This window comes from Alligator mississippiensis, chromosome 4, assembly GCF_030867095.1.
Source record: "Alligator mississippiensis isolate rAllMis1 chromosome 4, rAllMis1, whole genome shotgun sequence".
NCBI lineage: Eukaryota > Metazoa > Chordata > Crocodylia > Alligatoridae > Alligator > Alligator mississippiensis.
The window spans coordinates 4,313,769-4,382,828 of NC_081827.1; the positions used below are offsets into that span (position 1 = coordinate 4,313,769).

At 56.8% G+C, this 69,060-nt stretch overlaps 3 protein-coding genes and 1 long non-coding RNA gene across 4 annotated transcripts in view; 1 reads left to right on the forward strand and 3 right to left on the reverse strand.

Moving 5' to 3' along the window:
• Nucleotides 1-599: 599 nt before the first annotated feature.
• On the reverse strand, nucleotides 600-22,533 carry LOC132249886 (class I histocompatibility antigen, Gogo-A*0401 alpha chain-like). Its single transcript, XM_059725546.1, has 9 exons — nucleotides 22,470-22,533; nucleotides 20,947-21,219; nucleotides 6,155-6,487; nucleotides 4,546-4,818; nucleotides 3,784-4,077; nucleotides 3,520-3,606; nucleotides 2,737-2,793; nucleotides 2,356-2,388; nucleotides 600-697 (listed from the first exon to the last, which is right to left on the reverse strand). Exons 1-9 carry the CDS (start codon nucleotides 22,531-22,533, stop codon nucleotides 600-602), a joined length of 1,512 nt encoding a protein of 503 aa, XP_059581529.1.
• A 1,222-nt stretch (nucleotides 22,534-23,755) lies between these two features.
• On the forward strand, nucleotides 23,756-29,479 carry LOC132249933 (uncharacterized). The gene is made up of 2 exons (XR_009461464.1): nucleotides 23,756-26,994; nucleotides 28,971-29,479. It is a non-coding gene; the product is annotated as an uncharacterized LOC132249933 (long non-coding RNA).
• A 10,814-nt stretch (nucleotides 29,480-40,293) lies between these two features.
• Nucleotides 40,294-46,684, reverse strand: LOC132249888 (protein TsetseEP-like). Its single transcript, XM_059725547.1, has 5 exons — nucleotides 46,669-46,684; nucleotides 45,415-45,935; nucleotides 43,586-43,657; nucleotides 41,938-42,052; nucleotides 40,294-40,545 (listed from the first exon to the last, which is right to left on the reverse strand). The coding sequence occupies exons 1-5, from the start codon at nucleotides 46,682-46,684 to the stop codon at nucleotides 40,361-40,363; spliced, it is 909 nt and encodes a 302-aa protein (XP_059581530.1). The 3' UTR covers nucleotides 40,294-40,360.
• Nucleotides 46,685-63,674: 16,990 nt separating this feature from the next.
• LOC132249889 (major histocompatibility complex class I-related gene protein-like) overlaps nucleotides 63,675-69,060 on the reverse strand; it is a 22,080-nt gene continuing 16,694 nt past the window's right edge. Inside the window, exons 4-6 of the mRNA XM_059725548.1 lie at nucleotides 65,790-65,978; nucleotides 64,438-64,710; nucleotides 63,675-63,862 (exon numbers count right to left, since the gene is read on the reverse strand). Of these exons, the coding sequence (XP_059581531.1) occupies nucleotides 63,675-63,862; nucleotides 64,438-64,710; nucleotides 65,790-65,978 (650 nt within the window). The remainder of the gene's footprint in view (nucleotides 63,863-64,437; nucleotides 64,711-65,789; nucleotides 65,979-69,060) is intronic.

Sequence of the window (69,060 nt, forward strand, 5' to 3'; positions counted from 1 at the left end):
TTTCTTACAGTAAACACTAGGTTTGCTAAAAATTCAAAACCTGGTGACAATAAATACAACTTCCTATCCTGCCTTTGTTGTTGTGTATTTATTGTAAGTATGTGATGAGAGAGGGAAAAAAGAGAAGAGAGAAAAAGAGAGAAAAAGAAAAAAGGGGAAAGAGAAAGGAACAAAAGAGAAAAAAGGAGAGAGAGCGACAGAGAGCCAGACACACTTGCACACACACAGCCCCATTTGTGCACATGGAGAACCAGACGCACACACACAAACACACAGAAGAGATGCACACACGTGTGCACACACACCGCACCCCCAGACAAAGACGGCCCTGCACTGCAGGGGAGAGGCCTGAGGCAGCGCAACCCTGGCTCTCCACCACCGTCCTCTGACTGGGGGGACTATAGGGTCACAGGTGGAGCGGGGTCCACCCCTGCCCTTGGGTGCCCATGGAAGGCCCCCCCAGCTCTTGCAGTCCATTCCAGCTCCCACCCCTCCTCCCCATGCTTGTTCGCAATGCCAAGTCCCTTCCCTGGGTCATGGCAAAGCACAGCCTGCCGGGGCCATGGCGCAAGCAGCGCGGAGGGACCGGGGCTGGTGCTTCATGGAGCAAAGGCCTGCACTCGCGCCCCACTGGAGCGAAGCTCCGAGCGCTGGAACCGGCTGCCTTCATCGCCCGCTCCCCTCAGGTCCCGGGACTCTGGTGGAAATGGAGGGGAGCCTTGGCCCCTGCTCCCCCGCAGAGCCCCGGGACAGCGCGGCAGGGAGCGGCAAGGGCAGCCAGCTCCAGCGCACGGAGCTTCTCCTGGCGCTGTGCGAGTGTGGGAGCTGCACGGGCGCCACGCGGAGCCCCTGCCTGCAGCACGGGCCAGGGCTGCGCACAGCAAAGTGGCAGTGCCTGCGCCAGGCACAAGCACCCGGCCCCTGCTGGTGCTGCCACACCCCAGCACGATCCCTCACACCCCACAATGCAGCCCCCAAACCCCCACGTATACACCCCCCAACATACCATATTACCCCCCACACACACCCCACCCCCAAACACCTCCCCATACATAATATACACAAGTAAAAGTTTATTTTTAACGTACTACTTTAGTGTTTGTATTGTATATAATAATAAAATTAAAGATTAATCAAATTAAAAATTTCAAGTATAACATTTCTCCAATAGAAATAATTGCTTGTCCCTGAGCTGAGAAGTGGGGCTGGAAGGACCCAAGGCACAGCTCCCGAACCTGCCTGGGTCTAAAGCTCTCCTCAGGAAAGAAAAGATAAAAGAGGGAGAAAAAGACTCCGCTCATCAGAATCACGCCCAGTCCCAGGACCTGCGGCGAGGGGATGGTGAAGGCAGCCAGTTTCCCTGAGGTTTTGTTTTCTGAGCCATGCCCCAGATTGTGGCGCGTAGGCGTGCTGCGCACTGGCAAACCAGGGCATCAAGAGTCCGCGCAGACGGGGCTGGGAGCTGTACTGCACAATCAGCCCCGGGACGGAGCGAGCAAGGGGGCTGGAGGGCACGACCCACACGCTGCCCGCGTCAGTGCAGCCCGCTCACCGCAGCGTTCACAAGCAGCTCCGAGGGCATCGCAGCTCTGCCTCCCGTTGGCAACACACGATACCAAACTGTGGCCCAGGATCGGCAAGCAGCCGCTCAGCTACAAGTCAGCCCCAAATCCCACCCGTCACAACCACTGCCCAGCCACTTCCCGCAATACAGCACTGACGCACTGCTCTGCGCTGAGTGCTTCTAGCTCACAGACACAAGTGGTTTAAATAACACCCGTGGGCTACTTGCTGTCCCGGAGCAAGGCGCTTTGTCTGGCAAATTCAAGGCAAAAACAAAGGTGCTTCTGACTTGGAAAGGGGCTGCAGCACGATGCTGTGCTGCTCCCTCTCCTCCTCCGCAGGGTCCCGAGGACGAGGTGCACGCTCCACCGGGCTCTGCTCAGCTGTGGCAACAAGACACAGGAGATGGAGCAGCCGCAGGGACTGCAGCACGGGGCAGCCACAGGCCTGGCCGCGGCTCCACCCGGGTCACTCCCTGCACGGAGGGGACGAGATGCCCCTTCCCAACGCACCTCCCACGGCCGGGTCCCCTGCGCTGCACTAGCTCTGCTCCCGGCCGTGCCCGGCCTGCAGCCTCTTCCCCAGACATGCAGGCCCAGAGCCCAGGCTGCTTGGGGGGCCACGGACACCCCCGCTCTGCCCCTCTCCGTGGCACAGACCCAGACACTCGGCTCTCCTGGCACTCGGCCCTTGCAGCTGCCTGGACTGGGGGGACTAGGGACACCGGGGCTGGCTCAGAGAGGGAAGGTGTCTCCTTTGGGGATCCCTCAGGCCAGAGCCCCTCACACTTACCTTGGATGCAGGAGTCGGAGTAGCTGTTGCTCCCTGTGCAGGGAGGAAGGACCAGTGTTAGCCAGGTGTGTCCAGCCCCAGGACATCCTCCAGCCCCATCCTGCACCTCCACCCACCCCCAGGAGCCACTGAGCTCCCGGGTGGGCCAGCGCTGGCACCTGGGCACAGAGGGGACAGACAGTCCCAGCATGGCCCCAGTCCGTCCCTAGCTTGTTCTTCAACCGTCAAACCCCAGGGACTGAGAGACCCACAGCAGGACTGCCCTGCCCTGCTCTGCCCTAAGGGAGCTTCCTGGGGCCAACCCACAGCCCCCCCATTTACCCACCGCCCCAGGCCCCAGCCTCCCCTCCCCCAGGTCAGGTCCATCACACTGACACGCACCGGAGCTCTCCACGGCTTCTTTCTCTGAGGCTTTGTTCTCCAAGTCTTGGAGAGAGACTGAGAGAGAAGGACGAGGGGGTTAGAGCTCCCTGAGCGCAGGGACCGGTTCCCCCGGCCCAATGCCCCCCATGCCCCACACCAGCCCCTGCCAGCAGGAATGTGCATGTGCCAGGGTGACGGCCCACCTTGTGACTCCCCGGACAGGAGTGAGGCCCAGGGCTCTGCCCAGCCTCCCTGGCACCACCGGACATCTGTGCGGGCTGGATGAGGCCGTCTGCCCACTGGGCTGCTTTGCACAGAGCTGCACAGCACCGGTGAGCAGGAGAGAGGAGGGGGCTTCGCACTCACCGGGCACTGCTCCGTATCCCACTGCCCGTCTTCCTGCGGAGAGAAGGCAGAGGTCAGCGACTGCAGCTTTTCCCACAGCTGGGGACAGCTCCCACCTGGGGCCACAGCCCAGAAAGGAGCTGCCTGCACTGCATGGAGCAGGGGGTCAGACCAGGACGTGGGGTCAGGACCCCCGCAGCGGAGGGGGATAGGGTCATGGGGCAGGGCCCATGTGGAGCCCAAGAGCAGGGCTCAGGGCCCTCAGCAAGGCAGCCTCGCAGCGCTGGTGCTGGGGTCTGGTGGCTGCCGCCCTGGGGCTCAGGGACTGGGGAGCCCAGAGCAGCCGGAGGATCCTTCGTGTCCCCGGTTCCCGCCACGGTGATGATGAGTCGTCCCTGCTCCCCCACCCCAAGGCCTGGCCATGGCCTGGCCCCAAGCGCTTTGCCCAGCACTTACTGAGGAAGGAAATCGCTGCGCCCGCCACCATAGCAGTGACCAGCACAGCACCGATAACGATGCCCACAATCATCGCTGGGTCGGACTCTGGAAGAGGGAAGGGGCTGTGAGAGAGGGGAACCCCCAGACCTGCCCCCAACACTGCATTGGCCAAATGCCCCCTCCCTGTCGGTGCCCCCTGCATCCTCCGACCCCTCTGTTACTTCCCTGCTTCGAGCCCCGAGCACCAGGTTTCTTCTCCCTCCCGGCGCGGGGGTCACTCGCCCGTCCTGCCCTTGTCCCAGGCCACTCTCAGGGCTGCACCCAGGCTCACGTGCTCCACGCTGCAGGTGTAGCTGTGGTTGCTGCTCGAGTCGATCTCGATGGTGGCCCAGGTCTGGTAGGTCCCGTCTCCACTGGGAAGGACCCCCGAGCGGCTCGTCTCCTGGGGCTGTGCCTCCCCGTTCTGCAGCCAGATGACAGCCACGTCCTTGGGGTAGAAGCTGTGGACCCGGCAGGACAGGGTGGTGCGTCCATCCCGTGATGACGGACGGTCGCTCATCTGTGCCACGGGGCGCTCTGGGAGGGAGGAGACACCCGTTACAGCGACAGCCCCTCCTCAACCCTTGGGCCAGAGACCCCTGCCAGGAGGCCACGCGCGCCCTGCACTGGGCTGTACAAAGCCGGCTCCAGCTGCCACTTCAGGCAGGAGCAGACAGTGCCAGGGCGAGAGCACAGGGATGGGAGACACGGCTGTGCTGGGCTCGGGGCTGCAGGAACAGGGTCCCATACAGCTGATCTCTGGTTCTCAGACACGTGGCCGGGGCACGGACACGCCGTGGGCTCTGTCCAGCTGGGAGGCCTGAGCAGGGCAGGGACAGGGCCACCGTGTCTCACAGCAGCGCTGGGGTCTCACCCAGCAGCAGGACCGAGATGCAGCACTTGCCATCCTGGGCACATGGGGATGGGGATGGGGATGGTGTTCCCAGGGGTGGGGACGGGGGTGCCCTGGTCAGTGCTGCCCTGGGCGGTGACACCGGGACTCACTGCTCTGCAGCGCTGCCTCCCCGTGCTGCAGGTACTGCCGCAGCCACACGATACAGGTCTCCTCCAGGTAGGCTCTTGCACTCTGCAGCATGGCCTTAGCCTCATTCCACTTGTATTGGGTGCACTGGGCCTGCGTTGTCCCTGCTACCCAGGTGTGCGTGCATGGGTCATAGCTGATGAAGTCTCCCCCGTCGTAGCCAAACTGCATGTGGCCTCCAGTGCTGTGGCCTTCGTGGAGCTCACAGCCGTACGTGAGCTGGAGAGGGCGAGACCCTGAAACACAGATCCAGCCCTGGTCAGGGTCACAGCCCCAGGGAGCAGGGGCTGCCGAGGGCTGCCAGGCTGGGCAGGGGCAGAGCCCACCCCATGGCGGGCAGCATGGAGACAGCTCGGGGGCTCCGGTCACGGAGAACAGGGCTGAGGGGACACAACTGTGGCCCCCGCGCACCCTGGGAATGCAGGAGGGTGGGAATGGCCCCTGGAAGGGAAAGGGCAAGGTCAGGGGAGGACGGGGCAGGTGAAACAAGCCACACGGACCCCTGCAGTCAGCTATCTTGGGCACCGCAGTCCTGAACGGCCCCTGCCCTCTCACCCGTCTGTCCTCCCTCCACAGCCCTGGCCCCCCGTCCTTCCCAGCACCATCATTCCCACATGGGGGACTGGGAGGCACACTGCCGGGGTCAGAGGGGCCATCTGGGCTGGGGTCATTGAAGAGCCCACAGCCCCTCCCATAGCACGGAGCTCGCATAGCTCTTCTCACCCTGGTGCCCATTTATGCTGCAAGGGGGTCAGGCTGGCGTGTGCAGAGGCCTGGGGGACCGGTTGGCATAGGGCGTGGGGTGGGCTCACCCACAGCGGGTGCACACACGCCATCCCCCTCTCTGCTGTGTGTCAGAGCTGGCAGCACGGGCCGTAGCAGCACTTGCAGGGTCAGCCAGGGGCTGTTGCTGCCCTTCTCAGGAAGGCAGAGCGGGTTTGGAGGCCATGAGGGCTGACCTCAAACATACCTCACCTGTCCGTGACATCCAGATGCTGGTGCAGGGCTCAGGGAGCTCCGTGCAATGCAGGAGGGCATGAGCTGGGGAGCTTTGTCATGGCAGGACAGACAACAGCTGTTCCCACTGCTATCAGGCACATGGGGTTTCCCTCTACCCATCAGCCTGGGGGATGCAGCCTGGAGACAAGAGCTGGGCTCCCACTGCCAGGGGCGAGACAGCCCGGGGAGGTCTGTGCAACTGGCACTGAAGCACCAATCTGCCGGGCTAGGGAAGCACCAGAGCCTTGGTCTCCTGGGCACAGGCCAGGGGATACCACTGACACCAGGTGCACTGGATGGGGAGAGGGCTCCCTCCACAGCCACCTGACCCCTGGCTGAAGACTGAGCAGGTGCCCGTGCCCCAGCCCCAGCCCCTACCCCAGGCGACTGCAGCGGTGAGCTGGCTGGCAGGGACACGCAGACTAGACAGGAGACAATGCAATGTCCTCCTGGCTTCCTATCCCGTGCTGCTGATGGCCAGGTGCCCCCTTGATGCCTTCATCAGTGCTCCAGTGCTCCTCAGTCCCAGGGTCCCCCACAGCCTCCTGTTCACACCTGCCTGCTCACACTCACCCCTGCTCTGGTTGTAGTGGTGCTGCAGGGTGACCAAGTTCGCGGCAAATCCCCTCTGCCAGCCCCGCAAGGTCACAGTTTCCCCGTCCCAGAAGTCTGGATCGACGGCCCCCTGCACCCAGTCCCTGCACGGCTCCTGTCTCCGCGTCTCGCTGTCGTAGTGGAGAATTTGCTGGTCGTCCACGTAGCCCACGGCAGTGAAACGGGACACGTCCGTGCTGGGATTCGACACCCCCGTGTAGAAATGATGGTAGAAGTGGGAGCCTGTGGGAGAGCGACTGGGGTCAGCACTAGTGGGGGCAGACGCCAGTGTCCTCGGGTGCTTGCTGTGCCCTCCCAGAGGGGCCACAGAGGAGGGACACAGGGCAGCGCCAGGCTGGAGTGGAGGCGCAGAGCAGACCGAGCGGTGGGGCCAAGAGGAGAGGGCAGAGCCGTCTGGGTGTGGGGCAGGGGCCGGGGAGGAAGGACAGGACCGACCCAGCAGGGCACAGGCCTGGCCTGAAGGGGCCACACACCGTGTCCCACAGCCCAGTCGTGCTATCCCGCACCCTCCAGCCCAGGTACAAGCCCTGCACAGTCCGGGCACTCGGCCCACCCTGCTCCTGGGGAGCCCTTGTGCACCTGAATCAGGGCCTGGGCCTGGGCTCAGCCCCACTCAAGCCTCGATCCTGCTGCGCGGTCGGGGCTGGGGCCGGAGGGACCCTGCAGAGCAGACGAGGGTCCGGCTGGACAAGCAGCTTCTCCTCGGCTTGCGCCCATCCGCCCTCCCCGTCAGAGGCAGCGGGTCCTCTCTTCCCGCTCACCAGCAGCTCGCCAGGCAGGAATGGCCGTGCTGGGAGAGGGGAGGGTGCTGGGGGCCCGTCCATGGGGTGCTGCGCCCAGGGGTGGCTCCAGGGCTTGGGCAGTGCTGTCCTACCCCCGGCCTGGCTGCGCCCACACTGCCTGCATCCGGACCCCGGCTCTGTCCTCCCCCCGGCCCAGGACAGGCACTGCCACTCGCCGGTGCTGGTTCCTGGCACGGCCGCAGCGCCCACGAGCAGCAGCGAGACCAGCAGCTGGGAGCCTGGCGCCACCTTCGCAGCAGCTTCGTGCGGCGCTTCTGCCCGTTGTGCACAGACACTGCGGGTGCTCCCGCGCAGCCACAGGTGCAGTGGGCCGTGGCGCAGCCCGCAGGGCACTGCAGGGTCACTGCGCGGTGCGGGGGGCGACGGGGCCACGTGAGCCAGGATCAGGCCCCCAGGATTCCCGATGCTGTGCGGCCCTGGCCATCAGCTGTGGGGACGAGGCCGAATTTGGTTCCTTCTCCTTAATCTATATCCAAGGAAAGCTTGTTATTCACAAATTACACACTGTAGAGAGAGAATTTCATTAGCTATGCATATGTACTAATTCATATGGAAAATAGCATCTGGCATCAAGTACAGAGCCCCAAATGAAGAGCAGATTAGGATGGGATTATGGGACAAAATACCCCTTGGGCCCCTGCAAACTTCATGTCAGTGCTAGGGGGGGACTGTCCCCAAGGCCCCTGAGTGCAGTCCTGCCTGGCCAAAGTTCAGCGTCACCTTGCCAGGCTGCCTATTGACAGCCCCCAGCCACTGTGCTAAATGGGTGTGGGGCTATTAAGGAACTGGCTTTGGGCTGGGAATATGGCTGGAAATCCTTCATGGACCACCCCACACCAGACTGTGCCATCGGAGGACTCTCCTGGACATCCCCGAGCAGGGCATGGCCTGGCCCAAAGGATGGTTTGGCCGTGGCAGGCTGCCACCTGACAGCCCCCCATGCCCGCTGTCATAAGGAAACAGTCTCCAGCTGGAATCCCAGCCCAAAAGCCAGGTCCTTGCTCCAGCCCTTGCACGCCCCGAGTCCACTTTTACCCCCCATTTCCAGTCTCGGCAGCAGCAGGACGCCGACAGCGCCCGGGTCGCCCTGCTTCCCCTCTGCCCGGCTCCAGCCTTCCTGCTGCTCGGGGCAATGGGCCCGGCAGACACGCAACGCCTTCTGGGGCCGCTCGACGGCACGGCCAGACGGGGACGTGGACGGGGCTCGCGCGGGGACCAGCCGCCTGGAGCAGGGCGTGGACCAGGCGCCACCTGCCACGGTCCCTTCTCCACGCGCACGTCCACGCTTGTACCAGTTGTCCCAGACACTTGGGGGTGGGCGGGGTGAGGTGCCCCAGACTGGTGCAGGTGGGGAGCAGGTGGGGTGTGTACACACATCCCAGACACTTCGGGGAGAGCAAAGGAGTCCGTCTTTCTGGGACACCTGGGCTGTTTGCACAGGACGGGGAGGATCTGTGCCGGGTCTGCCTGTGCCGTCCCGTGCTCTGCGCAGTGCCCGCGTGTCTGTGCCCCCGCGTGAAGCGGGCCCTTGTGGGGACGAGGAGGACAAGTCCGCGCTGGCGTGGGAGTGGTGACAGGCGGCGAGCAGGACACGGGGCTGGCGCTGGGCAGGTCTGTTCTTTGCGACTCAGGATGGAGACAGCGCAGCAGTGTGCACCTGTTGTAGCGATTTTAAGTTAGCAATTTTAAGTTTGCTATTATAAATTAAGCTTCTTGTTGTACTTTAATATCTTGCTATTGTGTTTTTATGCAGCAAACAAGTGTTCTTTCTTTTTGTAGTCTTTTTTATGCTACTTGGATGTAGGGATGAATGAGGGTAAAGTGATTGGTAAGAGCGGAAATAAGCTGCGTGTTACCAAAGGAGTTACCAAGTAGTGAGCCCGCGGGATCTCCGCGCCGCCGCTCCATCCAGCCGCTTCAATGCGAGTACCTGCGAGGCACCGGCCGCTTCCAGCAAGGTTCTCCGCCCCGCCGACACATTGGCCTCAAGGTCTTGGCTCCCTGCTAACAGTCAAGTGGATTCCAAAAAAAAAGTTTTAATCAAAGTTCTGGTAATTAGGGAAGAAACACTTGTTTGTAGCTGCATTGCCTGACACAATCTTTTAAACTACATGAGAAGGAGACCAATGCAAGAATGTAACCAAAAGCATAGGCAGAAGAGTGGCCTAAGGGAAAAGGGATTAGTTTAAAGAGGAACCACATGGAAACGATGCAGATCGCCAGAACTAGCCAGGGTGGAACAAACTCTGCTCCAGGAAAACCGCTTTTACTTGCGAGCAGGTGAAGCGTAGAGACGCTAAACTCACTCGCCAGAGGAAGCCACAGAGGACCGAGAGCCAGGATCCCATCTCTGACTGACCAGCTCAAAGCCCTGGGCTAGGTACTTTACTCCCTGCATCTGCTTCCCAGTCTTGTCGAATGGGAAGTTAAGTTATCCCAGCCGTCAGGATGCCGGCGAGCACGCGGAAGATACCCATCACATGGTAAGTTCAAAGTCTTCACTTACGTTCAAAGTCTGCAATACGGAGCATGGTACTAGGACAGCTAAGACTGCTCCCTAGAAGATGTAGAGGACCTTGCTCTGCTCTGCATTCACACCAAGTCAGGACCTTGCTCTGGATTCACACCTCTGCTGACCCAGCTCTTAACAGCGTGGTGAGCTGGGGAGTCAAAGCAGCTGAATCTGATGCTGGCTACATCATACCTTTCCACGGCACTGACTCTCTCACTTGGCCTGCTTGACCCACGCTAGCCTACGGGCTCACCACGTGCACTTCCGCAGCCCTTTCACCTTGCTGCCCTGCAATGCAAGACTTCAATGCAAAGTCATTCAAAACGCAGCATCTATGTCACTGCCATGCTTTTAGTTCCTTCGCGCACACCCCCCGGCACTGCTGTTTGCAGAATACATTCTCCTTGCGTATCGACAACACCACCGATACAAGTGGAGGGTGTTCCCCCTTCGCGGTGCAGGGTCGGCAGCACTGTTTCCTAACTGAACCTTACTGCTTTCAGCAAGGTGACACTTCCCTACAGCTCATAATGAATTAAAAATCTGGTTGCCTTGAAAAAGAGAGACAGACGGGTGGCTGGGGGTGCCTGGCTTCCATTTCCCCAACACACCTAACCGCGTGGCTGTGAAATGAGGCATTTCAGGACTGGCACTGTGGCAAACATACAAGCCTGACTTGCACAATCTGCAGTGTGGTTGGTATTTCCAGCCAGGCCGGGGTTGCATGAGCAAACCGCTCCAAGCGCCTGTGCAGGTCTAGGGCAGCCAGCATGGGGATGAACCAAAGGGAATGCCCCTTCCCACCAGTGCAGCTCTCAGTGGCCCTCAGTCCACCCAGAGAGGAGACGGCTCATATGAAAACGGTCTGTGTAGAGACTGCACCCCATTTCATCACCCAACTTCAAATAAATAGATAAGTAAGTAAATAAGTGGAGCATCTCTCCCCTGCCAGGCCTTTGAAGCCCCCTTCTCCAAACTACACCCACAGGGAGGGGTTGTGCTCGTACTGGGAGAGGACTGACAGTAAGTGGACTGGAGGGTTGCTCTCAGAGATGGCCGGGGAAGAAAGGCACAACACGAGCCCTACGTGTGGGAGACAGGGCGACCTTTACTGGGGCAAAGGGGCTCGATTTTGACAGGCCTGCAAACTCAGAACAGGGGCAAAGGATTTGGAAAGGCCCTCCCAGCACTGCAAAGGGTGCCACGGGGTCATTCACACCGAGCCCTCACCCCTGAGCCACACAACACTCGTAGAAATAAAGAACTGCTGGAGGGGAGAAGAGAGTGCCCCCCACCCCCAGGACTGCAGCCTTTTGCACGCGTCCGGCCAGGCTACAAGGCAGGGAAGAGGAGGGCGGGTTTTGTCAGCGCTCTTGCAGGAGCGGTGCTGAACCCGGTTTGCTCTTGGCTGCCGTTGCCAAGTTCAGCACCAGATAATTTCCCTAGCATGGGTTCCTGCAGGCCAACTTCACACGTGGCTTCCCCATTTCGGGGGCACCCTAGCTCCTTGGCACCACGGCTGGGTTTAACTCTCTCGCAAGGCTGGATTCAAGTCTCTTGCAAGGGTGCAATACTCAGACCACAGCTCCCCCGAGCTGCACCCGCCTCTTCTACGCATCCCCTAGGGCTTGTAAACTGACAGCTTGCCCTGCTCCCCACCCCGGCTGGCATCTCTTTTCATAGATTCATAGATTCATAGATGTTAGGGTCGGAAGGGACCTCAATAGATCATCAAGTCTGACCCCCTGCATAAGCAGGAAAGAGTGCTGGGTCTAAATGACCCCAGCTAGATGCATATCCAACCTCCTCTTGAAGACCCCCAGGGTAGGGGAGAGCACCACCTCCCTTGGGAGCCCGTTCCAGACCTTGGCCACTCGAACTGGGAAGAAGTTCTTCCTAATGTCCAGTCTAAATCTGCTCTCTGCTAGCTTGTGGCCATTGTTTCTTGTAACCCCCAGGGGCGCCTTGGTGAATAAATCCTCACCAATTCCCTTCTGTGCCCCCGTGATGAACTTATAGGCGGCCACAAAGTCGCCTCTCAACCTTCTCTTGCGGAGGCTGAAAAGGTCCAGGTTCTCTAGTCTCTCCTCGTAGGACTTGGTCTGCAGGCCCTTGACCATACGAGTTGCCCTTCGCTGTACCCTCTCCAGGTTATCCGCATCCCTCTTGAAGTGCGGCGCCCAGAATTGCACGCAGTACTCCAACTGCGGTCTGACCAACGCCCGATAGAGGGGAAGTATCACCTCCCTGGACCTATTTGTCATGCAAATTTGTTCTGCAGGAACATCATGCCACGCACGTCTGCTTGCTCCCCGTCATCCCTCTGACCCGGAGTGCGCTTGGCACACGGTGCCTAGGATCGCAGGGTCCACTTGGTGGGAACAGACCGGGGCAGGGCCGAGCGTCACCACTGGATGACACGGCACAAGATGCCAGCGGCTCCGAGCAGGCCACGTGCTGCAAGCTGCCTTCAAAGAGGGAAGCTGCTTGAAAACAGGGAAAGTGCTTTAAAATAGAGGAGCTGCTTTTTGAATAGGGATGTCACCTTAAAACAGAGGAGCTGCTTGAATACAGGGAAGTCGCCTTAAAACAGAGGAGCAGCTAGACAATGGAGAAGTCACTTTAAAACAGGGGCGCTGTTTGGATATAGGGATGTCACCTTAAACGAAGGGAACTGCTTTTAAACAGGGAAGTTGCCTTAAAACAGGGGAGCTGTTGGAAAACAGGAAAGTTGCCTTAAAATAGAGGCGCTGCTTTTGAATAGGGATGTCACACAGGGAAGTCGCCTTCAACTAGGGGAGCTGCTTGCCTGCAGGGCAGTGGGCAGGGCGGCGCGGCGCGGCGCGGCGCGGGGACTCACGGACACAGAGGCAGGCCACCGGCTTGGCGGTCCCGTCGGGCACGGGGCAGGGGGGGAAGAGAGGCTTGAGCAGGTCGGTGGCGAAGACCAGGGCCACGATGTACCGCTAGGAGGGCCGGATGATAAGCAGCTCAATCCAGAGCGTGAGGAAGGCGGGCAGCGAGCCGCACACCTCCAGCATGCAGGCGTAGCCGCCGCCGGCTTTGGTGACGGTCTGTGCTCTGCCGGCACCGCCTGTGCCTGGGCCGTGGGGGCCTGCGCTGCTGCGTGCATCACCTGTGCCCTGATGGGCAGCGTGGTCCTGCCTGGCACCCCAGGGCCCCAGTGCTGCGTGCATGACCTGTGTGATGGGCAGTGAGGTCCTTAGTGTCCTGCCCGGCACCCCAGGGCAAGCAGCAAGAGGGAGAAGCTGGGGGACAAAGAGACAGCCCCAGCCCTGGCTGTGTGCATGACCTGTGTGATGGGCGGTGTGGTCCTGGGTGCCCCAGCTGGCACCCCCAGCTTTCCAGGGTTGCATGCGTGACCTATGTGTAGGGCGGTGCGTGTAACGCAGGGCACACAGCAAGAGGGAGAAAGTGGGGGGCAAAGAGATACGCCCAGCCCTGGCTGCGTACATCACCCGTGTGATGGGGCAGTGTGGTTCTGGGTGCCTCAACTGGTAGCCCCAGGTCCCCGGGGCAAGCAGCAGGAGGCAGAGTAGGGGGGCAAAGTGCCACCCCCAGCCCCGGCTGCGTGCATGGCTCGTGTGATGGGGCTACGCAGGCCTGGGTGCCTCGGCTGCTTCCCCTCAGGTTCCTGGCACTGAGGAAACCCAGGGCAAGAGGAAGAGAGTGGAGGGCAAAGAGCTGCCCCCAGCCTTGGTTCCCAGATGTGGCCTATGCCCTGCTGGGGCTACGTGGCACTAGGTGTCTTGGCTGGCATCCCCCTGGGTCTCAGCAGGGAGGAAACCCAGGGCATGTAGTAAGAAGGAAAGAGTGGGGGGCAAAGAGCCACCCTTCAGCCCCGGCTGTGTGCATGACTTGTGCCCTCCTGGGGCTATGCAGCCCTTGGTGCCTTGGCTGGCACCCCAGGTCCCCAGTGCTGAGGAAATGCAGGGCAAGCTGCAAGAGGGGGGGCAAAAGAGACAACCCCAGCCCTGGCTCCATGCATGACCTGTGCAATGGGGCGGTGTGACCCTGGGTGTCTCAGCTGGCACCTCAGGTCCCCAGTGCTCAGGAAATGCAGGGCACACAGCAAGAGGGAGAGAGTGGGTGGTAAAGGGCCACCCTTCAGCCCCAGCTCCCATGTGTGACCTGTCCCCTGGCGAGGCTACAAGGCCCCCAGGCCTGGTTGGTTCCCACATACGGAGACCAGGGAGTGAAAGCAGCACCCACCTAGAGCTGGCAGGAAGAACCAGGGGGCAAAGGAAACTGTGACCGCGGCAGCCCACAAAGGTGCATTTTTCTGGCCTTGGTGCCACTCGGGATAACAGCACGGGAGGCCAGGCCTTCCCATGGTAGTCAGGGCTTAGCACTGTATAGTAGCTGCCTGAGGAAGATGAAGGATGCTCAAATGCTGGCACCAGGAGTCTTGCTTGCAAGATACCGCGTGCGGACATTCAAAAAGTCGGCGTCTTTCAGGAGAGATTTACCCTGCTTTTTTAAGTCTTTCCAACCTTAGAGTTGCCTGGGCAAGCTTTACATTACCAGTATGAGCCACACGCCCAAAATTCACCCACGCAAGCAAGTGCACACAAATCACCCTCAAATTATATTCTGGCTGTCTGCAGACATCTTGGAGCACAGGACTGCACTGACACAGCCCCAAGTGCTATCAGAATATGCCACCTAGCAGCATAACCGGTTTAAAAAGGTTTAAGTTACTCAAAGCAAGCGCTGGTCGCTGTCATATTGAATGTAATAGTTTGAATGTTTGTGATGGTTGCCCATTAGCCAGTTTCAGGAAGAAGATAAGATTTATCTCCTTATCTAGGTCATTGTTTTGGACTGTGTGTGGAAGATCCAGACTTTTCTCAAAGTTTTAACTCTTGAATTTTATCTTTAAGAGGCTTTTAACAAAGAGAACCTGAAAATGATCTTTAAAGCAAATATCCTGAGTTCCGAGAGCTCAAACCCTAGGGCTTTTTGACCAGATTGGTAAGAAAAGGTCACTTGCAGTGGTATGGAAGTTCCCCAAAGTAATTAAAATGATCAACAAAAGAAACTAATTACTAAGCAAAAGAATATGTTGAGTAAGATCCGAGCCCAAATTTGGGGGTAATGACAGGTTTGAGTAGGAGGGGCCCAAGACGGCAACTCACTCAATAAAAACTGTAACCTACTGTCCTAATTTGGAAGTAATCTCACTTGCAGAACAACGAAGGAAGAATCCCAAGTGTAGGCCGGATCAGACTGATCACCTGAACCACCCTCTCCGTGAACACGAATCTCTTAGTTCACGCTGAAGCTGCAGAGCACCCAAAAGGGACTGAAGGAAGGGGACTTAGTCCTATCACTGGTGAGGCCAGCCCATTGAATTGTATTGCTGAGGCGAGCCCATTGAACCGTACTACTGAGGCCAGCCCATTCAATTGTACTACTGAGGAATGAAACCACATCTAGGTGTTTGGCTTCTTGGAATTCTAGGATTGTAAGTATATCATGACAATAACAGTATTGATTCAAATTTAACTTTTAGTTGTCATTGTAGTTGTTTTTGTAATACTAATTCTTATCGCATTGTTTGGAAAGGAAGTGCATTTGGAGCATTGTTTCTGATATATGTAATTATTGTGTTCTTAATGATTGTGGTATTTCTTAAAGCTAAGCAGTGTTATATGTGTAGCAAAGAATTTTAAAATAAAATTGTGTTGTATGAATTAAGTGTGTAATCATTGTGAAATCGTGCAATCAGCTAAATACTCCCCCAGCCAGTGCATCAAACGAATCAGTAAGTTGTGTGGGATCTTCTCTATTCCATAACCCACCAGAGACAGTCGCCTCTCCGTTTATGGAGTGGGCACACATTTCAAAAATGCTATTAGAAAGATTCCCACTGCGTAAAGCCAGACATCAAGAATCTCTTAATTTAGATGCACGCCACAGCCTGGTGTATAATGACAGCCATCGTGCATGCAATGTCCTGGTCAGACTGAACTTGCATACAAAACTGTGTTGTATACATTTGTCTTATAAAAACAGAGCAGTGAAGCGTTTTAAAGGGCATTATCAGCTCGCCTAGTTTGCATCTGCAGCCAGAAATGCCATTCATGGGCCCAAGTTCCAGGAAAACAGTGCTCAGCACTTCCTGACTATCACGTCCCTTTTAGGCTAGGTCCCCAAGAGCTGAGGCACTCCGTAGCAATTCCTGCAAAGCTTTATGAAAGGTAAAAAAACCCTGCACCAATATTTCCTCCAATGATTTTTAAATGTCTTTAGTCAAGTATTATACTCCCCCCACCTGCCCAATATTGCACTTTTATCCTCCTTGCACAATTGAATTTGATTATTTCAATTTCTGTAACTAAAGTTTTGCACACCCCCCTAGAAACAAAGATGCTGCTCACATATTTCACTTTCTAGTTCTTTCACCAAAAACTGAATTGTTGGAGCAGACGTTACAAAACCTTTTCTTTTAGCCTGGGACCTAACCAACTTACAGTTTTGTTTATACATTCATAATTATGTAAAAATTCTAAAATAGCTTCTTCTTTTTTTTAAACAATCCCCACCCCCTCCAAAGCGGCCTGTAAACCTGTAAACATAGTTCTCTCTCTCATGTTTAAAATCAGCCACATCAACTGTGGATGCAGTCACATCATCAGAGAAATTAAAGAAATGTCCCTTGCTAAGGTTACATTTTGAGAAGAGACCATTTCCCATGCGAGTTCTGAGCAGCAGCAAACAACTACTGACAACTCCAGTTTTGGGGGTGTTGGTTACAGCTGAAGAAGGGTACTTGTGCCTGAAAGCTTGTAGAGAACAATTTTTTCCAACTATTTAGTTGATCTAATAAAAGATATCACATCTACCCAAATAACCCTGTCGGTCGACAACTGAATTTGGCAGTTTTAATTTTTTGGTTTTAACCCTGCCAGTTTTGCTCTCCCCTGGGTAAATGATGTTTCAGCAAATCCAGACTGAGATTTACTTCAAGAAATGTGAAATCAAGATCCCGTGCGCCAGCCTCCAACTTTCTGTTCCAAGCACGGTATTAGTCAAATTACAACACGGGTAAAGCAGGAGCTTCAGCTATCAAACAGAAGCAAACGGGACTGCCACAACAGATGCCACGATACACAGCATACACCACCCCGGCACACCACAGGCAGAGTCCAGACGCCTTGCAGTGCAGTGGGGCTCAATCAGATACTGGGTGTGCACGTTTAAATTCAATCGCACGGCTTCAACTGAACCACTTCTCAGTGGATGCTGTTCAACATCAATCGAGACTTTACATTCTTACCAGGAGGAATCAATTTGCTTGCATGAAGGACCAGAGCTCTTCTTCAGCTTGCACTGTCCATATCGCCAGCATCAATGACAAACGCTGCCCCTTACCCTGTCAGTCGAAGCTTTCACGAGCCTTCAGAGTGGTTCTTTGTAGCTTTTTCTTCGACCAAAACTTGTCCTGTCTGTCCCATTCCCCGGGAATCTGTGCCTTCTTTTGCACATGCGGGACCTTGCTAAGAAGGAGTGAGGTACCGTGGCCCTCCCATGGCCCGTCAGATTTGAACGAGCCCTTATTTCTTCAACAAACTCTGATGGAATGGATGCCAGACAGATCCGTTCAAAGAGCAGACTGTAATCAAATCACAAAACTGCACTTCACTATTCTTAGGAGGGACTCCTTTCAATTAATTTAAAGGTGAGCTGGTCAGGCAGTCCAGCCCCGAGAGCCATGAACCCAGCAGCTCCTGAATAGACTCTGCAAGCCTGGGACAAGGGACAGTACCTGGGGCAGAGGGACGTGCTTATACTGGCAGGTGGCCTTGGTTTTATGTTGAGCCCAAAAGGTTTAGGTGCTTGCCAGAGGGCATAGGTGCTTTTTATTAAGTCACAGTGGTGTTTGAGGGCAAGTTCAAGGCTTACTTGAAGAACCAATAACCTAGGAGGGACTGAGAGTGGGGCCCAGCAGCAAGAGCAGGGAGTGGGGATCGGATGATCCACAAACCAAGACTCAGAAAGGGGTTGGGAGTGGGACCAGAAGAGGCAGGAGGCCAGGACGGAGCTGAGAGAGAGTGGGACCAAAATAAGACCAGAAGCCAAGAGAGCATCGAGGGCTGGACCAGAAAGTCCCTAGAGGGGCTGAGAGTTGGACTAGAGGGTCTACAAGCCTGAGAGGGGCTGAGAGCCAGGTTAGAGGGTCCATGGGCCCAGACAAAGGCTGTGCGTGAAGTCCAACAACCTAGAGAGGAGCTGTGTATGGGACCAGGAGGTCCAAAGGCCCAGAGAAGGGACTGAGCATGAGACCAGAGGGTCCGAGAGCCCAGGGAGCGGCTGCGTGTGGGACCAGGGTCTGAGAGCCCAGACAGAGGGGCTGAGAGAAATGAGAAGGTAAGAAACGAGAAGGTAAGAAATAAGGGGCCCCTTGGGACTCGGAGCGGGGGGACAGCAAAGGCACCAGTCGCAGGGCTCAAGTGCCTATACACTAATGCTAGGAGCATGGGGAACAAGCAGGATGAACTAGCGCTCCTGCTTGCACTAAACACCTATGACTTAGTGGGGCTAACGGAAACCTGGTGGGATTCGTCCCACGACTGGGCGGTACATATTGAGGGGTATAGGCTGTACAGAAAGGACAGGGTGGGGAAAAAATGGGGAGGGGTTGCGCTCTATGTCAGTGAGCAATATACATCAACCCTCATCAAGACAGAATCTGAGGATGAGGAAGTAGAAGGATTGTGGGTTAGGCTACATGGGGGGCAAGGAGAAAGGGATTTGGTGGTAGGGGTCTGTTACAGACCCCCACACCAAGGGGAAGAAATAGATGCGGGGCTCCTGAGGCAACTCTCGGAGACCATAAAAGCTAAAGTGGCGGTAGTCATGGGGGACCTAAACTACCCGGACATCTGCTGGGAGACGCAGACAGCAAGGTCCCATCGCTCACGCAGGTTTCTAACCTGTGTCCAGGACCTCCACCTGACACGGGAGGGACACGGTCCCACTTGGGGGAATGCCATACTGGATCTGGTATTGGCAACGGGAGATGACATGGTAGGGGACCTCCAGATCGGTAGCCATCTCGGGGACAGTGATCACCTAATAATAGAATTCACCATAAGACATCGAGTGGGTAAGGTAACTAGTAGGGTGCAAGTGCTAGACTTTAGGAAAGCTGACCTCAATGCACTCAGGCGTTTAGTCAAGGACGCACTGCAGAGTAGGCGTTTTGAAGGGATGGGAGCCCAAGAAGGGTGGCTGTGCCTAAAGGAAACGATCCTTCGGGCACAAAGCAAGACGATCCCCGAGCGAGGCAAAAAAGGGAAAGGGGCCAGGAGGCTTCCCTGGCTGACCAGAGAAATCCAGGGCAGCCTAAGGGCCAAAAGGGGAGCACATAAAAAGTGGAAGCAGGGTGAGATCACTAAAGATGAATATACCTCCTCTGCTCGTGCTTGTAGGGAGGCAGTTAGATGGGCCAAAGCTACCATGGAGCTGAGGATGGCATCCCAAGTAAAAGACAACAAGAAATTGTTTTTTAGATATATTGGGAGTAAAAGGAAGGCCCAGGGAGGAATAGGACCACTGCTAAATGGGCAGAAGCAATTGGTGACGGACGGGGGGACAAGGCTGAACTCCTCAACGAGTTCTTTGCCTCAGTGTTCCTAAGCGAGGGACACGACAAGTCTCTCACTGGGGTTGTAGAGAGGCAGCAGCAAGGCGCCAGACTGCCATGCGTAGACCCTGAGGTGGTGCAGAGTCACTTGGAAGAACTGGATGCCTTTAAGTCGGCAGGCCCGGATGGGCTCCATCCAAGGGTGCTGAAGGCACTGGCCGACGTCATTGCAGAGCCACTGGCGGGAAGATTTGAACGCTCGTGGCGCACGGGCCAAGTCCCGGAGGACTGGAAAAGGGCCAATGTGGTCCCCATTTTCAAGAAGGGGAGTAAAGGAGGACCCGGGCAACTATAGGCCAGTCAGTCTCACCTCCATCCTAGGCAAAATCTTTGAAAAAACTATCAAGGCTCACATTTGCAAGAGCCCGGCAGGGCAAATTATGCTGAGTAGAAACCAGCACGGGTTCGTGGCAGGCAGATCATACCTGACTAATCTAGTCTCTTTTTATGACCAGGTTACGAAACGCCGGGACGCAGGAGAAGGGGTGGATGTCGTATACTTAGACTTCAGGAAGGCCTTCGATATGGTATCCCACCCCATATTGGTGAACAAGTTAAGAGGCTGTGTCGTGGATGACTGCACAGTCCGGTGGGTGGCGAATTGGCTAGAGGGTCGCACCCAAAGAGTCGTGGTGGATGGGTTGGTATCGACCTGGAAGGGTGTGGGCAGTGGGGTCCCGCAGGGCTCGGTCCTTGGACCGATACTCTTTAATGTCTTCATCAGCGACTTGGACGAGGGAGTGAAGTGTACTCTGTCCGAGTTTGCAGATGACACAAAGCTATGGGGAGAAGTGGACACGCCAGAGGGCAGGGAACAGCTGCAGGCAGACCTGGGCAGGTTGGACAAGTGGGCAGAAAACAACAGGATGCAGTTCAACAAGGAGAAATGCAAAGTGCTGCACCTAGGGAGGAAAAATGTCCAGCACACCTACAGCCTAGGGAATGACCTGCTGGGTGGCACAGAGGTGGAAAGGGATCTGGGAGTCCTAGTGGACTCCAAGATGAACATGAGCCGGCAGTGTGACGAAGCCATCAGAAAAGCCAATGGCACTTTATCGTGCATCAGCAGATGCATGACGAACAGATCCAAGGAGGCGATACTTCCCCTCTATCGGGCGCTGGTCAGACTGCAGTTGGAGTACTGCGTGCAATTCTGGGCGCCACACTTCAAGAGGGATGCGGATAACCTGGAGAGGGTCCAGAGAAGGGCCACTCGTATGGTTAAGGGCCTGCAGACCGAGCCCTACGAGGAGAGACTAGAGAAACTGGACCTTTTCAGCCTCCGCAAGAGAAGGTTGAGAGGCGACCTTGTGGCTGCCTATAAGTTCATCACGGGGGCACAGAAGGGAATTGGTGAGGATTTATTCACCAAGGCGCCCCCGGGGGTTACAAGAAATAATGGCCACAAGCTAGCAGAGAGCAGATTTAGACTGGACATTAGGAAGAACTTCTTCACAGTTCGAGTGGCCAAGGTGTGGAACGGGCTCCCAAGGGAGGTGGTGCTCTCCCCTACCCTGGGGGTCTTCAAGAGGAGGTTAGATGGGCATCTAGCTGGGGTCATCTAGACCCAGCACTCTTTCCTGCTTGTGCAGGGGGTCGGACTCGATGATCTATTGAGGTCCCTTCCGACGCTAACATCTATGAATCTATGAATCTATGACCGAGATGCAGCACTTGCCACCCTGGGCATATGGGGATGGGGCGGGTGTTCCGGGGTGGTGCCCTGGTCAGCGCTGCCCTGGGCGGTGACACCGGGACTCACTGCTCTGCAGCGCTGCCTCCCCGTGCTGCAGGTACTGCCACAGCCACGTGATGCAGGTCTCCTCCAGGTAGGCTCTTGCACTCTGCAGCATGGCCGTATCCTCATTCCAGCTGTGCTGGGTGCGCTGGGCCTGCGTTGTCCCTGCTATCCAGGTGCGTGCTGCCAGGTCATAGCTGATGAAGTCTCCCCCATCGTAACCAAACTGCATGTGGCCTCCAGTGCTGTTGTCTTCGTGGAGCTCACAGCCGTACGTGAGCTGGAGAGTGTGAGACCCTGAAACACAGATCCAGCCCTGGTCAGGGTCACAGCCCCAGGGAGCAGGGGCCGCCGAGGGCAGGGGCCGCCGCTGGGCAGGGGCAGAGCCCACCCCATGGGGGGCAACACCGGGACAGCTCAGGGGCTCCGGTCACGGAGAACAAGGTTGAGGGGACACAACTGCGGCCTCCGTGCACCCTGGGAACGCAGGGGCAGGACGGGGCAGGTGAAACCTGCTACACCGACCTCTGCAGTCAGCTGTCTTGGGCACCGCAGGCCTGCACGGCCCCTGCCCTCTCACATGTCTGCCCTCCCTCCACGGCCCTGGCCCCCATCCCTCCCAGCTCCATCAGCCCCGCATGCAGGACTTGAGCCCCTTGCCCTGGGTCAGAGGGACCGTCTGGGCTGGGGTCACTGAGGGGCCCGGAGCCCCTCCTGCAGCCGCTCCTGCAGGGCTTGCAGCGCTCTTCTCACCCCAGAGCCCACTTATGCTGCAAGGGGGTCAGGCTGGCATGTGCAGAGGCCTGGGGGACTGGCTGGCATGAGGGTCCCCTCCCTGCTGTGTGTCAGAGCTGGGAGCACGGGCCGTGGCAGCACTTGCAGGGCAACAACCGCCCCTGGCTGACCCTGCTCAGGAAGACAGAGCGGGTTTGGAGGCCACGCGGGCTGACCTCAAACACACCTCATCTGTCCGTGACACCCAGATGCTGGGGCAGGGCTCAGGGAGTGCCGTGCAACAGGGGAGGCCGAGAGCTGGGGAGCTTTGCCATGGCAGGACAGACAATGGCTGTTCCCACCATTCTTGGGCACATGGGGTTTCCCTCCATGCATCAGCCTGGGGGATCCAGCCTGGGGACAAGGGCTCGGCTCCTGCTACCAGGGGCAAGACAGCCCGGGGGGCTCTGTGTAACAGGCATCGAGGCACTGATATGCCAGGCTAGGGAAGCACCAGAGCCTTGGTCTCCTGGGCACAGGCCAGGGGATACCACTGACACCAGGTGCGCGGGAGGGGGAGAGGGCTCCCTGCACAGCCACCTGACCCCTGGCTGGAGACTGAGCAGGTGCCCGCATCCTGCCCTTGCCCAAGGCAACTGCAGGGAGGAGCTGGCTGGCAGGGACACACAGACCAGACACGAGACAATGCGATGCCCTCCTCGCTCCCCACCCCGTGCTGCTGATGGTCAGGTGCCCCCTGATGCCCTCATCAGTCACCCTCAGTGCCAGGGGCCCCCACGGCCTCCTGCTCACACCTGCCTGTTCACACTCACCCCTGCTCTGGTTGTAGCAGTGCTGCAGGGTGACCAGGTTGGTGTGGAAAATAGCATCCGGCATCCAGTACAGAGCCCTAAACGAAGAGGAGATTAGGATGGGACTATGGTGTAAAATTCTCCTTGGGCCCGTGCAAACTTCACGTCAATGCTAGTGGGGGACTGTCCCCAAGACTCCCGAGCGCAGTCCTGCCTGGCCAAAGTGCGGCTGCCACTGTGGGCTCTAATAAGGAACTGGCTTTGGGCTGGGAATATGGCTGGAAATCTCTTGTGGACCACCCCACAGCAGACTGTGCCATCAGAGGACTCTCCTGGACATCCCCGAGCAGAGTACGGCCTGGCCCGAAGCACGGTTTGGCCGTGGCAGTCTGCCACCTGACAGCCCCCATGCCCGCTGCTGTAAGGAAACGGGCTCCAGCCGGAAACCCAGCCCAAAAGCCAGGTCCTTGCTCAAGCCCTTGCACGCCCCGAGTCCACTTTTACCCCCCATTTCCAGTCCCGGCAGCAGCAGGACGCCGACAGCGCCCAGGTCGCCCTGCTTCCCCTGCGCCCGGCTCCAGCCTTCCTGCTGCTTGGGGCAAGGGGCCCGGCAGACACGCAACGCCTTCTGGGGCCGCTCGACGGCACGGCCAGACGGAGACATGGACGGGGCTCGCACGGGGACCAGCCCCAGCTTGGCTACAGCCAGCACCCGATGCCTTGGGGAAGGCTGAAGAAAACCTTGACACGCGTACCCGAAACCGGAAGGAGGGATGGGGGCAACCAAAGCTTCAATTCACTTAAACAGGTGACTGCTCTTATTTTGACTTAAAAGTGCTTATTTCAGTGTAGTTCTAGCTCTTTGCAAACAGATGGAAGCTGAATGCAACAGGCCACTGCCAAACTCAACTAATGGGCCACAAAGGGCTCTGCAGCTATTGAACTGAAGTGGGTCAATTAAACTGGGATAGGTTTAGAATACGTTGACAAGGCCTCTGCTGGTTTTCCCCTTCTCTGACCCTCCTTTGCTTGACCTCTTCTCTACATGTTTTCCTCTTTTTCTTTCTGTACTGACTGATGCCACCTGGAGCATGCTCTGTGGGCAGGTGTTGTCTGACATTTGCTGGGCTGGTGTGGCACTGTGATTGATGGACTATGGGTTGTATTACAGTATGTCTGCTTTCAATGTGCTCCTGTTGTTCTAAGGTGCGTCTGCGTGCCCATTTACAGTGCAGTAACCTCAATTACTCAATGGGCGCGTGTCTACACATGCATGCCCGGACCGCACAGTAAAAAAATGATGCATTGCAGCAATGTGGGGGTCAATTTGATACTTGCATGAGTGTAGGAAGAGGGGTTCGGCCAGGGCCGCCCACAGCCAGTGCCCTGGGCCCGGCTGGCAGATGTGTGGCTCCCCTGGGGCCTGGGCAGGGTCAGCACCAGTGTGGGCTGCTGGGCACCGGGGCAGAGGCAGGGGCAGGGGTGGCATGGGGAAGCAGGGTTGTCAGGGTTGTCACCTGCTGTGTGTTGGCCCTGTGTTGAGCATGTGGCTCTCGGGCAGGGGAGGCACTGGACGGGGCTGTGAGGGTGGGGATGAGACCTTAGGATGGCCACCACATGCTGGCTGCTGCCTCTGGCCTCCGAATGGCCGCCAAGTGCTGCGAAGCAGGTGGCTGGACTTACTGCACAGTAAATTTAAGCCAGCGTAAATGCACGTGTAGACGTGCCCATAAATGTATGTGTTCATACGTAAAGCTAGGATAAGGGGAAAGAATGGGCTAAAGAGACAGTGAAGGCAGGCCTATACATCAAATAAATACCAGAGGCAGGCAAAGACTAACAGGCTACAACCAACAACCCTGCAAGTAAGTACCGGGACTTCTAGCATCCTGCCCCCAGACAAGCATGACTCTGGGCAGGGGCAGGTGAACAAGCGCGTGTCTGCTTGTGAAGGGGTGGGGGAGCCCTGAAGACAGGCACTGGCCAGGCAGCTGTGGAGCTCCAAGGGAACAGCTGGGTAGCTTTGGGGCACTGAGGGCTGTGCAGATTGGATTGGGGACAGAAGGATTGCTTAATATTTTGGACATCTAGCCCTACAGCCCAGCATCATTGCCTAGTACGTAGTGCAGAGTTACCTCGGGAGAAGTCAGAAGTAAAACTCCTGTTTAAGTTACACTGATGTAGGTGTTGTGTGTTCACTTCTGTGCCCGGCTGGCCCTTTTCTCAATGAAACAGGCTAGTACCAACTTCCCCACCTGTGATGACGTCGTGCAGCTGTCGCAGGGTGGGGTCCCTAGGGGTGGCCGTGTTACCCCTAGGCTCCTTACCTGTGCCAGTCTTGCCCTACAAGCACCCTCCGTCTCGCCCGCCACATCTTGTTGGTGTGGTTAATACAGGGAGGCTGCCCTCGGTCTTTAGGCTTGGACATGGTCTGGCTAGATCCTATTAAACCCTGCTGTTCATCGACCCCTTGGCGTTCTGCTTCACTGTGGACGGTTCCCGAGTCTCTCAGCCTTATGGGCTGTATGCGTGGCACCGGCCACCCCTTTACCATGCCCCAAGCCTCGCAGACGGCATTGACGTTGTCCTATCTAGGCCTTGCTGTGATTTGCCCCCCTTGTCCTCTCCGGGCTCTCCGCAGCCCTGTCTCTGCGCCCACGCTGGCGCTGGGGTCCCCACACTGCAGTGGGCCCCCAATGAGGCCTCCTCCTTCCCCAAATAGCCTCACCCAAACCTCCGGTGTTATCAGACAGCAAACGAACAAGAGTGATCGAACGTGAGCCCCTGGGCTATAACATAACTCAACGCTCAAGGCATGCTCTGCCCCTTTCACAGAGGCAAACTCCCGCTCTGAGGCTCGGTGCCTAGCTGGCAAGGATGGACACCTTATGGGCTCCTGGGGTCCCCTTTGTTCGAAGGGGAGCGGATCTGCCGGCTGCAACACTTCTGGGCCCTTCCTTCCTGGAGGCCCCTTCCCCTTCAGCTGGTGGTAGGGCACTAAGTGCCTGGGCCCAGCCCTAGGGTGTACATGGGCCTAGGGCCCTGCCTCCTCCGGCCAGCTGACCAGGTGCAGGTGCGGCCAGTTCCCTCGTTAACCGGTTGTCACAGCAACCCGCGCCTGGGCTCTTATCTGGCTCTTTGTGCTGGTCCCCGGGCAATCTCTGCTCTGAGAGGAGCAGGCGCCTTAGTGCCCTGCGACAGCAATAGTATGGCCTGCGCAGAGTGGTCGGTATTTGCTTGGGATTGGGAACTGGCTGATTCGGAGGGACAGCGATTCGATTCGGAGATTCGAATCCCTGTCACGATTCGATTCAGCTGAATTGGATCTGAAGATGTGGCACTGCTGCAGAGATTCAGCCATTCAGCCACTTTCCTGCCATGGCAGGGGGTCGCACTTGAGGATCTGCTCAGATCCCTTCCGACCCTCCCAACTATGAAACTATGACACTAAAAAGGCAGCAGTCGTCAGCATGCCAGACACCATTGCCTGCAGCTGGTAAATGTGTTGTGGTGGGTGGAGGTGGGAGGGAAGGGGCATGGGGGTTGCAGATCGACACCCCCGCAGCGAGGGACAAGCTGCCCAGCCGGGGCTTGGGGGCGCAGGACTTGGGCAGGGGAGTGTGGGATGTAGGCACAGCAGTGCTGGGAGCAGGGGAGATGCCCTGTTGCCGCTTGTCCAGGTGTGTGTGGGGGCATAATGCAGGTGTGCCTGGCTCCAGGCAAAAGGGGGCAAGGGGAAGCAGGGCACAGACCCCATTCCTAGCATGGCCACAGCTGCATCCCGTGGCCTCCTGCCCCAGCTGGGTAAGAGAAAGCAGGGCATAACCTGCCACTTGCCCAGCCAGGGAAGGGGGCGCAGGATATGGGCGCTGCCGCCGCTTGCCCAGCCAGGGCAGGGGGTGGCACAGGATGTGGGCGCAGCAGAGCTGGGAGTGAGGGCTGTGCCACGCTGCCGCTTGCCCCCTTGCACCTGGAGTGAGCCACGCCTGCATCAGGCTAGCAGGTGCTGCCTGTTTGTCTGTGGCCACATCTCCGTATTCAGAGGCTTCTGATTAAATTCGGACCTTTGAATTGGTCTGCCAATTGGATTCAGATGAAGAGATTTCATTGCCGAATCAGGATGCATGTCCTCCAAATCGAATCGGCTACCAAAGCTTTGCACAGCCCTGGTAGTCGTGCCTCCCGCAGCAGGTCCCCTGGGAGAGGGGGCCATCTGTCTGCTCTGAATATCAGTGAAACTTAGATCAGTGTAAGAGACAGTTGTAAATGAAATCAGTATTATTCTGTCGTGGGCCCAGCCTCTCAGCGCACGTCCAGGCAAGCCCCCACGTGCCTCTTGCAGCACGCCTCTCAAAGCAGCTGGAGACGCAGCAAGAGGCAGGACCATTCCTGGAGGCAGCCGGAGGTTGGGTCCTCCATAGAGACTCTCTGATAGCCGGGCAGAGCAGCTCTCTCCCTGCTCCTTGCCCCGCTGCTGCAGTGCGCTGCCTGCTGCGGGCGAGCAGCGATGCAGGCTGCAGCAACCGTGCCCCGGGCTCCAGTCCAGGTAAGTAGGGGGTGGAGAGTTTGGGGGACTATGGGGGACAGCTCAGGATTGGTGGGTCCCCTGGCTGCGCTCCCCTCCCCGCAGGGCCTACATGCCCCTCCGCAGAGCCCAGCTGCCCCACAGCCCACACCTCACCGGCAGCAGACATCAGGGTACTAGGGGTCTCCTGGCACAGCCCTCCATGCGGTGCGGGGCAGCGTGGGGCAGTGCGACTCAGTCCTGGCTACCTGGCACCCAGCACTGCCTCTGCCACATGGCATGGGCCTGGCCCAGCCTGGCGTCACACTCTGCACCTTTGGGCAGCTCCAGGCCATTCAGGCTGTCACCCGGGACACTGTCATGGGGACCACGTGACGCCCCGGCCTGGGTCCTGCATGCACACAGGTGGTCTGGCCTGATGGTGCGTGGGGCCCGTGAGTGCAGGACCTGGCCCAGCATGACAGGCGGTCCCCGGGAGTGGGCCCAGCTGATGTGGCAGAGGCAGCGCCGGGTGACAGGCAGCCGGTGCCGAACTGCGCTGCCCCGTGCCTCATGGGGTGATGTGCCAGGAGGTCCCAAGCACCCCAGTGGCTAATGCTGCTCCCAGTGAGCTGTGGGTCATGCAGGGGGGCTGTGGCCCTGTGGGGGGGAGGGCATTTGGGTCTAATGTGGGGGGGAAGGCTGTGATCCTGAAGGGACAGTCCATAGGGTGTGGGGGGGGGGGTTGTGTCCTGTGGGGGGGCAGAGAACCCACCTCTCCTGAGCAGCCCCCCTCACACAGTCCCCCCTCATCCACAGTCCCCCCACAATCCACCCACACCTACCCACACACCCCACTCCCCCACACCCACCCACATCCCCCCACACCCTTTCCCACCTGTCTCCTGCAAACCGGTGCTGGCCGCAGGCTCTAGCTGCCCCTGGCTGCAGATCCGGGAGGAGCTGGGCAGGGTTATTCTGCCCCAAGTGGCACAACTTGCCCCACACCAAAGGCCGCGTGCAGACACATGTGCTGAGGCAGAAATCCCCAGCTCAAATACATGCCGCTTCTATGTGAGCTGCTGCAAGCGCACGGGCCTGCACGTGCGGACGTGCCCTAAGGGTGCAGAGGGAAGTGGAGCTCCCAGCTGTAACTCAGAACAAGTTTGCAAAGCGATCTGAGTTACACCCTTACCCCAGACCAAACCGACGGTCACTGCGGGTCCGGAGGGGCGGGGATCTCGCTGCCCGCCGGGAGCCTGCAAGCAGGTTCCCACAGCCAGGGCCAGGCTCTGTGCAGTCCTGGCTGTTTGCGAATGGGAGGGGGAAGGCAGTGGAGGGAGCTGGTACTTGGGGCTCCGCACCTGGTGCTGAAGGGTGGAGTGGGGGAAGTGGAGCCCCCACCCCACCTTGGGGGCTGCACTACACTGGCCCCAGCCTGTAGAGGGGGGCTGAAACCCCCAGACTCAACTGCTGCTCCCTTGCCCCCTCCCGCTCTGAAAGCACCGGCAGGCGGGGCACCCCCGCAGACACGCGTTCCAGAAGACACTACGTTTTGTTACATCTTTATCTGACACCACGTGCAACGAGGGGTCAGATTTTCACCCAATGGGCCATTTTGACACTGTTCGCAGCTGCGCACTTGTGTTTGCTCACAGCTATAAACCACTTTCTGGGGGACAGGAGTAAAGAATGGGTGTGGAAATTCAATTTTTGCTTATAGTGCAGATATCGGCAATTCCTCATACCCTTCTCATACTGAACACGTTCGACCAAGCGTTTTAGACCAGACCTTGTCCTGAGGCAGGTCCTCAGGCTGGTCTCCGGGCTGGTCCCTGGGCAGTTCCCCAGGCTTGTCTAGATACACCAGTTTGTTTGGAGCTAAACGAGATGAGTGCAAATGGCTGTACCAGCCCTACTTCTGCGTGGCTATTTTATGAACTGGAATTTGATAAGGGTTGCTCACAACAATCTTTTCTCCGTCCTTTTCTCTTTCTACTCCCCGGGGAGCTGCACAGCTGCCAGAACCCGTTGGGATAGGAAATGGCAGCAGGGCCAGATCCACAGTGATGCCCACAACAAAGATGCTTCGTCACCGCAACCATCCCTTGACACATCCTCATCGAGGGACGAGCTAGGACTCCCCACCTTGCTGTGTGACTCGCCCCTCCGCTGATCTTGCCTCAGACTTGAGGTTTCTCCTAGGCGCTTCGAGAGCTGTTCCCATGGTCTCCTTCCTCCCATCTGTAATGCAAAAGCAAACGGAGTGGAGCCTGGCCTCTTCTTCCTGGGGCTGGAATTGAACCCAAATGCTCCCGGCCACCAGAAGAGCAGAGACGTCTGAAAAAGTGTAACACAAACTGCAGTCCATTCTCACGTGGGCTTGTGGTGTCGACACCTCCATGGAGCAGTGCTCTGGCTCCACGGCAGGCCTCGTTGGCATGAATACTCACAGCGATCCCTTGAATGGCGACTTTCTACCAGTCCTTGTGTACAATACTGTATTTATAAAGATTCATGTAGAGTGGCTCTGCGTGGACAAGCATAATGCCTTTCCCCGTTGCTGTCACCACGCTGCTGCGTAACACTTTCCAGGGGAGCCAGTCCCAGGACGGGTTGATTTTGTCTGCATGCAGGTCACACCGTGCCCAGTCCCTACGCTGCAGAAGACAGAGCGGGTTTGGAGGCCACGCGGGCTGACCTCAAACACACCTCACCTGTCCGTGACACCCAGATGCTGAGGCAGGGCTCAGGGAGCGCTGTGCAACAGGGGAGGGCATGAGCTTGGGAGCTTTGTCATGGCAGGAGAGACAAGAGCTGTTCCCACTGCTGTTGGGCACACAGGGTTTCCCTCCATGCATCAGGCTCGGGGACCCAGGCTGGGGCAAGGGCTGGGCTCCTGCTGCCAAGGGCGAGACAGCCTGGGGGGGTCTGTGTAACAGGTGTCAAGGCACCAATGTGCCGGGCTAGGGAAGCACAGAGCCTTGGTCTCCTGGGCAGAGGCCAGGGGATACCACTGACACCAGGTGTGCGGGAGGGGGAGAGGGCTCCCTGCACAGCCACCTGACCCCTGGCTGGAGACTGAGCAGGTGCCCGCATCCTGCCCCTGCCCAAGGCGACTGCACGGAGGAGCTGGCTGGCAGGGACACACAGACCAGACACGAGACAATGCGATGCCTTCCCAACTCCCCACCCCGTGCTGCCGATGGCCAGGTGCCCCCTGATGCCCTCATCAGTCACCCTCAGTGCCAGGGTCCCCCACAGCCTCCTGCTCACACCTGCCTGCTCACACTCACCCCTGCTCTGGTTGTAGCAGTGCTGCAGGGTGACCAGGTTCATGTCAAATCCAGCCCTGGATCCAGCCCTGTGATCTTGCAGGGCTCTTCCAGCCCTGCAAGATCACAGTTTCCCCGTCCCAGAAGTCTGGGTCGACGGCCCCCTGCACCCAGTCCCTGCACGGCTCCTGTCTCCGCGTCTCGCTGTCGTAGTGGAGTATTTGCTGGTCGTCCACGTAGCCCATGGCAGTGAAACGCGGCACGTCCGGGCTGGGATTCGACACCCCCGTGTAGAAATGCCGGTAGGAGTGGGAGCCTGTGGGAGAGCGACTGGGGTCAGCACTAGCGGGGGCAGATGTCAGTGTCCTCGGGTGCTTGCTGTGCCCTCCCAGAGGGGCCGCAGAGGAGGGACACAGGGCAGTGCCAGGCTGAACCAGAGGTGCAGAGCAGAGGGAGCGGTGGGGCCAACAGGAAAGGGCAGACCTGGCTGGCTGTGTGGCAGGGGCCGGGGAGGAGGGACAGGACCGACCCAGCCGGGCACAGGCCTGGCCTGGAGGGGCCACACACCGTGTCCCACAGCCCGGTCGTGTTGCCCCGCACCCTCAGGCCCAGGTACGAGCCCTGCACAGCCCGGGCACTGAAGTTTTATAAAGTTTTATAAAGTGCTGAAGTGTTATAAAGCTGGAGGGCTCTTTGAATCAGTTCAGCCCCCCGAACGTGTGCATTCCACTTGTGGGCTTGCTCTTCCCGTCAGGGGCAGTGTCCCGTTCCTGGCACTCCCCCAAGCTTAGTGCTGGGTTCAGAGATTGCTCCGTTCATGCCTTCTTCCTACCTTCTCTGGCCCCAAGGGTCCTCCTTTCTCTGACGGGCAGACTAATGGCTGTCCCAGGCAGGACGCCAAATGGAGCAGGCTCCAGGGGTGGCCGTGATGCCCCGGGGGCCACGCGATCCCTGCCTGGCTCCAGCTCGAGGGTGCCCGTCCCGCCTCACTCACCCACCTCGTCTTTGATGGAGTTGTTTTATTGGGAGGGCTGCCTGCGGGTCCTAGGCTGAGCCCCAATGTGCCTAATGGCCAGCAGGTCCCCCCTGGACACTGCTCTCAGTCCTGCCATTAAGCTGCACGGGCGCTCTCAGCCCGTCTGTGCCCCAGGACACTTGTAAGCCTTAAAGGCTAATCACATGTACTCATTACGACGATGTGCCTCGACCTTCTCGGCTCGTGCCCCTTTTCTCTTGCTGAGCCCAATAGCTCGAGTCTTCTGGGGCAGAGCAAACTTCGGGTCCCAGCTTCTGTCTCTCCTCCTTGCATCCTGAGCCCTTTGGCTCTGGTCTTAGTCCCCCCTGGCCTGGTGCCTAATAGCCAGCAGGTCCCTCCTCTGCAACCGCCTGATGTGGTCCAATCCACCTTTTCAGACTCGGGTCACCCCTTGCAACATGTCAGCTTATTTTTGGACTATGGAAAAATCGAGCCAGTCTTCTCTTGCAAAGACCTCGGGCAGACCACAGCAGCTCAGAGTGTTTCTGTCGCTGTTCTTTCCTATTTGAAATCTGGGTTTCTCCTGTGCAGGTGTCTGCACAACTAAGTGTGGTAATATTGAGAGTGCCCCTCCGCAACCCTCCCAGGACCTCCTGGCACCTTGGCTGAGAATTGCTGCCCCGGGGCACAAGAGGGGGGCACTTTCTAGGTGGAACTGGACCATATCAGAGCTTAGATAGTAATTAGACGGGTAAGGTGACAGCTCTGGATCATTTCTGAGCAGATGTAGCAGCCCAAGAGTAGTGGCTTAGGCCAACATGGAGATGCATAATGATTCCAGGTACTGGCTAAACACATGACTATTGAGTATGGTGGGATAGTATTGCACTGAGTGACTTGGATAACTAAAAACTGCAGAAGGGCTGCTTTAGACAGTTCGGAGGTAGAACGGGATTTGGGCAAAAATCCACATGCAACTTTGACTTCAATTAAACTAAACATGTGAGTAAAGATATGTCTGTGCTTGAGGCTTTGCATAATCAGGGTGATGCTGCCCACCGTAGCCCAGAGGCATAATACACATACAGGACACTGAGTAGTCCGGGTGTGGCCACCCACCAACTTGCATGACAAACTAGGTTGGAACAAAGTACCTCAGTGATTACAATCAGTTACTGCACCAAAAATGGGCCTACAAGTAATTACTGCAGGCAAGAAGCTGTCCACAATTAAAAAGGTAACAATTTTGACCTTAGTGGAGCTGCAGGTAGACAGTTCTACTTACACCAAGACTGAGTACTGATCCATCCCTCCTAATGCAATCAAAATGCCAGCTGGAACAAGAGTCAGTCTCCCTCCTTACTTCTTTTGACATGTAGCCAGAATAAAGCCTTCGAAAAAGTATAAGTACACCTTTTTGCTTGTCACTACTGTACAAATTCAGTATGTTTGCTAGGCAGAGCCGTAGGCCATGATTTTGGAGAGGCAGGGGGTTCCCCTCGGTAAAGTCCAGCGCCACAGTCGGGTCTCTGTTTTCCAGGCGGCTGTGCTAGCATCGACCGCATCTACAGCCGGGGCAGGGAGCGGGTGTCAGCGTTCAATAAGAAACTGCTTGCCTTGGAGCATTTTAAAAAACCCTAAGAACATGAGAACAATTTCTTTCAAAAACTGCAACAAGCGGAAGTTAGTAGTCTTGCCTTGGCCGTGATGGAAGTGCCTGTCTTACACACTCACACACGCAGCATGCACAGTCACCTACGGAGCACAGCTGAGCTCCCTGCTCTGTGTCAAGGCAGAGCTTCCCACGCTGGGCTGCTCACCGTGCTGGCAATGGGAGGCCCCTGGGTTGGCAAGTCTCATTTTCAAGCTCAGGCCACGCGGTGCACAGCTGCCCTTGCAGGTAAAAGACTTCACGTGGAGAAGGGAAACGAGGTGGGATAGCGTGTGACAGGTGAAGACGAAGCTGTTAGATGGGGAGGAGGAATCTGAGTTAAGCACATTTTAAAACTATTACAGCTGGTTTTAGGGTTTAGGCTCTTCAAGCAGTAGTGCCTCCATAAAAACACCTTTCAATGCTCCTTGAAAACTGTGTGTTCCCTAGTCTCAGTACAGGGACGGGAATGACAAGGAAACATTTAACGCCAGAAAATCAAAGATGTAAGCTTGTATAGTTTAACACATCGAAGGACTTATTGTGCGGGCATTTGCTTAGAGAAATCCTGCAGTGCGTCTCCACCTCTCCCTGCAGACCAGCCCCGATGCGTCCTCGACTTCTCCCCAGTTCATCTACTAGCTGCGTGGGACCAGGGCCATCTCCAGTGATGAGGACGTGCCAGGATCCAGGACAGGAACATTTCTTCCCGGGAGAAGTGCTACACCCTGTGCATGCTGCTTTGCCTGAGCAAGGGGGCGCGAGCCCCAAAGCTTGCAAATCAAGAATTAGTTTTCCAACTACTTAGCTGGTCGAATAAAAGATCCCACGCTGCCAAGACTCCTGCAGGATCCAGTAGAACCACTTTTTCACCCTCCCCTTTTACTTCCTTTCTACAGTAACACTGACCATGCTTCCACTTACCCACAAGTAAATACTCCTTTGGGCAATGATAAGGGAGTTTAGTCCCACTGGGTTTGTGTCCACGTGTGAGAGGGGAAAACGGCGCTTCCCTGGCGGTTGCAGTCACGGTTCATAACTCAGAACTGAACGGGCTGCAAGTAGGGGCGAACCAACCTGGTTTTGGAGCGTTGTTGGGCACATGGGCACTCTGTTTCAACGTCTGCCTCATGCTGCACAGCACACAGGCACCAAAACCCACCAGCTACGTCCTGATGTTCTTGTCATTTCAGGAACAGATTAATGGGACGGTGAGTCACAGGTAGGAGGAAGGAGGGGTAGCAGCAGGGTTGACAATCGATCTTGTTAAGAGGCGCGCTGACGTTTGAGCAGAGAGCTTGTCCATGAGAGCGAAACTGTTTTAAAAGACGAACTTTAATGGAACCTTTCAACGACTAAATATTTTCTTGTCTGAAATACTAGAAACAGAAATGTCTGAACTATATACATTTGGTCATCTCAGCAATGGAGGTTTTACAGCCGTGCTGCAGACATGTCTGGACGCAGGTCAGTGCTTTTGCAGCGTTCAGAGGACACTCGGAGGCGACACACACAGGCTGGGGGCTAAAAAGCTGATCCTGCCAAACCTTCCCACACCCCAGGAACCCCCTTCAGATCCCGTCTACCCATGGTCCCTGCCGTGGAGCGTGCCGACGTCCCCACATTGTGCCCACCCATTCCCCCACCCAACCCGCATGGATTACACCTGCCCTCCCACCCCCCTCGGCAGACCCCCCCAACCCCCTCCCACCCCCCTGCAGACACCACCTGCCCCCTGCCCCTCTGCCGATGCCCCCCACCTAGGGTTCGCGGGGGGAGCAGGGAGCTGTGGGTGGGGAATGAGGAGCACCAGCAGAGCTGGGGGTGGGAAAGGGGCTGCGGGTTGGGAATGAGGGGCACTGGCAGGGCTGGGGGCAGGAGGGAGGGGCACTGGCAGGGCTGGGGGAGGGCAGGAGGGAGGGGTGCCGGTAGGGCTGGGAGGGAGCCGGGGGCTGGACACCTGAGACACCGGAGATGAAGCAGGCATTTCTCAGAGTTAAAAATGCCCTGTGCACCCAGCCAGGGCTGTACACACCGGACTTCACCAAACCATTTGCATTGCATCCGCATGCCTTCGACGTGGCAGGAGGTGCGGTGCTGTCCCAGACACGGGAGGAGGGGAACTATCCAGGGGCCTACATTGGTCCATAGTGCTAGTGGGTGTGCTCCCCGGTGGAGACGCACGGGTTCACGCCCGTTGTGCCCCCGGGAGCCAAGGACCCGGACCCCCCAGCGAAGAGCCAGGAGGTAGGCGTCAGAGCGAGAGAGGGCGAGCGAGCGCAGGGTGCTTGTAGGGGGCTGAGCAAGTGTGCGTGTGCGTGTGAGCATGTGCGTGCATGTGTGCATGTGGGGCCGTGCCGGGTGGGATGCCCCAGCTGCGTGGAGCCCGGGAGGGAGGGAAGCCCCCCGCCCCCCCAAAGGTCCCTCCTGAGCTGCGCCTCCCAGGGAGCCCCGGGAACAGAGCGCGCAAGCAGGCGCAGCCCAACCAGGGGCGGGAATCTGCACAGGAGTTTGCGCAGAGGAGAGCGCAGAAGGCGCCCAGAGGGCTGGTCCGAGCAAGCGGCCTGAGCCCAGAGGCCTGAAGAGCAGCTGCTGAGACCAGGGCAGTACAAGAAGTGGCTCGCAGCCACGGCACTGACTCGCCGTGCCCGGCAGCTTCAGCTTCCCCGCACCCAGACCCCAGGCACACACAGCGTGCAGCCCTGGCCCTGGACGGCGGGGGCTGCCTGGGGTGGCAGCGGTGCTGGCCCCGAGCACAGGGATTTCCAGAAGTCCCGCTCGGAGGACGGCCCCTCGGGTTCTGCGTGCACGCGCGGAGGTGACCTTGCGGCCCGGGCATCATCACACAGGGACTTAATGAGGGCTTCTCTCTTCTGCTCCTTCCTCTCTCTTTCCTCACCCCTTTCAAGTCGGCCACAGTCGTCATACTCGGCAGTCACCCGAGCTATGTGCACTGTCCCCTTGACCCCATGCCCCATTAGAGCTTGTTTGCTCAAGGGTTTTCGGTGACTCTCTTCCCTTCCCCAATGATGCCTTCAAGACAGCAGGTTGTGGGATGCCAGAGGTGCCACCACATGTGGCGGGCCAGTACAGGGTGCTCCTGTGTTGAGCCCCCCCGTCACTGCGCCCACCACCTTCCAGGCTCCGCGTGCCTCCCTGGGCACCTCACGTCCAGCCGACCCCCTTCCAGGAGCACACCTGCAAGCCTTGGGGTAATGAAGCCACAATTCATGATCTGGGCTGATCTTCACCCTGTGCCCCCTGGGAACACAGGCCTAGCAGACTGAGGGTACTTGATCCCCTGCAAGAACTTGGGCTGCTTCCCTGTCTGAAGCAGAAATCGGGGTCCCCCTTCCTCAGCCGAACCAAGGGGATGCCAAGGCATGATCTACGCCCTCTCCCAAAGAGTCTCCCATGCTAGGTACAGAGGAGAGCTGTACTGGTTACAAGGGGAAGGTGTGGAACAGGGTACAGGACAGAGCAATATCCCGGAAATCCCTGAGAGCTAGCAGAGACATGGTAGCCTTTGATCATGCGTCTGGGTTACTGCAAGCTACATATTTAGTCAAGAGGGCTGTGCAAAATGTCACTGGGTGTTTCATTTCCAAGCTGTTTTAATGCATTTCAAGCTCCAAGCAGTGAAATCAAAATGAAACAAAAGGATTCGCTAAGAAAGAAGGGCGCTCGTAACATTTGAAAACTTTGGAAATGGTTTGAGTTCTGAAGCAGGGCTCACTTGGCTTGAGCACAGGGCCCCAATGGCAGCAGCAGCAGCTTCCTCTTATCCGGCTCACAGATCGGGGGGTCGAACCCCCTGGAGGAGTCCGGCCCAGCTCGGCAGCCCTCCTGGGCGTGTGAGCCCCCAAATCGGTGCATCAGAGAAGGGGAGGCTGCAGCTGGTGCCTGGGAGTGGTGGCAACAGCCATTCTCTCCGGGGGTGGGGGGCACAGCCGGTGCCCAGCCCTGGTCCCAGGTGACAGGGCAGCCTCCTCTCATCCGGGGCACCGATCCGGGGGCTTGCACCCGCAGGAGTGCTGCCAGACTGTGCCAGACTCTTCCCAGGACTGCGAGCCCCCAGATCTGTGCATCGGCTGAGGGTAGGCTGCAGCTGGTGCCTGGCACAGGAGGCAGCAGCAATTATCTCTGGAGCTGGGTGCACTCCATGCCCAGCGCCGGTCCCAGGTGACAGGGCAGCCTCCCCTCATCCGGGGCACGGATCCGGGGGCTCGCACCCCTGGGAGGGCTGAGGGGCTGTGCCAGACTACTCCAGGCAGTGCGAGCCCCTGCATGTGCACCACATGAGAGGAGGTTGCAGCTGCTGCTTGGGACAGGCGGCAGCAGCCATTCTCTCCAGTGCCGGGCGCAGCCTGTACCCAGCACTGGTCAGAGGTGCCAGGGCAGCCTCCTCTCATCCGGGGAGCAGAGCCGCGGGCTCGTGCCCCAGGAAGGCTGCCGGGCTGTGCTGGACTCCTCCCAGGGATGCCAGACCCAGCTCTGCGTGCCGGATGAGAGGAGGCTGCCCTGTCATCTCCGACCGCTGCGGAAACCAAGACAGCCCAGCTTCCAAACTCAAAATATTTTGACCATTTCTAAATGTTTCAAGTGCCCTGCTTTTCCTTCAAAGCTGTTTCAAATCCTTTTGTTTTGTTTCCATGTCACTGTTTTCAGCAGAAAACACATTGAAACAGCTTTGAAAAGAAACACCCAGCAACATTTTGCACAGCCCGACTACCTATATAGCCTGCAGTAAGTCCGAGGCGTGATCAAAGGCTACCATGCCGCTGTTTGCTCTCCGGGATTTCTCGGCTATTGCTCTGTCCTGTACCCTGTTCCACACCTTCCCCTTGTAACCAGTACAGCTCTCCTCTACCTAGCATGGGAGACTCTTTGGGAGAGGGTGTAGATTATGCCTTGGCATCCCCTTGGTTCATAGGTTCCTAGTTTCCTAGTAGTTAGGGGTCAGAAGGGACCTGAACAGATCATCTAGTCTACTCCCCCCGCCACTGGTTGGAGCACACGCTGGGATCACACGACCCCAGGCAGGTGTTCATCCAACCTCTGTTTGACTTTAGCCAAGGTAGGAGCGAGGACCACTTCCCTAGGAGGTTGGTTCCAGACCCTAGCTACCCTGACAGTGGAATCGTGCCGCCTCTTCTCTCACCTGAACCTATTCTCCAGCAGCTTCTGGCCATTGTTGCTGGTCACCCCAGGTGCTGCTGGGGGGAGTAGGACCCTTCCTAATTGCTGCTGATCTCCCTAACGAGTTTGTAGGCAGCCACCAAATCCCCCTCAGCCTCCGCTTGCTGAGGCTGAACAGGTTCAGGTCCCGCATCCTCTCTTCGTGGGGCCTGCCCTGCTGCCCTCCAGCCAAGCAGGTGGCCTCCTCTGAACCCTCCCAAGGCAGGCCACATCCTTCTTCAAGTGCGCTGCCCACAACTGGACACCGCACTCCAGTTGGGGCCGGACCAATGTCGCAGAGAGGGGGACTGTCACCTCTCTGGACCGGCTTGAGATGCATCTTTGGATGCACGACAAGGTGCGGCTGGCTTTGCTGGCTGCGGTCTGCCATTGGCGGCTCATGCTCATCTTGGAGTCAATAATGACTCCAAGATCCCTTTCCGCCTCTGTGCTAATTGCAGCCTCTCTCTCCCTTCGAGCATGCCTACCTCTCCCCACATCGTGGTGTCATCGACAAACTTGGACAACCTGTTTTCCATCCCCTCGTCCAAGTCGCCGATGAAGATGTTGAACAGTGTAGGCCCAGGACCGAGCCCTGGGGGACCCCACTCTTCACATCCCGCCAGGTCGAGTGCGACCCATCCACCACCGCTCTCTGGGTGCGCCCCATCAACCAATTTGTGACCCATCCAACTGTGTAGGCATCAATGCCACAGTCGCTCGTTTCTTAATGAGGATGGGGTGAGAGACAGTGTCAAAGGCCTTCTTAAAGTCCAGGAAGACTACGTCCACGGCGACACCATCATCCAGGGATTTAGCTACCTGGTCATAAAAGGCCATCAGGCTGGTCTGGCAAGACCTGGCGTTGATGAGCTCATGTTGACTTCCCCTGGGCATGATCTCCCCTGCCCGCCCCTCACACACGTGCTCCTTGATAATTGTTTCAAGGGATTTCCCCACGACCGATGTGAGGCTTCCCAGGGTGAAGCTCAGTCCAGATCATGGATGGGGGCTTCACTACCCCAAGACTTGCAGGTGTGCTCCAGGAAGGGGGTCGGCTGGACGTGAGGTGCCCAGGGAGGCACGCGGAGCCTGGAAGGTGGTGGGCGCAGAGAGGCGGGGGGCTCAACACAGGAGCACCCCGTACTGGCCCGCCACATGTGGTGGCACCTCTGGGTCCCACAACCTGCTGTCTTGAAGGCATCATTTGGGGAAGGGAAGAGAGTCACCGAAAACCCTTGAGCAAACAAGCTCTAATGGGGCATGGGGTCAAGGGGACAGTGCACATAGCTCGGGTGACTGCCGAGCATGACCACGGGACTGTGGCCGACTTGAAAGGGGTGAGGAAAGAGAGAGGAAGGAGCAGAAGAGAGAAGCCCTCATTAAGTCCCTGTGTGATGATGCCCGGGCCGCAAGGTCACCTCCGCGTGTGCACGCAGAACCCGAGGGGCCGTCCTCCGAGTGGGACTTCTGGAAATAGCAGCTGCCGCTGGAAGCAGAGGAGAGCAAGCTCAGGCACGAGCTAGAGCTGAAGTGAATGGAGATGGTGGGGAAGGAGGCCCAGCGCCAGCACAAGGCGGCCCAGCGCCAGCGCCAGCATGCTGCCCAAGAGGCCAGGCTCACATGCAGACATGATCTCTCAGGACTCAGGATGCAGCCAAATGCTGGAGTGGCAGGCGCTCAGCCAGCCCCAGCTGCACCCCTCAGACCCAGCACCCCAATCTCCCTCATGACAAACGTGCAGACGATCCCGGAGCGTTCCTCAGTCATTCTGGGAACAAGCACGCCAGGGGAAGCGGAGATGCGGGGCCTGCCCGGAGCCAGGGGCAGGGACGTCGCGGCCAGAATCGCTGACCGCATCCAGCCCTGCCACAACTAGCCCGTGGCCCTCATCCAGGTGGCACCACGGCATGGAGCCAGGAGCAGTGCAGAGCAGATCCTGAGGGACCTGGGATTTGGGAATCCCACAGCGCCCGGCACAGAAGAGGGGCAGGACAAAAGGCAAGGACCAGGAGGGAGGAGCACCAGGAGGCATGGGGGTGGGAAAGGGCTGTGGGCTGGGGGTGAGGGGCACCGGCAGGGCTGGGGGGGCAGGGGGAAGGGGCACACCTCTTCCCCCACCCGGGTGTCTGCTTTTGTGCAATCGCACAACCCTAGCCCCGTCCCCCCTTGAAAGAAGCCTCCCTCCCATTTCCCCCTGTCCCTCCCACACCATCCCGCACGCACAGAAATGCTCCCCTTTCCCCCCTGACCCCGTCCCTCCCATGCCTGCACCCCAACCCCCCAGCCCCAGTGTCCCCCAGCCTGGCAATGGGATTCACGGATTCCTTAGAAACCTAGGCGTCTGCGTCTGCTCCGGCCACCTCGAAAGAGCCTGGGTAGGCGCCTCCTCTTCTTGTGCTCATCGGGCCATGGGCCGAAAATTAAACAGGGCTTTCTTCGCAGGATGAGGTCTGTACTGCACTGGCTGTTCATCCCGTAAAACACATTAGCTCCCTGTGGGAAGACTAGCTCTGCAGAAAGAAAAGAAAAGAAAAAAGAAAAGAAAAGCCGCGTCGAGTGATTTACTCTGGATAGCAGCACGACAAGCAAGCGCAGGACACGGGGCAGCATTCAGAGGTGCGCTGTGGCTGGGCACGTGCCTCTCTGAAGTCACCATAAGGGGCTTTAACGTGGTTTTTACTAGGTATAACATCTCCTTTCCCACCAGCAAAAGTATGAGAAATGTTGTACCACCCAAAGTTATGCTTCTGCAAGTGTGATAACACCAAACGTACGTGCGCACTACAGGAAACCGTTTCCTGGCTCTGAGATCACTGACTACAGACAGTAGCACGATGTATGCACACAGGGCTGTACGTTTAGGGGAAAGGCAATCATTTGCCTTGCTTCTTTAATGCATCATTTCCACGTGTGGTTTTGTGCAGCTTGCATGTGCTGGGGCTTTATTCAACAAATGGGGCAAGACCAATTCTCTTCCATTCAGCCGAGACAACCCCTTTACCTCCTCATGCACCAAGAGCAGGGCGTGAGCCTTGCCTTTTGGCAGCACAGGAGATTGCTGCTCCCTGAGCTCCCACATACCTGTCTGCCAGCAATGGGACACAGCTGTTTTCCAAAGAGGTGTGTGTGTGGGGAGGGGGAGCGCTGGGGCCTTGGGTTGCTGGGTCCCAGAGGTGAGCAGAAGGAAGCCTGCTCAGCCTGGCTTTCTCCCCTCCCGTTGCATCCTCCCTGCTTTCACTGCCTCTGAAAGAGGGCTGGGAAATCCAGGGCAGGGCCTGAGGCGGCTGCTGATTTGATGCTGATGAGAGTTTGACCTGGCAATGGTCAGGGAGTGATGGTAGACTCTCCTCCTGCCACGCAAGATACCCAGCAGGCTTAGGGCTTGCCGAACACTGCAAGTGCAATGCATACAATGGAGGAGCCCCCTGGGAAGGCGAAGCTATTCTGCGGGTAATGCTCTGCATTTATACAGTGCTTTCCCCCGTAGGGTCTGTGACCCTCAGGATGGCTTTGGGACACCTTCCTGGTGCAGAGGGCGCAGAGGTTGTCAAGCAGGATGGATTTCAGGGCGTGGATCTGGACTGTGTCTTCCCTGTGGCTTTTTGGGCAGCAGCCAGTGTACAGGTGATGCTCCCACTGCTTCTTTTGCAGTTGGGCCTGACTGCAGACCGCTGGACACATGTCAGCGCTGGATCTCTACTTGTCAGTCTTCCCCAACTGCACCCATGGCATGCCACAGGGGAGCAGCGGTGTGCTGACTCCTACCAGGTACTCAAGCGGGAGGGCGACTGCCCCTGGCTTTGAGATGAAACAATGCACTGTTTCTAAAACGGATTCACATGCATGTTCTTCTGCAACCATGAGGAGGAGCTTTTAAGCAGCAAAAAGTTTTGCTCTCTTACCTTTGTGCTCGGAGATGACCTGCACAAGTTCAAAGTTATCCACTTCTATGAGGTCCACATCATATTTGGTGAATATTTTTTCAATCACGTCTGTTGTCCTGTCCTGGCAGGTTACCTGGAAAAAGCATTTTGCAATGACTGATTTTGCTTCTCGACATCTGTTTTCAGGTTATCTATCTGGCGTGTTGGCTTGGTGTCCCATCGGGCAGGTACAGACAGTGCGCGACTGGGAATTACGGCGATGGGAATAGCCTCGTGCACAGCACACCCTAGCAAAGGGTGACGGTGCCTGTGTGTATGTGACTCTACCAAGCTGCCTGGCTAGACTGTGTTTGTGCCTGGTGTCAAAAAGACCACTCTGAATGCTCTTTGCTTTTGCCTCTGTCTCTCTGAAACCTTTCCTTCCAGCGTGACCACCCGCACGGAGCAGAGTCCCAGGAGCCACGAGGCTGGTCCTATGCCATCAAGGCTTTGCTTGCCTAACTCTACCTTGTGCCAGTGAGATGGCCCAAGCAGCAGCTGCGTCACCATGAACCTGGCCCAGGGTTTACCTCTCAACACTTTCCCTTTCCCTGGAAAGTCCCAGCCAACCTTCTCAGAAACAACCTGGAGAAACATGGGCAAAACCGAATGACTCCAGAGCACATTGCTTGTGGCTGTCGAGCCAGGTGTCTAAGGCGCTTGTGCATGGACCCAGGTGGGAATGGCAGGAGGCTTTGAGTGGACTCCTCCAGGGATGTGTCCTGGCTCCGCTGCTGTTCAGATGATTTGGCTGCAGGAATAAAGAGCTTCCTGAGCCAATGTGCAGAGAGCCCCAGACTGGGAAGGACAGCAGCCGCACTGGGAGCACTGTCTGCTGGCTGCAGTTGGGGCTGGGGGCTTGGACTCGGGTGTGCTGAGGCTCTTGCTAGCACGAAAACAACCAGCAAGTTCCTGGGTTTTGCTTCTCTGCTCGGGCTCACACCAAGCCCCACGTTTGGCATTGGGCCTCGCCTCCTTGCTTTACCTGTAGCAGGTGACGGTTATCCTTGGTGTTTTGGGCACTGGGAATAGTAGTTGTTGGGAGGCTGGCTTGTGCAGTGTTAAGGACAGGTCAGACGTAACTTGGGCGGGAAGGTTTAGTCAGGAATGATCCTGCCTTCAGCAGGGGTTACATTAGATGGCCTCCTGAGGTCCCTTCCAGCTCCACTGTCCTCTAAGGGAAAAGGAAGGCTAATACACGATGCTGTTTAGAGGTGTCTGCCCTTTGGGAGCCTTGTGTTACTACATACTCTCTATTGCTATACAGCATCTTCCGGGGACTTGCCTCCAAGCTGCTCTTCAGTGTATCTGTCTGCCTACCTGTGCACGCACGCCCATTCGTACAAGTGCAGTGCACGTTTTCTCCTTACCTTACTCAGTGGTTGAGGACAAGTGGTGGATATTATCCGGCTGAAAGGCCAGGGAAGAGTTTGGGAGGTGGACTGCACTCTGACTACTAAAATGCCAGTGTCGATTCACCTAAGAATCAAGGGCATGATGTGGCCCCTCATATTGAAAAGCTTTGTCTTGGTGTGAATCAGAGCAGCAGAGATTTTACATAGAAATTATCATCCGGAGTGAAAACACATCCAGTAATAAATCTACACAGTTCTTCCACATCACTTACCAGGATGCTTTTATATACACAGCCTTTGCTGTTCGGCATCAGGCTCCGAATTACACGGGCGTCTCCAATGTGCTGCGGAGGAAAAAGTCAGAAACGTGATGGAAGCGGTAGGGATGAAAGAGTAGAACCAGAAGCAAGTATCTTGGGGTCTACGCCTGGTCCTTGGACGTTGTTAGTGGTGGTGTCCTACCGACAGGAGTAGCTCGGTTTGGTATTTGCAATGAAGTATTCATATGTAGTATTCCATCTACAACTAACACCCTTGAAACATGGACGGTAGCGAGTGTTGCCGTGTGAAATGGGTGTTTAGTTGGTCTAATAAAAGACAGCACTTGTACCCAGAGAACCTTGTCTGCTGAATGAAACGGTGGCATCCCGACTACACAAGGTGCTTTGCTCAGGAAGGAGCTCCTGCAGAGCAGACGTGCCTCCTGACCTTTCTCTGCCGTTCCCTATCGGGCAAGGCTCCTCGCCCAAGGAAACGGGCTCTCTTGGGATATGAAAAGGAAACTAATATTCAAAAACACTGGACACTCGGCTTCCATCTCCTGCACCCCTTTGTGTTTGCAGATTCCTCTGACCTGTGCCCAGCTAGGGAGGGGGGCATGGGACATGGGGAGGAGGGCAGAGGGGTCCGGGCTGCAGGCACGACAGTGCTGGGAGTGGGGGATATGCCTCGCTGCCTCTTGTCCAGCCAGGACAGGCGGGGGCATGGGCATGATGCAGGTGCAGCTTGCTCCGGGCGGAAGGGGGCAAGCAATAGCAGAGCATAAACCCCACTCCCAGCACTGCCATGCCCACATCCTGTGCCCCCTACCCTGGCTGGGTAAGTGGCAGCACGGCATTGCCCGCCGGTTGCCCAGCCGGGGTTGGGGAGCAAAGGATGCAGGTGTGTGGGCTGCAGTACTGTGGGGGTGGGCCATGCAGGGGAACTGTGGGCCCTGCGGGGAAGGCTGTGGTGCTGGGGGCAGCAGAGCATGGGTTGTGGGGGGGGCTGTGCCCTGTTTGGGGGCAGAGGACCCACCCCTCCTGAGCAGCCCCCTCACACAGTTCCCACTCACCCACTCAGGACCAGCTGAGGAGAAATCCCCAGCTCAAATACGTGCCGCTCCTATCTGAGCTGCTGCAAGCACACGGGCCTGCACGTGCGGACGTGCCCTAAGGGTGCAGAGAGAAGTGGAGCTCCCAGCTGTAACTCAGAACAAGTTTGCAAAGCGATCTGAGTTACACCCTTACCCCAGACCAAACCGACGGTCACTGCGGGTCCGGAGGGGCGGGGATCTCGCTGCCCGCCGGGAGCCTGCAAGCAGGTTCCCACAGCCAGGGCCAGGCTCTGTGCAGTCCTGGCTGTTTGCGAATGGGAGGGGGAAGGCAGTGGAGGGAGCTGGTACTTGGGGCTCCGCACCTGGTGCTGAAGGGTGGAGTGGGGGAAGTGGAGCCCCCACCCCACCTTGGGGGCTGCACTACACTGGCCCCAGCCTGTAGAGGGGGGCTGAAACCCCCAGACTCAACTGCTGCTCCCTTGCCCCCTCCCGCTCTGAAAGCACCGGCAGGTGGGGAGCCCCAGAAGACACGCGTTCCAGAAGACACTACGTTTTGAACATCTTTATCTGACACCACATGCAATGAGGGGTCAGATTTGCCCCCGGTGGGCCATTGAAGCTGCTTGCAGCCGTGCACTTGTGTTTGCTCACAGCTAGGACCAGCTTGTGGGGGACAGGAGCAGCCAATGGACGTGGAAATTCAACTTTCACTTAGACTGCAAATATTGCCAGTTCCTCCTACCCTTTCCACACCGAATACTTTGAGCAAAAGGTTCTAGATCATACCTTTTCTTGAGGAAGGCCCCCAGGCTGGTCCTCGCGCAGGTCGTCAGGCTTGTCTTTGGGCACCTCCCCAGGCTGGTCCTGAGGCAGGTCCCCAGGCTCGTCTTTGGGGTGGTCCCCAGGCTGGTCCTCAGCATGGTCCTCGGACAGGTCCCCAAGCTGGTACTCGGACGGATCCTCAGCCTCGTCCTTGGGCTGGACCACAGGCTGATCCCCAGGCTGGTCCCTGGGTAGCTCCCCAGGCTTGCCTTCAGGCTGTTCCCCGGGCTGGACCCTTGGCTGGTCCCCGGGCTGGTCCTCATGCTGGTTGCCAGGCTGGTCCTTGGGCAGGTCCCCAGGCTGGTCTTCAGGGTGGTCCCCGGGCTGCTCCTCATGCTGAAGCTCAGGCTGCTCCATGGGCTGGTCCCCGGGCTGGTCCTCATGCTGGTTGCCAGGCTGGTCCTTGGGCAGGTCCCCAGGCTGCTCCTGATGTTCGAGCTCAGGCTGGTCCCCGGGCTGGTCCTTGGGCTGGTCCCCGCTCTGGCCTAAATACAACAATTTATTTGGAGCTAAATGAGCTCAGTGAAAATGGCTGTATCAGCCTTAGTTACGTGTGGCTCTTTTATGAAAAGAAGCCACATCAATGACATTGTACAAGAATTGTTCAGAAAAAGAGCCTCTCCGTCCTCCCTTTCTGATTCTTTCCCCGCCCCAACTCGAATCTCTCCTCTCTCTCTGTCTTAACTCAGTAACATCAGCTCCAGATCCTGTTCGACAAGATGTTAACCTCTTCATTTCTGCTGGCATTTCCCCTATAGTCTAACTCCATCAACACGTCTCTGTTTTCAAATCCTTCTTTAAAACCCACTTCTCTAAAACTCTTCTTACCTTCTTACCCGCACTGATTGCCGGCTCCCAAACTCTTGGGCTAGGCTTGCCTTGTCTGGTATTTCTTACAATATTCTTTAGGCACTGACAAGTGATGCTTTAGCCCGTGATCAGCCGCTGACAGCACTCTACGCCCAAGCACTGAGAGACGGGCATGGCTGCAGAGCACTTTCAAAAATGCCTGATTGTCAGACCAATGAGCCCTCATTACAGGAAGGTGCAGACTAAGGCGCTCCAAAGCAGAGCGCCTTCATTAACTGCTGTTAGGACATGCCAGGAGCAGGGCTGGGCTGAAGCAGCCTGGCCTTGTTCCTGGTGCTGTCCTTAGGATGCGGGCAGAGAAGCAGGGGCGACACAGGGAAGGCACGGGGGTGCACCCCCGGAGAGCACCGGGCACCCCTGTCATGCTGCGCTCCCTGTGTAGCCGGTGGGCAGGGTAGCAGGCGGGAGCACCAGTGCCCCTCCTGCGAGCGCTGGCCGGGGAGCGGGGCTGCCAGCTCCGATGGCCGCGCTGCTTCTGGAAGTGGTCACCAAGTTCCCGAAGCAGCGCGGCTGCTTTTATGGTGAGTGGGATCGGGGCCCCGCAGGCAGCAGGATTGGCCACCGGGGGACCACCCCCCAACCACTGGGATCGGCCTCTGGGGTGCCCCCGGTTGCTGACTGGTATCGGGGTGGGGGGGCACGTGCCCCCCCTTGACTCAAGAGCCACCAGACACCCATGTGGGGAAGGGAGGGGAGGGAGTTGTGTCTGGGGTTGCCCAGCCTGTGCTGGAGGGTTGGGCCGGTAGACTGGAGCCCCTCCTGCCCCAGACGTGGGGGGCCTCCAATCCACACACACACACACACACACACGCACACACACTCCAGCACAGCATGGGCAAACCCCAGAATGGACTTGTGTGTGTCTTGTCTCTTGCCCCAGCCTTGCAGTCTAATCGACATGGGTGGGCCCTGCCGAGAGTCCTCGTGGGGGTCTCTAGAGCTCAGGCTGCACATAGAAAGCTCCGCCTGCATGTTTCTCACTAAAGAAATGCCTTCGACCAATGGCTCCTCACTGAGCCTTTAAATGTGCTTGTGGAGAAAGCAGGATGTACTTTGGAAAGAACAGCTCGTTCAGCTCTGTATAACCATGAGCAAACGGGATGGACACAACACAAGTGATCGCTCTAAGACAGCTCCTATCATACGCTCAGATTAGACACTGCCCTGCCCTCTCCGCACTCCCTGCTACACAGACAAGTGCACTGTAATTCGGAGCCCTTCTTTCAGGACGTGGATCATTTCGTTCTCATGCAAGGGAGTGTCTGCCACTCAAAGTTTCAGACCCTTTTTCCAACATTACTGCAAGAAATAAATGCGGGAACAAACCCCCTGGAAACTTCTGCTGACTTTGAACAACAGTTGGATCAAAACATCGACCTGAATATTGTCTTGACCCACTGGACCCAACCCCGGGACAGAGCCTCATTGGACACATATTGGCAACCTTGCAGATACGAATGATTTTGGAGGCTGAAGAAAAAAGGAGTTGTGTTTTATGCAATGCGTCTTGTGTCCACATTTAAATGCCTGAGCTGACCTGGCGCTGTGCCCAAGTCTAAAATAACCCCTTCTTTCTGGAACACCCAGCAGGTCAGGTTTCTGGGGTGAAATACTGCTTTTCTTTTGTTTCCCTTCTTTCATATCTCATTTCCCTGCACTGCTGTGCCAAAGCTCGACACCAGGCCTAGGTCACACATTGCACCAGGTCTGAGAAGCAGAACCACAAAGCTCTTTGCCACAGGAAAGTTTCTACCTGGGTGAAGGACCACGTGTCAGTTGGACACTGGACATACCCTCAAGTCTGCAGGGCCTGGCCCTCTCATGTCAGCGATATCAGAATTCGCCCTGGTAATATAACTGTTGGTAACATTTCCCCCCCAAATGCAATTCTTTGCTCAGGTTTGGGAGGTTAGGCAGCGATAGCTTGGGGAAAAATATAACTTACTCTCATTTTCTAGCTCTTCGCTGAGAAACTTGGCCAGGAGGTGTTCTGCCTCTTCCAGCACTTGAGAGCCAGGCATGTCTCCTTGCAGGTACTGGAGCAGTCTCTTCAAGCTGGGGTAACCTGGTGCCTCCCTGAAATCTTCCGGCGTTGCAAGGAGCCAGGTGCTGAGGAGCAGGGCTAGCGGGCTGAAAACAAATACATTGACCAAATCCGGCCATGGTCAGTCTTTGAAACAGTGATATTTGTCACTCAGCCTGTCTCGAGAAGATGGACATATTCCTTCTGCCATGAGCCAGCAAGGACTTCTGATCTGGGCGCCTTAGAAAGGACAGCTGCAATCTTTGACTGAACCTGGTTCTACGACTACCGCAGCCATCTCTCTGCACTGCCCTTCCCTGCACCTTTTCTGATTGGAGGAGATCCTTTCTGAGAGGGGTGAACAAGAAAGGCTGTCCACTGCTAGAAGCAGAAAAGCTGCTTTAATCGAGGGATGAATCTACCCTGGACACACAAGGGTTATTATCAGCAGATTCACCTGCGTTCACGTGGAAGGGGTAATGCAGGCACACACACACGTGTGCTCCATCCCGGCGGTGCCCAACATCTGTGTCCCGCAGGCGGGTGGGCATGGCCAGGTCCCTATCCAGCCGGATCCCAACAACAGGCCGGATCCCGCTGCACGGGGGTGCACAGCCCACTTCCCAGAGCATGCCCTACTCGCACTTCCCAACCCCACCGCCACCCAGTTCAGAAAGGACTTTGCGATGGTGGGACTGCTAGGTCAGCTATCTTATCATGAATAATCCTAAGTACTCATCGTCATTTCGTGATGTGCTATGCAAACCTGTGCCATTCTCTGTGACACCCCTGCCACAATGTCTTAGGACTGGACAATGCTGAAATGATGACAACTCCAAAACCCATTCATGAAACTTGGTAGAAAGGTTGTTCCTGGGAGGGAAAACTGTGGTGTGAGGGCTTGCAGGTGAGACGCTGCTCTTCTATTCACTAGTTACTGGCTCTTTCCTGGGCATGGCACATGACAGAAACAGGACGTGGGACTTGTTTTTCCCCAGAACAAATGAAAGAATTGAAGCTACATGAACCCGTGCTTAAATCGAGTCATTGAGGAGCAAGACCGGGGGAGTTAAGGCGACTTAGCCAAACGCTTACTGCCGGAAGCCGTGCTAGTGCTCTTCTGGAGCATCTCACAACGATGCCCTGCCGAGAGCTAAAGGGGATCAGGGGGATTGACAAGGGGGAAACCAATATATACACACACACACACACACATATAGACACTTAATTACAAAGGCTAGGGAAATACATACGTACATATATATATATATATATATATATATATATATATATATCACACACACACACACGTATCATATATGTAGATGCTTAAGCTGACCACACGCTCTGAATCCTGACAGGTTTTCCTGTACAGCAGAAAGCCACACTTACTTCCCGAGGACTCTTCTGGCGTCTCCTGATCCAATCCAGGCGTCCTTGTTTCCATGCCTAAATATCAAAATGGATATTTTAGATGGTTATTGAAAAAACAGTCTATGTCACAATGGTAAGGCAGTTTATGTCAAAACCTTGCCCAGACAGTAAAAAATCAAGACTTCCCTATTCAAACTATCTTAGAGAAACAAGCTGAAGAATGTCATTCTCTTTACTCCACTTCATAATGTCATCCATCTACCATTTTATATCCCGTTCACGATGCTGGGGAGAGTGGCAATTGGTGCGACTGAATTCAAGGCTAAGCAGTCTCGCCCAGCCTGCGCACTTCAGTCTGCGACGCGACGGGCCATGTGCTCGAGCGCTGCCCATACTAGTACCAAGGCTTTGGCCTTGGAGGGAACATTTCATCTGAGACTGTCCAAGGACTTGGCAAACAGCAGCTGTGTCTCACCAATCTCGCAAGGCAGGTCAAATATTATCTTTGTCCCTATTTCACAGATGGAGGAACTGAGAATAGAAGAGCACCTGGTTCATCTCGTCTGGCTCAACCAGGCTTTTCCCTGGAAACCAAAGCTGGGGTGCTGTCCCTCCACGACAGCAGAGCTGGAGGAGTATTGTGGCGCAGGGGGAGGAAGGGCGCTGCTTTGTGCCTTTAGGCCTGTGAAATCCCTGCTCTGATCCAGCAGAGCCCGACTCATGGAGCAAAGAGTTATGCAGAGGGATAGCAATAGCCCGGGTTGTTAGACATACATGCAAATCAGTTAGGTTCTTAAGTATGCCTTCTTCAATGCTATTTGAGATCGTTTCCTGCAATATCCCACCAATAAAGGCCTTTACAGCTTCCTCCACAGCTCTTGGCTCTTACCTGCGCAGGAGGACTTCCAGGACCTCGCCTGGAGAAGAAAAGGCCCTGTAGTCACAGAAAAACCTGGTGACATTGTGGAAATCCTGCAGCAGGCTTTCAACACGGTCTTCAACGGCCTGGGAAACAAAAGATCAACATCGTGGCATTACGAGTCGGCAGCAGCCCTCCTCCGAACCAGCGCGAACCCCACGTCCACCCAGCGCTGGAGCGGGGAGGTCTCGTATCAGCAGTACCTGTCGGTGGAGGAGATAGAAAACCAAGTCTTGGCCAGATGGGATCAAACACGGTTTGTGAAGGAAGAGTGTTAATCCCACGAGTCCAGGCATACCCCGGGGGAGTCTCCACCTATTTTGTCTCCCTGTGTCCCTCTTCAAGTTTTACATCGAGAGACAATATTTCTTCTCACTTTTACACTTGCCTTTGCGCTAGCTGGAACCTGATCCAAGCCCGCTCAAGTGAATGGGAACAAGCCATGGTGATTACTGCAGAGGCAAAGACATGTTCACAGTGGGAAATGGTCCCTGGGAGTGAGGCAGGTCCTTGTTTGGAAAGACAGCTGGGGTGGAAAGCCCCAGACAGATAGAAGATGCAAATATGCATCTTGACAGCGACAAGTGGATGTTTCCCCCGTTGCGTTTTTAACTAGTCCAGTTAGAAACAGGAATATTATCGGAGACTATGGGCATTAAAAGGCAGAGACTTCAAGACGACGTCTGAGTTTCTTCATTCCTGTATTTCCACGTGCACCGAACGGGGCGCTGTCCCTGCGGTGTCACGGCCGCCTGCTGAGAAGCCCCTGCTCAGTCCCTTGCTCTACCCGGAGTCGGGATGACCTCCCACCAGCGCTAACAGACTTTTATGGAGAAAAACACCTGTTTCCCTGGAAATAGGTAGATCGGTCACACGAGTCAATGCAAATCTACAGCCCTTAGGATAATGCCCGTTCACAGTCCCCAACAAATAATGGTCTGTGTGTATCTCGGGCCCCTCAACGCATGTAGGGAAAGGTGTGATTAGCACTGTGTGTGTGCAAACACCTGTACGGGAGTCACAAGATACACTCAGAGATTTCCAATAGGAATCTAGGGAGTCCAAACCATTCTCAGCTCTCGTGGGCTGTGTCCTTTGAAAGAGGAGAAGGGGTTTCCAGGTTGCCCTCGCTGCGTGTGGTAGATGCGTTCCTGAAAAGCTGCACATCACTCCCATTTGCAGAAGGGGAACCCACTTTCCAAGGTAGCACACCGGGATCCATGCCAAGACCTCGACTGCATCGGCACCAGGTACGTGTGCTGGGGCCGGGGCGGTGCCGGGCTCTTCCCGGCAGGGGCTGGGCTGGGCTGGGCTGGGCTGCGCTCGGGGCAGGTGGTGCTGGTGCTGGGAAGGGGGCTAGAGGGGGCCCTGCAGCCACCCCAAAATTGGTCATGGCCCCCCCAACCCCATCCCAGCACCACTGCCGCCCAGCCCGGGTGCAGCAAAGCCTACCTGGGAAGAGCTCGGCCCCCAGACAAAAAACGAGTAAAAGATAAACATGCCGTGAGTCTAATGCGGACAGGTTTGAACCTCAAAACCCTGAGGACCGCTGCTCTGGATCTTGCAAAATTTTCAACTTTTAAAAAACCTGAATTTGTGTTGGATGATCAAAGTTCGATCGGTATTTTTCTAAAACAGTTTGGAAAAGTCTGCGACATGAGCAAAACCTGTGCTAACACCTGAAACAGGCTCATCACCGTCCAAGCCTGCTGCTTCCATGTACATCACCCCGGACCTGGAAAATTATTTCCTATCAGAAAGGAGGATCTGTGCTAAGCCGTGCACCTGACCCTCTACCGCAGGAGCACGTCTCGAGATCACCGCTAGTAGTGGTCTCTCGCAGCCGTCCTCTGCACGGCAGGCACCAAGGAGGTGGGTCCGTTGAACCTATGGTGTTGGCTCTGCAGCAAAATGCCAATGAGTTGTGACCACAGGAAGCACCCCTTTTGCACCCAAACTTGGAGCTATGGAAACGAATGCCAAAAGTCTCTGTTGAGAAAGAAAGCATCCTTGGCAACTGCCTACCCAGTAATGATCAAGCTCAGCACTTTGCATTCAAAATGGGGTTGAAACCCTCCTCCGCAGGATGTCTCCAAATACCACCGGTTTGTGACCACTGACACAGACAGGACCGTCGTGGGGGACGGCCAAATTCTGGACGGGTAAAGACAGCCCCCCTGGGACTAGCTCAATTTGCCAGTTGGTTGCGATCTTTAAAGAGGAATTGGTTTTCTTAGCAGTGAGGCTACAAATGGGCATTGTTCGTTTGGAAAGGGTTCTTCAGAAGGCAGGATAGATCTAGGATTTTTAAATGGAGAGGTCCCAGATTGGGCCCTCGGGCTCCAGACAGGGGTGCAAGGCAGAAGTTTTGCGCCCGAGGCAGAGAAGGGCGGGTTGGTTGTGCGTGGAGGGGGCCAAGTGTTGGATGGTCTTACCTGCTCGTGGCGCCTGCTGCTCCTCCTGGAGCTGGCTCCCTGCTCCAGGCCTTCCTCCTTGTGCCCTTCCTGCCTGCTGGGGCGGCAGCACTTCAGGAAAGAATGCAGAGTGATGCACCCGCACCCTTCCTCCTGATCTCCCCTGTCAATGAGTTCAAAAGCTGGTTAATTCTCAGTTACTACTTCGAGGGTGCAAGGAGGCAAGGTGATTGAGTGCTAAACCCATCTCTACCTTTCAAAATCAAACTAAATCAGAGAGAGATGCAAAGAGAAAAATAGTTCAACACGCATTGTGTCATTTCTTTGTACAACTAAAACTTGTCCCGATGAGCGTGCACATGCAGTTCGTGGCACCTCCAACCCATTTCAGGCCCCACATACCACCCATTGTGCACGTGCACCCATTTGCCACGCTGCAGATTTACAGTGTGATGCCAAAATTTGACACCGAGAGATCCTGGTGTCATGAAACAAAAGAAAAAACTTGGTACGGTGCCCGTGGCAAAAGTGCGTGCTTCCAGAACCAGAGCCTGGCTGGGCAGAGCTATGTCCTGGCTGCCGGGCAGGCTCCAAGCCGTGGGGTTGCTGCCACTGCTGCCCAGGGAGGCCCCAAGTGAAGTTGCTGGGGCCAGAACGGGTGCTGACCCCAGCCTCCCACTCCCACCCAAGACAAAATGCCCTGCACCAGCCCCATGCGCGAGGGCGTGCACTGCAGCATTAAGCAAGTTTGTGCCATTGCTAGTTTTGCTGCATGTGGCACACGCTTCTAATGATTGTGCCCTGCTTTTATATCCATGCATCCTCATTCATTCTGAAAGACTGCAAAATGCTTCCCAAAACATAGACAGGACATGCCACTGTCCTTCGGCCACCCACGGCAGATACACAGATACGTCGCACACCTGATAACGATGGCTTGGGGGAGAAGAGGGAGTGGGTGTGCTATTTTGGCCAAGGGTAACAGAGTGGCACAGGATCTGGAATATCAAAGACAAGCAGACAGTTATTTATTTTTACAGGACAGCTCAAACACCTGCACACCATGGTGGGTTTATTGGTGTAAATATATCAGTGCTACAAAGAAGGTGTTAGGGCAACACTATGTGGATTTTCTGGGCCCATCGAATTTGCAGCTGAATACAAGGCTTGAACCTGTGGCCTAGCAAAGCTGCTGAGCACAAGGCAGAATGATCTCTAAGCCAGCCAGTTGCTCATGCAAAGTAACCGTCCTGACTGTGTCAGCCGTTTTCGGAGGAAAAAGCAGGAAGTGAATCTGTGCGAGTGTGCGTGCTGTGAGCCAGGTGACGTTTTAGGACTGTGGAAGATGATACAACCTGGCACAGAAAAACAGACGGGAATGTGGGAAACAACACGTCATTGGTGACAGAGTCCGCAATGAACACGTGCGAAAAGGCGAATGGGGAAGCTTCCAGGTTTTGCTGAAATCCGCCCAGCGACCGAAGAAGGCAAGTCAAGGGCTTAGGCGTGCGCGTTCAGCAGAGAGGCATGGACAGAAGGAAATGCAGAGGCGATTCCATGGGAATGCAGCAACCAGGAAAGAGAGGAGGAGCTCGAGATGGGAGGAGAAACGGGTGGAACACAGGAGGGGCGAGGGGCGAACGAGTGTTAATGCACAGTATAAAGTACAGTGTAGAAATATGGAAAAACAATATTGTTCCTGTGGCTCCCCGGTTTGTTGGGTTTTGGGAGCTAGTCCGAAGCTGTCTCCATGCTGAATACAGCTGCTGCGCGCAACGTGTGCCGGTGTTTGCGCCCTGCTTGCTCTGGCTAAGGAGTCACAGGATTCACGAGCAATCGCATCGTCACCTCCCTAGTCGCTGGGCGCGGCGTGGCGCCGGGGTCTAACAGAAGGGGTCGCTGGACTCCTCACATTTAGGGGTGACCGCCCAGTCTCCTCTGGAAGATTTCCAGGGTAGGGGACTGCACCACCACTGCAGGGAGTTTATTCCAGCCTGGACATCCAGCTGAACGCATAGAAATCAATACTTCACACAGATGAAAGCAGGAAGCTTGGAAGAGAAAAGGTGCGTTTCCTTAGCACACGTGGTGAAGCTCTAAGGGCTGACCACTGCACTCCTCAATTAACAGCTGAATCTATCAAATTAGGCAAGACAAACAGAGTACACGAGACTGAGAATTGGCATCTCTCTTGGATTTACCTTTCTCCTTCTCCAAAACAGCCCATGTCTGGGACCCGGGAGAGCAGACTCTCCACTCGTCTGTAGCTGTCTGAAAGAAAGAGGAAAGAGAAGTTGAACCCACCGCCAGTAGTTCCTACTTACTTTATGTTCGTATGGTGTCTTGTTACTCAGAAATGCCTCGTTTGACTTGAAATCACCACACAGATAAGGAGGAACGGGGTGGGGGGCACTGGCAGTGCCAGGGGGTGCGGGTCGGGAGTGAGGGGCACCATCACGGCCCGGGGGGTAGGGTCCTGCAGTTTGGGGTGAGGGGCACTGGCAGGGCTGGGGTCAGTGGGTTGGGAGGTGGGGGCAGCAGCAGGGCTGGCGGGGGCTGTGGCTTGGCCGTGGGGGCAACACAACGGGCAGCGACAGGGCACTGGCATCTCACTGCCCGCCCCCCACCCATCATATTCCCCCTCCCCCCTCCGCCACGTGGCAGGTGTCCTGTTTCTTGGACCTGGAAATAGGGTAACCCTAAAGCAAGATGCGCCCCTCACTGCCTGCTCCGCTGCAAGCCCTCACCATGCCTGCCCGGCCCCATGTCCTAGCTCCAAGCAGAGCCCCCGCTCTCCTCCCCCCATGTCGGGCAAGCACACTGCACACCTCAGCCCTTGGCTTGCTACTGAAGCGGGCTGAAGTCCGTTTGGGAAAGAAATGACACCAAACAAGTGAAACTACCCCAGCCACAAGTCCTCCAGCCCTAGGGCTCCCCACGTGTGGGTGCAAACACCCCCGATCTGCCCACTAGGCACCATGCTGGGGCGGGTGCCCACACTTACCCTTGCGGTCAGCAGCACAGCAAGGACGCAGTTGTGCCCTGCCTCCCAAGCAGTGACAGCTGGGGAGCAGTTCGGCTCAACTGCTGTGTGCGTCTCCAGGAGCCGCACCGCGCCGAGCCGGTTCTAGAAGGGGCCATTGTGATGCGTGTCCGCATTCTCCGCGTCTCCCCACGTGCACGTCTCCGCCGTGTCCGGCCACACCGCTGCATCAGCCCCCGGGTGTGAGACCAGGGACTGGCTTGCAGGGACTTCAAGCAGGACTGCGCCCTGCCAGGCTTTCCCTGCAGGACACTGTGACAGCACACGAGCAAAGGGACTGCAACACCAGCTCGTAACTCACACCAGTTCTTGAGTGTGCACAGAGACCGACGGCCCAGGTCTAGCTCACACGTGTTCCCTACGGTGACTGTGACCCCGATTTCTGGAGCCCAGGGGGGCTGCCACTGGCTCCCAGCTCTGAGCTGGGAGGAATACACTGCATCACTCGCCGCCTACACTGGGCCTTTTGGCGGTGTGCACCTTCCCAGGCTCTCCGCATTTCACCACCTCCATGGGCAACTTCCCTCCGTTCCCTCCAAGCCCTTGCCCTTTCTGGAGGGCGAACTGTTTAAAGAGATGCGTGTCCTCCACCTCCCTCTTCTGCCCTTGGTGAAACAGCCCTTTCACCAGAGCGGTGGCTAAAGAGGCTCTTTCATGGATCTCATGTGGTCCCTGTGCCTTGAGGCCATGCTCCTTCTCTACCATGCTGATTTTACCTTTCCTGCCTGAGTCTTTAACGGTAATGACGGCATCGCTTTCATTTGAGACGAAGGCACTGGAAGATGGATGGATCTTGGTTGAATGAATGCGCTCCAAGTTTAGTCCTCGAGAGCTCAATGTCTGCAAACCCCTGGAAGGTGGCTGTGGGGAGGATGGGGATGTGCCCTGTTTTCTTCAGCCACAGGAAACAGGCTCAGAGGCAATGAAGAATTGCAGCAGGGGATATTTAGGTTTGACTTTAGACCTTTCCCACTGTACGAGGGTGATTTCTTCCGGAGCATTGAAGCGGGCTCCCCAGGGAGTTGTGCAATGTCCATGCTTGCCAGTGCGTGAGATCCGGTTCGATGCTTGGTTGGGCAGGTTTGTAGGGGGTGATCCTGCCTTGAGCAGGGGGCGACTACGCGGCCTCCCGACATCTCTTCCACCCCGTGTTTGGTGATTCGATGGGCTCTCGGTGTGCTACGAAAGGGACAGAAGCAGGGGCATAAGAAATAGTATAAAGTCCCTGTTGTCACATAAGAGTGAAACACAGGCTCCGTTTTGTGTACGGGCTCCGTGGCCTTGTTTGGAAAAGGGGGGTCTCTACGTGCGGTGTACAGCGTGTCCAAAACCATTTCCAAACCAGCCACGCGTTGCTCTCGCCGGGGGTTGTGTGTGCCGCGCCCTGGTTTGTGAGCCCACCGGAGCTCTCGGGGACGTTAAGACCTGGCTGCCTCCACGTGCCACTGTGTTTTCTAGTTTCCTAGCTGAGAGGGTCTGAAGGGACCTGAGCAGATCATCCAATCCGCCCCCCGGCTGTGGGCAGTGAAGAGCGCGGGGATCGGACCACCCCGGCTAGCTGACTGTCTAGCCTCCTTTTGAAGAGCCCCGGGGAGGAGCCAGCACCACTTCCCTTGCAAGTTGGCTCCAGGTCCTAGCCGCCCTGACTGTGCAGGAGCGCCTCCTGATATCCAGCCCGACTCTGCCCTCTGCCAGCTTGTGCCATTATTTCTAGGCACTCCTGGGAGTGCTCGGGGGAACAGGGGCTCCCCCAGTGCCTGCTGGTGCCCTCGGACTAGTTTGTAAAGGGCCACTAGATCCCCCTCAGCCTCCTCTTGCGGAGGCTGACCAGGTTCAGGTCCCGTCGCCTCGAAGTCCATGGTGAGCACAGGTGACACATTGGGCCGCTGTGGCTAACACTCCCCGGTTTCTGGAGCCAAGAGCCTGCAACACGGCGATGTGGCTGACGTCACGTCCAGCTGCCTCCGGCCCCCCATCCTGAATGCCTGGGTCCCCACTTCCAGCTGGGTTGACTAGGACTGGCCTTGGTCCCCGTCTAGAGCCAGGCTCCAACTTCTGCCTCCTTTTCTGTGCTGCAGATGTCCGCGTCAGAGGGAGCGCCAGGCCTGCATGATACGCATAAGCATCCTCCCCTGAAGCAACAGGAGAGCGCGAGAGAACTTCACTATGTGGACCAGGATCAAGGACGGCTGCCCACGTCATGGCCTTTCCAGAGCAGGCGACCTGTGTGTCTATTCAGGATGGATGAGGATCAGTCTCTAGGGCACGCTGGCTTGCCCACTGAGGCAGTAATGGCTCTGCCTCTCTCCGGCTGCGTTCAGGTCCCTGCGCTGAGATGGCTGAGGCGGGATCTGTGCTTTCTGCTACCTGCAGGGAGCCCTTGGAGGTGGACTAGGACGTGGGCCTGGCTCTGTGACCTCGGGGCGGTGCAAACGCAGCGGTGGTACTGCACTGGAGGCTGCAAGAGCCCCTGCTGGGACGAACCCTGGAGGAACACACCTTGGCCTAACGTGCTGGGGCTCAGCCCCAACTGCTCGGCCTGCTGGGACCCTGAGGACGTGGCTGCCTTTCCCACAGACCTCCCTTTCCCTTGAACGTATCTACATTGGAGACTGCCAGAGAAACACTGCCCAGAGCAGTGTCCTGTGAAGTCAGTGCTGATATTCCTGAGGAACAGCACAGATGAGACAGGATGCAGATCGGTCTGTGGTCAGGCTCCCCGGTACCAAACAGCAGCAGCGTTTCTACTGCAGAAGAGATCTGCTCCTCCCTGCAGTGGTGCCCCCGAATCGCCAGCGTGGGGCAGATCCTTGCCCTGCGCAGCAAAGTTCAGCTGGGTCCCTGTGTGACATCCTCATTGTGCTGTGCTGAGGCCGACAGGAGCCAACCGTTGTCTGAAGCACTGTCGTAGTCCGTCTTGTGCGCAGCGTGTCTGTCCCGTCCCTTGCACGAGGCCAGGAGTTCCCACCTGCGGGTGCGGATGTCGAGAGCACGTGCAGCGTGCATTCGTTGCTGGCTCTGGAGCCATAGTTAGCAATGCAAGTGTGGCTGGGTCTCAGATGAGGGTGGACGGGCAATGACCGAGCATCTGACCTCGCAGCATTGCAAACTCAGAGCAGCCTGGGCCTGGAGGTGAACAAGGTGAGCTGTGTCTGCAGGCCAGGCTCGGCGAGGCCCTGCGCTGATCCAGTAAGTGTTCTGCACCGCGCTTTGCCTTTAGGACTCGTCCACCGTAGCTGTGGGACCCCTTCTAGGGATTCGTGCCCTTCAGCTTGGATCAGACAGCACGGCATGGCCTCTCTATCTATCTATCTATCTATCTATCTATCTATCTATCTATCTATCTGTCTGTCTGTCTGTCTGTCTGTCTGTCTGTGTGTCTGTCTATCACTCTGTCGATCTACTTTGATTAGTCTACAAGGTACAACTCTACCCTACTTTCTGTTGTTCCTAGCTGTGTGGGGAGATGTCTCAGGTCGTACCTGGCTGCTGGAGCCTGCATGCCCGGGAAGGCTGGTGTTCAGGAGACGTCTTCCAGATCCTGAAGGTGACACAGAAAACACCACTCGGATACGTGGTCAGTGGCGAAAGCTCAGAAAGGTTTCCCATCGCACGGCATCCCCGCTGCCTGATGAGCACTCAGCCCAACTTGGTGACGTTTGCCCTTGACCAGTAGAGACACCGTCCATTATTCATGGTTCCTCTCGGCTCTACAAGGGACAGGTTCCCCAACCGTGTAATTCTCCCTGCAAGCCCCCATCTCGTGCTCACTCTTCTGTCTCTCTCTGTCGAGATGTGCATCTCTGCTTGTTACATTTGCCAAGGTTGTGCACCTGGAAATGTGGTCTCTGGCTCATTAGGAAGTGCTTGAGTTTGTTTGGGAGTTTTGGTTTTTGTCCTTCCTTGACTGTCCTTTTGCTCCTTGGTGTGTTTTCATTTTGTCTTTCTGACGGTGTCATCCAGCCGTCAGGAGGCTCCTTTGTCCCACACTGCTTTTTGGCACCACTGCTTATAATAGCTTAGTGTAACTAGGGCCTAGCACGACGGGAACTCCTCCAGCTTCTACCTGACTTCAGGTGAGCACGGTGCTGCGTCGCTGAGCTCTGATAACAGCCCGCTCTTCTCCGCGCTGCCCTGATTACTTGTGATGTTGGTGTGGTTTACACTCACCGGATGTGCTGGCTATACTTTTCTGTCTCCTTTGCCTTATAGCTGTGTGGAGACCCACACATAAAAATCATGACCCCTCGACAGGGTGGTGTAAAATAGGTCAGTGTGAAAAGCAGAGGGAACACCAGCTTCCTGGTCCCTGCACACCCCGAGAAAGCTCACTGGCCCTCCTCGTCGCCCACCTGCGCTCCTGCGGGGCGTGCGTGGCCCGAAGCGAGTGCGTATCCTCTCCCCGTAATTTTCTGGGGGTAATTGAGGGCCCGGTGTCTCCACCCTTTGTCCCACGGAGGAGTAGTTTCCTACGCCAGCACTTTCCCTGACCGAAAGGGACTGAGCGTATCGTAAAGTTGTACGCGGCAGGGACATGGGGCAAGGGATTTTTCCTGGTATTAGGAAAGAAAAAATCAAATCCTGCTGTCAGGAAATCTAACATTGGAAGAAAGACAATTCGTAATTGGATGCGTTTTGCTGTCTTTTAGTTTTCGGGTTTCTTGCAGGTAACCGGAGCTGTGGAGACCAAAGGTATGGTGGTAGCAGCTGCGTAAAACCGCCAGTCACTAGCCCATCGCTGTGAAGTGTCTGTACCGTAGCAATGCCTGGGACCTCTAGTCCTCAGCAGGAAACCCACTGTGCTCGGCCCTGGACAAGCACAAACCTAAAGGATGGTTTTGGCCCAAAATGCTGAGATTCAGATATTCAAGACAGAGAGAAAACTATAAAGCAATGCTAATGAGCTTAACAGGTATTGGTCTCAGCACAACTGCTCCCTACCCAGACCCCCACGATGTTCCCGCCAGGCAGTACGACCCTGGCGGCATCCCTGCAGCGACCGAGGACAACAAAACACAAGTAAAGCAAGCGTGCCTGGGGCGCACTGCACTGCGCACGTGGCTAACTTGGCACAAAACCTGTTAGCCGGTACAGAAAAGTGTCACCTACAGACCCCGTACGGCAGTCATCCTCTCGCAGACTCAAGCCGGTTCTTTCATGCATGTCTGTTTAGTCCAGTCCCTCGTCTCGCAGTTCCCCATTTGATCAAAGACTCTGATATAATAAAAGCCTTGTCTGTGCATCTGTCCGTAACGCCCTGGGGGGGTTGAGCCAGCGGCCGCAGGCTGCTGCCGTCGGTCGTTCCCGGGGCCGCTGCAGCTGGGGCTGGGGTGAGCGGGCCACGGCTCTTTCCCCTCCCCACACAGACCTACCTGCTTGGGTGGGGGGTGTCTATGTTGATCACATAAAACTGAATTTACCCGACATATAACGAATTATGGGTCTGAAAATGCTCATTGCATAACCTACACTCCATTGCATACAAGCAAATTCACATATAAAGAACCCACATACGTCGAGGGAAACCTGTACGTAAAGTCAATGCATTACTCTGCCTTCCCCAACAGCTCGCTGCAACCAGTTCGTCTCCTGCTTCAGGTCTGCCCTGTGCAAGACCAGCAACGTGCTCATAAACAGCACGCAGACCTCCCCGTCCAGAACTGGATTGAAATTGGGCTGAGTGACATGTACTGGTACTGCAGGAAGACAGGTGGGAAGATTGGGCAGAGGCAGAGAAGTGGGGAAGAGAAGAAAGGGAGGAGAGGGGGCGGGGGGCTGAGGCAGTCCGAAAGGTGACGGTGGGGGTGCGTGGGTGTGGGGGCATGGGGAAACGGGTGTGCAGTGCGGTATTTGTAGCGGGACAATGTCTGGCATAACTGTAAAAGTGTGTTTCGGACAGTCAAATGAACCACAGTGATCACAACACCGGGTGTTGGAAGTACAGTTATAGATATGTAACCCTTGGCACGCGGTGCTGACTGCAGCGGTGTCCAATTGCTCGGCCCCTGGGGTGCCAGGTAGCTCTACCCCTGCTCAGCTCACCTAGGAGCAGTCAGGGGAGAAGCTCCCTTTGCAATGGAAAGACCCTGCAGACTCACAAATAACTAGTTACCCAATCTAATTTTATACAGAAAATAACTGCCATACACAAGTCAATATTAAATAATAGCAAAAGTTTGCAATACCATATTTACAATACACAAGGATGAGTTTATAGAAAAATAACAGCTGATAAATATGTCCAGTTAAGGGGTGATCAAGATAACGAATACAAAGCCAATATCCTATGCACCGTGTTAAATACTTATTGTATTCATCCCCTAATTCATTACTTGCAACTCGTAGCCAGGCGCTCCGACTCCTGCCCAGCGGATGGAGCGAAGAGCAGTCCCTCACTCCTCGGCATGCGCTGTGCAGGCGTTAGCAGTCCCAAGCTATCCCATGCAGGCCCAGGCTCCTCTCCGTCTGCACAGGCTGCTCCCACCCCAGACCCCCGCAAAACCCAAATTCTTCCCCACACTCCTCCAAACACACTTGTCTTGAAGAAGGAGAGCAAGGTGTTGCCAGGCAGCTGGCTAGACATCACTGCTGGGCTTCCCCTGAAGGCACTCAGGCACAGACACAAGTGGTTTAGATAACACACATGGGCTCCTTGCTGTCCCAGAGCAAAGCGCTTTGTCTGGCAAATTCAAGGCAAAAACGAAGGTGCTTGTGAACTGGAAATGAAGAGGAGCACATTGCTGTGCTGCTCCCTCTCCTCCTCCGCCACAGGGTCCCGAGGACGAGGTGCACGCTCCACCGGGCTCTGCTCAGCTGTGGCAACAAGACACAGGAGATGGAGCAGCCGCCGGGACTGCAGCACGGGGCAGCCACAGGCCTGGCCGCAGCTCCACCCGGGTCACTCCCTGCACGGAGGGGACGAGATGCCCCTTCCCAACGCACCTCCCACGGCCGGGTCCCCTGCGCTGCACTAGCTCTGCTCCCGGCCGTGCCCGGCCTGCAGCCTCTTCCCCAGACATGCAGGCCGAGCCCAGGCTGCTTGGGGGGCCACGGACACCCCCGCTCTGCCCCTCTCCGTGGCACAGACCCAGACACTCGGCTCTCCTGGCACTCAGCCCTTGCAGCTGCCTGGACTGGGGGGACTAGGGACACCGGGGCTGGCTCAGAGAGGGAAGGCATCTCCTTTGGGGGATCCCTCAGGCCAGAGCCCCTCACACTTACCTTGGATGCAGGAGTCGGAGTAGCTGTTGCTGTAGCTGTAGCCCTCCCTGCTCCCCAACCCCAAGGTCTGGCCATGGCCTGGCCCCAAGCACTTTGCCCAGCACTTACTGAGGAAGAAAACCGCTGCGCCCGCCATGGCAGTGACCAGCACAGCACCGATAACGATGCCCACAATCATCGCTGGGTCGGACTCTGGAAGAGGGAAGGGGCTGTGAGAGAGGGGAACCCCCAGACCTGCCCCAACACTGCATCGGCCAAATGCCCCCTCCCTGTCTGTGCCCCCTGCATCCTCCGACCCCCCAGTTACTTCCCTGCTTTGAGCCCCGAGCACCAGGTTTCTTCTCCCTCCCGGCGCGGGGGTCACTCACCCGTCCTGCCCTCGTCCCAGGCCACTCTCAGGGCTGCACCCAGGCTCACGTGCTCCACGCTGCAGGTGTAGCTGTGGTTGCTGCTCGGGTCCATCTCGATGGTGCCCAGGTCTGGTAGGTCCCGTCTCCACTGGGAAGGACCCCCGAGCGGCTCGTCTCCTGGGGCTGTGCCTCCCCGTTCTGCAGCCAGACGACAGCCACGTCTTTGGGGTAGAAGCCGTGGACCCGGCAGGACAGGGTGGTGCGTCCATCCCGTGATGACGGACGGTCGCTCACCTGTGCCACGGGGCGCTCCTGGAGGGAGGAGACACCCGTTACAGCCACAGCCCCTCCTCGACCCTTGGGCCAGAGACCCCTGCCAGGAGGCCACGCGCACCCTGCACTGCGCCATACCAAGTCGGCTCCAGCCGCCATTTCAGGGAGGAGCAGACGGCTCCAGGGCAGGAGCACAGGGATGGGAGACACGGCTGTGCTGGGCTCGGGGCTGCAGGAACGGGGTCCCATACAGCTGATCTCTGGTTCTCAGACACGTGGCCAGAGTACAGACACCCCGTGGGCTCTGCCCAGCTGGGAGGCCTGAGCAGGGCAGGGACAGGGGCATCGTGTCCCACAGCAGCGCTGGGGTCTTGCCCAGCAGCACGACCGAGATGCAGCGCTTGCCACCCTGGGCACATGGGGATGGGGATGGTGTTCCCAGGGGTGGGGACGGGGGTGCCCTGGTCAGCGCTGCCCTGGGCGGTGACACCGGGACTCACTGCTCTGCACCGCTGCCTCCCCGTGCTGCAGGTACTGCCACAGCCACGCGATGCAGGTCTCCTCCAGGTTGGCTCTTGTATCCTGAAGAAGGGTTTTATTCTCATTCCAGCTGCGCTGGGTGCGCTGGGCCTGCGTTGTCCCTGCTACCCAGGTGCGCGTTCCCAGGTCATAGCTGATGAAGTCTCCCCCGTCGTAGCCCAACTGCATGTGGCCTCCAGTGCTGTTGTCTTCGCGGAGCTCACAGCCGTACGTGAGCTGGAGAGTGTGAGGCCCTGAAACACAGATCCAGCCCTGGTCAGGGTCACAGCCCAGGGAGCAGGGGCCGCCGAGGGCTACCAGGCTGGGCAGGGGCAGAGCCCACCCCATGGGGGGCAGCACCGGGACAGCTCGGGGGCTCCGGTCACGGAGAACAGGGCTGAGGGGACACAACTGCGGCCCCCGTGCACCCTGGGAACGCAGGGGCAGGACGGGGCAGGTGAAACCTGCTACACCGACCTCTGCAGTCAGCTGTCTTGGGTACCGCAGGCCTGCACGGCCCCTGCCCTCTCACACATCTGCCCTCCCTCCACGGCCCTGGCCCCCGTCCCTCCCAGCTCCATCAGCCCCGCACGCAGGACTTGAGCCCCTTGCTCTGGGCTGTCCGGGCTGGGGTCACTGAGGGGCCCGGAGCCCCTCCTGCAGCCGTTCCTGCAGGGCTTGCAGCGCTCTTCTCACCCCGGTGCCCACTTGTGCTGCAAGGGGGTCAGGCTGGGTGTGCAGAGGCCTGGGGGACCGGCTGGCATGGGGGCTGGGGCAGGCTCACCCACAGCGGGTGGCACACACACCGTCCCCCTCTCTGCCGTGTGTCAGAGCTGGCAGCACCGGCCCTGGCTGACCCTTCTCAGGAAGGCAGAGTGGCTTTGGAGGCTGCCAGTGTGGGGATGAAGTCGGAAAGGCACCTTGTCATCCATCCACAGACGCATCAGGAGCAGGTCCAGGCAGGCGATCCTCCCCCTCTACGCGACACCGGTCAGGCCCCGGTTGGAGTACTGCGTCCAGGTCTGGGTGCTGCACTTCAGGAGGGATGTGGCCAGCGTGGAGAGGGGCCAGAGGAGCCCAGAGGAGGCCACTTGCATGGTCAGGGGCAGCGGGGCAGGCCCTACGAGGAGAGGCTGCGGGATCTGAACCTGTTCAGCCTCCACAAGAGGAGGGTGAGAGGGGGCTGGTGGCTGTCTATAAACTGGCCAAGGGGGACCAGCAGGCAATGGGGGGGTCCCTGTTCCCCCAAGCACTACCGGGACTAACAAGGAACAACGGGGGCTCGGACTTGATGATCTGCTCAGGTCCCTTCCGACCCTACGAAACTACTGACACCAAGGGGCACAGGACAGGGAGAGGAGTGCAGTTTCTCCGTCCCAGAAGTCTGGGTCGACGGCCCCCCGCACCCAGTCCCTGCACGGCGCCTGTCTCCGCGTCTCGCTGTCGTAGTGGAGAATTTGCTGGTCGTCCACGTAGCCGACGGCAGTGAAATGGGGCACGTCCGGGCTGGGATTCGACACCCCTGTGTAGAAATGCCGTTAGGAGTGGGAGCCTGTGGGAGAGCGACTGGGGTCAGCACTAGCGGGGGCAGACGTCAGTGCCCTCGGGTGCTCGCTGCCCCGTCCCAGAGGGGCCGCAGAGGAGGGACACGGGGCAGCGCCAGGCTGGAGTGGAGGCGCAAAAGCCAGGTCCTTGCTCCAGCCCTTGCACGCCCCGAGTCCACTTTTACCCCCCATTTCCAGTCCCCTGCTCAAGGCAGGATCATGCCCTACGCCCCCGTCTGCCACCTTAATGAGAAGTGTGTGTCGTGCATAGGGTATGCAATAAGTGCCCGTAGTCAGCCTAGGCCACAATTAACAATTGACTACAATGCCGAGCAATCGAAGCCTAAAGGATTTCGACAACTAGTCACAAACCGGGGGCACGAAAGGTTCACCGGGGCATGGAAAGTGCTAGAAACCGGGGCACTCAGAGTTCACCCAGGGGAAAATTCCCCTTGGCGGCCAAAACCTTCCCGCCCAGAAATCTTCCATGACATAATATCCGAGCCCAAATATGGGAGTAGTGACGAGTTTGGGAAGGAGGGGCCCATGGCGGCAACTCACCCCGATATAACCCGTCACCTGCCGTCCCAACTGGGAGGCAACCTCGTGTGCAGACCACCGAAGGAAGGAGCGCAAGGGTAGGCCGGATCAGCGCGATCCCCTGAACCACCCTCCCCGCGAGCACCGATCTCTCCCTTCACGCCGACGCCGCCGAGCGCCGAGTGGGGCCGAAGGAAGGGGACTTAGTCCTACCAGTATTGAGGCCAGCCCATTGAACCGTACTACTGAGGCCAGCCCATTGAACCGTACTACTGAGGCCAGCCCATTGAACCGTACTACTGAGGAATGAAACCATTTCTAGGTGTTCGGCTTCTGGGAATCCTAGGATTGTAAGTATAATACAGTAATGACTTTTCTGCTTCAAATTATATAGTTAGTCGTAATTGTTTAAAGAAGTGCATTTAGAGTATTGATCTTTATATATATATAGTTATCATGTTTTTGATGTTTATGGTATTTCTTAAAGTACAGCACTGTTCTGTGTTTAGTCAGGAATTTAAAACACAATTGTGTTGTATGAATTCAGTGTGTAATCATTGTGAAATCGTGCAGTTAGGTGAACATCCCCCAGCCAGCGCACAAACGAATCAGGCACTTGTGTGGCATCTTCTCTATGCCATAACCCACGAGAGACGTGGCGTCACGAACAGGACGCGCTGGTTGTCCACTTCACAATGGGGTGAATTGCTGCAGCATTGCACGCCCCTCAATGATAATGAGGGTACTTGGAAAGTAAGCATAAAAGGTTTCAAAAAAGAGGATGAAATAATCAGGTCTAGTTTTGAGTTTACGCAAGGTGGTTTCAGGTGTTGTTTCGGAGGTGTCATTTCTTTCCCAAACGGACTTCAGCCCGCTTCAGTAGCAAGCCAAGGGCTGAGGTGTGCAGTGTGCTTGCCCGACATGGGGGGAGGAGAGCGGGGGCTCTGCTTGGAGCTAGGACATGGGGCCGGGCAGGCATGGTGAGGGCTTGCAGCGGAGAAGGCAGTGAGGGGCGCATCTTGCTTTAGGGCTACCCTATTTCCAGGTCCAAGAAACAGGACACCTGCCATGTGGCAGAGGGGGGAGGGGGAATATGATGGGTGGGGGGGCGGGCAGTGAGATGCCCGTGCCCTGTCGCTGCCCATTGTGTTGCCCCCACGAACAAGCCACAGCCCCTGCCAGCCCTGCTGCTGCCCCCACCTCCCAACCCACTGACCCCAGCCCTGCCAGTGCCCCTCACACCAAACTGCAGGACCCTGCCCCCCGGGCAGTGATGGTGCCCCTCACTCCTGACCCGCACCCCCTGGCACTGCCAGTGCCCCCCTTCCTCCTTATCTGTGCGGTGATTTCAAGTCAAATTCGATGCGCCCAGAAAATCCACATAGTGTTGCCCTAACACCTTCTTTGTAGCACTGACATATTTACACCAATAAACCCACCATGGTGTGCGGGTGTTTGAGCTGTCCCGTAAAAATACACAGCTGTCTGCTTGTCATTGATTTTCCAGATCCTGTGCCACTCTGCTACCCTTGGCCAAGATAGCACACCCCTCCCTCTTCTCCCCCAAGCCATCGTTATCAGGTGTGCGACGTGTCTGTGTATCTGCCGTGGGTGGCCGAAGGGCAGTGGCATGTCCTGTCTATGTTTTGGGAAGCATTTTGCAGTCTTTCAGAATGAATGAGGATGCATGGATATAAAAGCAGGGCACAATCATTAGAAGCGTGTGCCACATGCAGCAAAACTAGCAATGGCACAAACTTGCTTTATGCTGCAGTGCAGGCCCTCACGCACGGGGCTGGTGCAGGGCATTTTGTCTTGGGTGGGAGTGGGAGGCTGGGGTCAGCACCCGTTCTGGCCCCAGCAACTTCACTTGGGGCCTCCCTGGGCAGCAGTGGCAGCAACCCCACGGCTTGGAGCCTGCCCGGCAGCCAGGACATAGCTCTGCCCAGCCAGGCTCTGGTTCTGGAAGCACGCACTGTTGCCACGGGCACCGTACCAAGTTTTTTCTTTTGTTTTATGACACCAGGATCTCTCGGTGTCAAGTTTTGGCATCACACTGTAAATCTGCAGCATGGCAAATGGGTGCACGTGCACCACGGGTGGTGTGTGGGGCCTGAAATGGGTTGGAGGTGCCACAAACTGCATGTGCATGCTCATCGGGACAAGCTTTAGTGTACAAAGAAGTGGCACAATGCATGTTGAACTATTTTTCTCTTTGCGTCTCTCTGATTTATATTTCTTTTATTTTGAAAGGAAGAGATGTGCTTAGCACCCAATCACCTTGGCTCCTTGCACCCTAGAAGTAGTCAGTGAGAATTAACCAGCTTTTGAAGTCATTGTCCCGGGCAGATCAGGAAGAAGGGGGAGGGTGTTTTTGAGGTTCAAACCTGTCCGCATTAGACTCACGGCATGCTTATTTTTTACTCATTTTTTGTCTACAGAAAAATAGCACAGGTTTCCCTTGCTTTATGCGGGTTCAGTTTATGCAAATTTGCTCTTACGTGATGACCCTTTTTATAA

Coding starts and splice junctions, on each gene's coding strand:
- LOC132249888 (XM_059725547.1), bottom strand. Junction 42,053..43,585: donor GTGTATATAAAAGCATCCTG/GTAAGTGATGTG, acceptor TGCTTTTTCCAG/GTAACCTGCCAGGACAGGAC. Junction 40,546..41,937: donor GGTCATCTCCGAGCACAAAG/GTAAGAGAGCAA, acceptor TTCTTTCTGCAG/AGCTAGTCTTCCCACAGGGA.
- LOC132249886 (XM_059725546.1), bottom strand. CDS start 22,533: ATGCCGGATGCTATTTTCCACACCAACCTGGTCACCCTGCAGCACTGC. Junction 3,607..3,783: donor CTGGGACAAGGGCAGGACGG/GCGAGTGACCCC, acceptor TCCCTCTTCCAG/AGTCCGACCCAGCGATGATT. Junction 2,794..3,519: donor CGCAGCGATTTCCTTCCTCA/GTAAGTGCTGGG, acceptor CTTCTCTCTCAG/TCTCTCTCCAAGACTTGGAG.